At 44.5% G+C, this 72,089-nt stretch overlaps 1 protein-coding gene across 1 annotated transcript; it reads left to right on the top strand.

Annotated features, from left to right (window-relative positions):
• The first annotated feature begins 30,994 nt into the window (after positions 1–30,994).
• On the top strand, positions 30,995–31,744 carry LOC147986296 (uncharacterized). The gene is given in 1 exon segment (XM_087541953.1): positions 30,995–31,744. A coding segment is annotated over 1 exon segment (750 nt).
• Positions 31,745–72,089: the final 40,345 nt, after the last annotated feature.

The following is a 72,089-nucleotide window of genomic DNA, read 5'->3' as shown; positions in this document are numbered from 1 at the left end:
AAGGCATATTGGGCTATTAAAGAGCTTAACTATGATTTTAAACTTGCCGGTGAGAACAAGTTATTTGATATTAGCTCACTTGATGAATGGAGAACCCAAGCTTATGAAAATGCCAAGTTGTTTAAAGAAAAAGTCAAAAGATGGCATGAGAAAAGGATACAAAAGCGTGAGTTTAATGTAGGTGATTATGTATTGCTATACAACTCTCGTTTAAGATTTTTTGCAGCAAAACTTCTCTCTAAATGGGAAGGCCCCTATGTTATCAAGGAGGTCTATCGTTCAGGTGCCATAAAAATCAACAACTACGAGGGCACAAATCCGAGGGTGGTAAATGGTCAAAGAATTAAACATTATATCTCAGGTAATCCCATAAATGTTGAAACCAATATTATCGAAACCATAACCCCAGAGGAATACATAAGGGACACTTTCCGGAGCATTTCGGACCCCGAAAAGGAATAGGTATGTGGTATGGTAAGTAAACCGACTCCAAAACAATTTTGAAGGTAATATTTCTCCGTTTTGGAATATTTAGAAAAATAGAAAAATAAGTAGTAGTCCGGGAAGGACACGAGGGCCCCACGAGGGTGGTGGGCGCGCCCTACCCCCTGGGCGCGCCCCCCAACTTCGTGAGCACCTCGTGTGCCTTCCGGACTCCGTTTTCTTGCACGATACATATTTTGGTCTGTAAAAATTCATTATATATTCTCCCGAAGGTTTTGACTCCCGTATCACGCAAACCTCCTCTGTTCTTGTTTCGAGCTGTTTTCTGTCAGGGTTTTCCAGGCTAGGCATCATGTCGTCTCCCTCCTCAAACAATGGTGACAACGATGCTTGGCTAATGAAGATAGATCTGAAGAGGGAAGAACCCACGAGGGTCAACAAGGATGAAAGGATCAAGAAGGCCACGGAGGATCAAGCTCCAGCAGCAATAGACACCCTTCAAATTGATCATAACCTTCTTACCCCAACTGACATCGAAGCTTTCAAGATGATTGAGTTAGCTCATGTTCAAAACAAGTATCTCACACAAGAAAATATTTTTTTGAAGGAGCATATTGTCGCACTCAAGGGCATTATTCGCAAGCTGGAGGACCTCTTACGCTCGATGTGCGATTATCCGTCACCACCACCTTCTTCACCAACAAAGGAGATATAATCACACGGGTATGGGCACTCCCCTTGGCAACTGCCAAGCTTGGGGGAGGTGCCCCGGTATCGTATCACAATTACAACTCCTATATTTACCGTTTTTCTTAGTTCGATCCTATTAGTAGTATCTTGATCTAGTAGAATAAAGTTTATGGCATGATCTAGTTTTGAGTTTGCTTTATGATCTCTCTATGTAATCGAGTCTGTGAGCTATATATAATAAAGATTAGTGTTGAGTCAAGGGCTTGATTATTTTGCCATGATCTTGGGTGAATAAAAGAAAAGAGAAAAGAATAAAAAGAAACAAAAAGTTCATATTGATCTTATTGAGAGTAATGACTTCACATAGAAAGAGTATGATGATTAAAAGTTGTTGGGAGTTGGCAGACATAGCTTTGGTCATTGTTGCAATTAATAGGAAGTAATAAGGAAAGAGAGGTTTTCACATATAGATATATTATCATTGACATCTTTTATGATTGGGAGCACTCATTAAAATATGACATGCTAAAGAGTTGATGTTGGACAAGGAAGACAACGTAATGAGTTATGTATTTCTTATATCTGAGATAAAGTATGTTGTCATGGATCCTCTAACTTGTTGAGCTTGCCTTTCCCCCTCATGCTAGCCAAATTCTCAGCACCAAGTAGAAATACTACTTGTGCTTCCAAATACCCTTAAACCAGTTTTGCCATGAGAGTCCACCATATCTACCTATGGATTGAGTAAGATCCTTCAAGTAAGTTGTCATCGGTGCAAAGCAATAAAAATTGCTCTAAATATATATGATTGATTGGTGTGGGAGAAATAAGCTTTATACGATCTTGTGATGTGGAAGTAATAAAAGCGATGGACTGCATAATAAAGGTTCATATCACAAGGGGCAATATAAAGTGACGTTCTTTCGCATTGAGATTTTATATATCCAACCATAAAAGCGCATGGCAACCTCTGCTTCCCTCTGTGAAGGGCCTATCTTTTATTATTATCTTCTACCTTATGCAAGAGTCATGGTGATCTTCACCTTTTCTTTTTCATTTTATCCTTTGGCAAGCTCAGCATGTTGGAAAGAACATGATATATATATATATATATAATTGGATGTAGGGGAGCATGAACCATTATTGTTGACATTACCCTTGTGGTAAAAGGTTGTGGGGCAAAACTATAAGCTCCTATCTTTCTCTGTGTCCGATTAAAACTCTGTAACCACAAGTATCGCGTGAGTGTTAGCAATTATAGAGGACTAAATGATAGTTGAGTATGTGGACTTGCTTTTTAGCTCTGACATAGACTCTTTCCGATGTTATGATAAATTGCAATTGCTTCAATGACTGAGATTAAAGTTTGTCGGAGCCCAATAAGGTTTATGATTTATACTTTTGCATTGTGAATAGATCATCACTTGAATATAAGTAATCATATGACAAAAGCTATATATATTGTTGTTATGAGAATAATCATGATGCCTTCATGTCCGTATTTTATTTTTATCGACGCCTCTACCTCTAAACATGAGGACATATTTATTGTTCTCGGCTTTTCGCTTGAGGACAAGCGAGGTCTAAGCTTGGGGGAGTTGATACGTCCATTTTGCATCATGCTTTTATATCAATATTTATTGCATTATGGGCTGTTATTTCACATTATGTCACAATACTTATGGCTATTCTCTCTTATTTTACAAGGTTTACATAAGGAGGGAGAATGCCGGCAGCTGGAATTCTAGGCTGGAAAAGGAGCAAATATTAGAGACCTATTCTGCGCAACTCCAAAAGTCCTGAAAATCCATGGAACATATTAAAATAAATAAAGAAAAATCCTTGCCAAAGATGAAGGTCAGGGGGCCCACACCCTGCTCATGAGGGTGGGGGGCGCCCCCCCCCCTAGGGCGTGCCCCCCTACCTCATGGGCCCCCTGGTGGCTCTCCGACGTCCATCTTCTCATATATGAGGTATTTCGATGAGAAAAAAATATGAAGGAACTTTTCGGGACGAGACTCCGCTGCCACGAGGCGGAACCTTGGCGGATCCAATCTAGAGCTCCGGCAGAGCTGTTCTGCCGGGGAAACTTCCCTCCGGGAGGGGGAAATCATCACCATCATCATCACCAACGCTCCTCTCATCGGGAGAGGGCAATCTCCATCAACATCTTCACCAGCACCATCTCATCTTCAAACCCTAGTTCATCTCTTGTATCCAGTTCTTGTCTCAAAGTCCGGGATTGGTTCTAGTAGGTTGCTAGTAGTGTTGATTACTCCTTGTAGTTGATGCTAGTTGGTTTATTTGGTGGAAGATCATATGTTCAGATCCTATATGCATATTATTACCCCTCTGATTATGAACATGAATATGCTTTGTGAGTAATTACGTTCGTTCCTGAGGACAAGGGAGAAGTCTTGCTATGAGTAGTCATGTGAATTTGGTATTCGTTTGATATTTTGATAAGATGTATGTTGTCTAGCCTCTAGTGGTGTTATGTGAATGTCGACTACATAACACTTCACCATTATTTGGGCCTAGAGGAAGGCATTGGGAAGTAATAAGTAGATGATGGGTTGCTAGAGTGACAGAAGCTTAAACCCTAGTTTATGCGTTGCTTCGTAAGGGGCTGATTTGGATCCATATGTTTCATGCTATGGTTAGGTTTACCTTAATACATTTGTTGTAGTTGCGGATGCTTGCAATAGAGGTTAATCATAAGTGGGATGCTTGTTCAAGTAAGAACAGCACCCAAGCACCGGTCCACCCACATATCAAATTATCAAAGTATTGAACGCGAATCATATGAACGTGATGAAAACTAGCTTGATGATATTCCCATGTGTCCTCGGGAGCGCTTTTCCTATTATAAGAGTTTGTTCCGGCTTGTCCTTTGTACAAAAGGATTGGGCCACCTTGCTGCACTTTATTTACTTTTGTTACTTGTTGCCCATTACAACCTATCTTATCACAAAACTATCTATTACCACTTATTTCAGTACTTGCAGAGAATACCTTGCTGAAAACCGCTTATCATTTCCTTCTGCTCCTCGTTGGGTTCGACACTCTTACTTATCGAAAGGACTATGATAGATCCCCTATACTTGTGGGTCATCAGTTATCAATCATCGAGTTCAGCGCTGCAGATGTTTTCCAACACTCGCCTTTCGGCGATGTGCTGAATTCGTTGAAAAACATGTCCCCGATGGGGGACTCGAGGCCGAACTATGTCCGGTTCGAGCTAGAGGCTGACAAAGGAGAATTTCGCTTCCCACCCGCCACCCACTTCATAGCCACTGTCGAGGACTTAACCGACATGCCCGCTTCTGGCTCCGAAGACATCGATGGTATAGACGACGATGCCAATAAGGAGCAAGGCCAAGATCCGCCAGCCATCAGGCGTGAGACGGCCACCCCCTCATATGACGTGTACATGATCGATACACCTAAAAAGCCTCGCGGCGAAGACAAGGGAGATCCAGTTAAAACTCCTGAGTCACAGTCTAAGTTCCGGCGCCCCAAACGCCGCCCCAAGTCACGTCGCAGCAACAATGGCATTGGAGAAAACAGTACTCCGGACGGTGCCGAAAGCAATGAAGACCTTGTGGGAGCAACATCCAAGCAGGAGGAACAGGAAAACGGGCAAGCCAGCCCTGACGAACAGGCCCTGCCCAGCGACGGTTCGGAGGACGACAACTACCTTCCACTCTCCGAAGATGAGGTAAGCCTCGGCGACGAAGACATCCTACCCGAAGATCCCCTTGAACAGGAGCACTTCAAGCGCAGGCTGATAGCTACGGCAAGGAGCCTGAAAAAGAAGCAGCATCAGCTTCAACCTGACCAAGACCTACTCAACGACAGATGAACCGAAGTCCTGGTCGCCGAAGAATACTGCCTTAGTAGCCTAACCAAAGGCTACCCAAAGCACAGATTGCTATACCGGTCCGATGAAGGGGCGTTGGAGCCCATACCATTGTCACACAATGCGGCAGGTCACCGGCAACTCTGTCCGGATAAAGAGGCAACTCAAGTCGAACACCAGACCGCCCCACCTCACCGTAAAGGCAGGAACAACGTAGGTCACAATTACCCAGACGACCTACAGAGAGACTTGGACAATAGAGCAGGACATGCAAGACCGATCTACGGATGGAGAAAGCATGCTTCGACACGCGACGATGGCTACCTATTCGGACGTGTCAAAACTCGCCATGCCCGAGCCGAAAACCGCAAAGGGACTCCTTCGGAGTTACGTCGCAGTGTGGCCCAGCATAGAGGTGCCGCACACCCGCTTTGCTTCATTGATGAAGTAATGGATCATGAATTCCCTGAAGGATTCAAACCCGTCGATATTGAATCATACTACAGGGCAACCGATCCCGCGGTATGGATAGAAGATTTCATCCTCCACATCCATATGGCCCGTGGGGACGACCTCCACGCCATTAAATACCTCCCACTAAAACTAAAAGGGCTAGCTCGGTACTGGTTAAACAGCCTACCTGAAAATTCCATAGGCAGCTGGGAGGACTTGGAAGAGGCCTTCCTCGATAACTTCCGAGGAACATATGTCCGGCCACCGGATGCCGATGACCTAAGTCAAATTGTCCAACAGCCCAGAGAATCGGCCAGGGAGATCTGGACTCAGTTCTTAGTCAAAAAGAACCAAATCGTCGACTGTCCGGACGCGGAAGCCCTTGCGGCTTTCAGACACGGCGTTCGAGACGAATGGCTTGCACGCCACCTCGGCCAAGAAGGACCTAAATCCATGACAGCCCTCACTGCTCTGATGACCCGCTTTTGCGCGGGAGAAGACAGCTGGCTCGCTCGTAGAAGCAATAGCGCCAGCAACCAGGGCACCTCCAAAATCCGAGACGGCAACGGCAAGCCACGAGGAAGCAAAAACAACAGTCACAATGACAATGAAAGATCAGGTGACACGGCAGTCAACGCCGGATTCATAAACCCCAAGCACGGTTAGCGGAAGAAGCCATTCAAGGCGAATCGAGATGAACCATCCAACCTGTACAGGATATTGGGCCAACCATGCCAGATTCATGGCCACCCCGATAAACCAGCTAATCATACCAACAGAAACTGCTGGGTCTTTAAATAGGCGGGCAAGCTCAATGCCGAACATAGGGGGAGGAGGCCACCAAGCGACAGGGATGATGGAAAGGTTCACCAACGAAACACTGGGGGTCAGAAGCAGTCTCCACCCGAGGATCAACTACTCCTAGAACAGAAATAGCAACCCGGCTTCCACCACCCACTCCGTACACCTACAAACTCTGTATCGCACATACATCATTGCACACTCAAGATACCATGGGCATTGGCGGAAGCACAATAGGGACAAGCCTGCAAGCACTCCAGTAACTTTTCTTATTATTATTTATTTTATTTTTATGTCTTCCATCGCTATCCTTTAAAAACAAGTGACGAACAGGATGAACATCGGGGATTGGCTCTATCGGAGTCCGGATCCGTACTCTCACCTAAGGGGCTATCTCCATTAAGGATTCCCCCCACCGAGGACTAGCAGCGCAGACGTGCGACAGGAGGTCCAAAATAACTTTTGTAGACCACACTCTCTATTTCTCGAGCATGTACTATGCCCATTCCTCCGCCTCCAACCCCGTGCATGTCAAATAGCCGGGGGGATGTTTTATATATATATATATATCATAAGTAATCATTGGCATATCACTCAGTTCCCATTAAACAATATCCTAACTAATCATCCGCATTGTTTCCCCAACAATTATGGCTCCTACGGTTATTTCAGAGAAATACCTTGGCATAACCTGCCAGGGGCTTGGTGTGGGAACAAATGAGTTGCCAGTAAAAGTCTGAACAGCTCTATAGCATACTTCGGCGTCGCGAGTTTGGCCTTATATGCATCAGCTCCGAATCATTGTCTTGGGTCAATAGTTGGGTTGCCCGACTCCTGTGCTTGCTACCCTATGTTCCGCTCTATCGGCTAGGGTAGTAAAGGGAGAACTACTGCGATTGTTCCCTGGTCTAAACCGGACGAGCACCGCAGTAGAGAAAGCCGAAAACTGACTGTCATGATGCGGCATGAGCTGGTCAACCACTTGACGACCTCTTGGAATCTTTAGCGATTCTCCGTGTCACACGAGGGATCTTCTTCAGATCAAATATGTAAGGCACCATACGCCGCATACATACCAAGGGCTATGTCGTAGCCCCACAATAAAACTCCTATGGCTAAGTGAAAGCGTTAACGCCCTATAGTCCGATTGCCTGGTTCGCCGCATTATCACCTCCTTCATGAAACAAGACGTTGGATAAAGAGTGATTGAATGCTTTTCCGAACATCCCCGTACTTCCTACGAGGGGGCTGAAGCCGATGACTGGAAAACTTTCAGATTATATCAAAATGGCTGCACAGGAGGAATTCAAGCTTTCAAGCAAAACATAAATAGATTAACTATAAAATTGTCTTTTACAATTTTCATACACCTCACTTGAACATTATGTCTTTTGAGCACTGACCCTCTATAAAGCGGGCGGCCTCTAGGACGTCTTCAAAATAATGCTCCGGTTCCGGACGGTCCTTGCCTTTGGGTGGACCCTTCGTCGCAACATCGATGGCCTTCATCTTCCCACAGAACGTCTTGACTCGGGCAAAAGCCATCCGTGCACCCTCAATGCACGTTGACCGCTTCACAGCCTCGATACGCGGCACCGCGTCAACAAGCCTTTGCACCAAACCGAAATAGCTATTCGGAACAGGCTTGGTTGGCCACAACCGGATTACGACATCCTTCATGGCAGCGCCGGATATCCTATGAAGTTTGGCCCATTGGGACATCTGTTCATTGAGCAACAGAGGGCGCTTTGATGCGCCAAACTACGACCAAAGAAGCTTCTCCGTTGCATATCCATCTCGCGCTTGGTAATACTACGCCGCATCGGCAGAACTCTTCGGCAAGTCTAAGAACTCGTCCGGAGAACTCCATACTTGGTTAAGCTGGGCATAGTTCGGGTCACCAAACTTAGTTTGCAGTAGAAAGGGCTTTCCGGCCGCAATCTCCCTCGCCTGTCGAACCTCCTCACGGGCTGCTCTGCATTCTGACCACGCTTCTCTCGCCTCTTGTAAGGCCTTGTCCAGATCAGCCGTTAAGGCTCCACTCTCCTTCTCCAGAAATTCACAGCAGCCGGTAACATTCTCCAGTTCGAGCATCATCGTGCATATCTTCTCCTCATCTTGGCGTCGTGCAGCTTGTTCGGCTTTTAATTCAGCCAATGCCTTTTCGGCAGCAGCATTGCTACGCGGGGCCAGCTCCTTGGCCCGAGCCTGCTCCGCTCGAAGAACTTCAATGGTGGCAGCACCATCTACAGCCAAATCTCAGCATCATGCTTATACCACAAAAATGTATGAGGATTGCCCCGAATACATACCTTGCGACTCGTCCAGACGCATATTGATTAAAGCAAGATCATTCCCTGCCACATCAAGCTTCCGCTGCAAATCCGCAATCTCCATAGTCCGGGAAGTGGCCAAGGGGGAAGCAGCCTGTATTCAAAGTTCATCAGGTTAGTCCTTAAACGATCCTTTTTGATCCTCTGTTTGCTTCCCAGTGGAAGCCAACCCGAGTATCATGGGCTACTACCCATACATAGGCGCATCTTCGCAAATGAAACATAGCTGAAAACATTATGTCACAAACCTCGAAGCCCTTCAGTAGGCTCATGAAAGCTTCATTTAATCCGCTCTTCACGGACGAAATCTTCTCAATCACTGTACCCATCAAGGTACGCTATTCCCCCGAGACAGACGCTTTACGCAACATGTCCCACAATATATTCGGAGTCTCCGGGTTTCTGGAAGCTGCTCCAGCAGCACAATCATCCTTTGAAGGAATCTGTTCACCCATCTCCAGAATCGCTGTCGGCTGCGAACCAGTCAGTCCGGGGCCTTTGTTATCATGAGCCCCGGAATCCCGGATGGTCGAAGCCCCACCTTCGGGTACTGCCTCTTTTGTCCCCTGCGTAACCTATTGGTCAAAAGGGACCCTCCACGATGACACTTTAGAGTCAACCGCCTTGTTGGGCGAGGAGGTTTGGAGGAGGCGTCTCGCTCTCCATCATCTCTGGGAGGAGACTCCCCGAAGAAGAGGATCGCCCAGAAAAACTATGTGCCGACCTGTAAAAATACATGAATGCGTTACGTATATCTTCGGTAACAACAACGGAGCGGGACGCTATCAAAGTACTCCGGATTCTCTTACGGTTTGGCCGAGGGCTGGTCCCCCTGTTGGAGCTGCTCGACGGCGTCGCTTTCCAAACCTAAGCCGATTGGCGGTGGCATCTTGCCCTTCTTCGAAGACCGCCCCTCCCAATCTTCGGAGGCGGCCCTTTTCCTCCTGTTTGGAGAAGGGATACTGGGTCCTTTTCCGCCTCCGTCTTCGGGCGAGGAAAGGTCGATTTCTCCGGACTCAGTGTCCGACTTACCTCCGGCACCAAGGTCATCTTGGGTCTTCTCACCCTCCCCTGCTGGTGCCTGGTATGGCGCCGAGGCCAGCATCCTTGTTAACATGGGAGTAGTTGAGTCTTCGGGAAGGGGAGCTACTACCTCTTGAGCACTTGTGTTGGTTTTCCCTTGAAGAGGAAAGGGTGGTGCAGCAAAGTAGCGTAAGTATTTCCCTTAGTTTTTGACAACCAAGGTATCAATCCAGTAGGAGGCCACGCACGAGTCCCTCGTACCTACACAAACAAATAAATCCTCACAACCAACGCGATAAGGGGTTGTCAATCCCTACACAGTCACTTACAAGAGTGAGATCTGATAGATATGATAAGATAATATTTTTGGTATTTTTATGATAAAGATGCAAAGTAAAATAAAAGGCAATAAAAATAACTAAGTATTGGAAGATTAATATGATAGAAGATAGACCCGGGGGACATAGGTTTCACTAGTGGCTTCTCTCGAGAGCATAAGTATTCACGGCGGGTAAACAAATTACTGTTGAGCAATTGACAGAATTGAGCATAGTTATGAGAATATCTAGGTATGGTCATTGCTACCTCTTGAGCACTGCGTTGGTTTTCCCCGAAGAGGAAGGGATGATGCAGCAAAGTAGCGTAAGTATTTCCCTCAGTTTTTGAGAACCAAGGTATCAATCCAGTAGGAGGCTATGCACGAGTCCCTCGTACCTGCACAAAACAAATAAACCCTCGCAACCAACGCAAATAGGGGTTGTCAATCCCTATAAGGCCACTTACGAGAGTGAGATCTGATAGATATGATAAAGATAATATTTTTGGTATTTTTATGATAAAGATGCAAAGTAAAATAAAGGCAAAGTAAATAGCAAAGGAAATAACTAAGCAGTAGGAGATTAATATGATAAAGATAGACCCGGGGGCCATAGGTTTCACTAGTGGCTTCTCTCGAGAGCATAAGTATTCTACGGTGGGTGAACAAATTAGTGTTGAGCAATTGACAGAATTGAGCATAGTTATGAGAATATCTAGGCATGATCATGTATATAGGCATCACGTCCGAGACAAGTAGACCGACTCCTGCCTGCATCTACTACTATTACTCCACTCATCGACCGCTATCCAGCATGCATCTAGAGTATTAAGTTAAAAAGAGAGTAATGCCTTAAGCAAGATGACATGATGTAGAGGGATAGACTCATGCAATATGAAGAAAACCCCATCTTGTTATCCTCGATGGAAACAATACAATACGTGCCTTGCTGCCCCTACTGTCACTGGGAAAGGACACTGCAAGATTGAACCCAAAGCTAAGCACTTCTCCCATTGCAAGAAAGATCATTCTAGTAGGCCAAACCAAACTGATAATTCGAAGAGACTTGCAAAGATAACCAATCATACATAAAAGAATTCATAGAAGATTCAAATATTGTTCATAGATAGACTTGCTCATAAACCCACAATTCATCGATCTCAACAAACACACCGCAAAAATAAGATTACATCGAATAGTTCTCCACAAGAGAGGGGGAGAACATTGTATTGAGATCCAAAATTAGACAAGAAGCCATCTAGCTACTAACTATGGACCTGTAGGTCTGAAGTAAACTACTCACACTTCATCAGAGAGGCTATGGTGTTGATGTAGAAGCCCTCCGTGATCGATGCCCCCTCCGGTGGAGCTCCGGAACAGGCCCAAGATGGGATCTCGTGGATACAGAAGTTACGGTGGTGGAATTAGGGTTTTGGCTCCGTATCTGGTCGTTTGGGGGTACGTGGATATATATAGGAGGAAGGAGTACGTCAGTGGAGCAACAGGGGGCCCACGAGGGTGGAGGGCGCGCCCCTACCTCGTGGCCACCTCTTTTCTTTCTTGACATAGGGTCCAAGTCTCCCGGGTCTTGTTCGTTGAGAAAATCACGTTCCCGAAGGTTTCATTCCGTTTGGACTCCGTTTGATATTCCTTTTCTTCGAAACCCTGAAATAGGCAAAAAAACAGCAATTCTGGGCTGGGCCTCCAGTTAATAGGTTAGTCCCAAAAATAATATAAAATTGGATAATAAAGCCCAATAATGTCCAAAACAGTAGATAATATAGCATGGAGCAATCAAAAATTATAGATACGTTGGAGACGTATCAATTATCCCCAAGCTTAATTCCTGCTCGTCCTCGAGTAGGTAAATGATAAAAACTGAATTTTTGATGTGGAGTGCTACTTGGCATAATTTTAATGTAATTCTTCTTAATTGTGGTATGAATATTCAGATCCGAAAGATTCAAGACAAAAGTTCATATTGACATAAAAATAATAATACTTCAAGCGTACTAACTAAGCAATTATGTCCTCTCAAAATAACATGGCCAAAGAATGTTCATCCCTACAAAATCATATGGTTTAGTCATGTTTCATTTTCGTCACACAAGAATGCTCCCATCATGCACAACCCCGATGACAAGCCAAGAAATTGTTTCATACTTTAGTAATCTCAAACCTATAAACTTTCACGCAATATATGAGCGCGAGCCATGGACATAGCACTATGGGTGGAATAGAATATAATGAGGGGGGTTATGTGGAGAAGACAAAAAAGGAGAAAGTCTCACATCAACGAGGCTAATCAATGGCCTATGGAGATGCCCACCGATTGATGTTAATGCAAGGAGTAGGGATTGCCATGCAGCGGATGCACTAGAGCTATAATTGTATGAAAGCTCAACAAAAGAAACTAGTGGGTGTGCATCCAACTTGCTTGCTCACGAAGACCTAGGGCACTTGAGGAGGCCCATTGTTGGAATATACAAGCCAAGTTCTATAATGAAAAATTCCCACTAGTATATGAAAGTGACAAGACAAGAGAGACTCTCTACTATGAAGATTAAGGTGCTACTTTGAAGCACAAGTGTGGCAAAGGATAGTAACATTGTCCCTTCTCTCTTTTTCTCCCATTTTTTTGGGCCTTCTCTCTTTTTTATGGCCTTTCTATTTTTTTATTCCTCACTTGGGACAATGCTCTAGAAAATGATGATCATCACACTTCTATCTATTTACAACTCAATGATTACAACTCGATACTAGAACAAAAGATGACTCTATATGAATGCCTCCGGCGGTGTACCAGGATATGCAATGGACCAAGAGTGACATGTATGAAAGAATTATGAATGGTGGCTTTGCCAAAAATACTATGTCAACTACATGATCATGCTAAGCAATAAGACAATAATGAATGTGTCATGATGAACGGAATGATGGAAAGTTGCATGGCAATATATCTCGGAATGGCTATGGAAATGCCATAATAGGTAGGTATGGTGGCTGTTTTGAGGAAGATATAAGGAGGTTTATGTGTGAAAGAGCGTATCATATCATGGGGTTTGGATGCACCGGCGAAGTTTGCGCCAACTCTCAATGTGAGAAAGGGCAATGCATGGTACCGAAGACGCTAGCAATGATGGAAGGGTGAGAGTGCGTATAATCCATGGACTCAACATTAGTCATAAAGAACTCACATACTTATTGCAAAAATCTACAAGTCATCAAAAACCTCGGTACTACGCGCATGCTCCTAGGGGGATAGATTGGTAGGAAAAGACCATCACTCGTCCCCGATCGCCACTCATAAGGAAGACAATCAAATAACACCTCATGTTTCAAATTTGTTGCATAACGTTTACCATACGTGCATGCTACGGGACTTGCAAACTTCAACACAAGTATTTCTCAATCTCACAACTACTCAACTAGCATGACTTTGATATTACTACCTCCATATCTCAAAACAATCATCAAGCATCAAACTTCTCTTAGTACTCAAAACACTCTTAAGAAAATTTTACTAACTTTGAATACATAGCATATTAGGATTTTAAGCAAATTACCATGCTATTAAGACTCTCAAAATAATCGAACTGGAGCATGAGAGATTAATAGTTTCTATAAAACTAATCCACCACCGTGCTCTAAAAGATATAAGTGAAGTACTAGAGCAAAACTATATAACTCAAAAGATATAAGCGAAGCACATAGAGTATTCTAACAAATTCCAAATCATGTATGGCTCTCTCAAAAGGTGTGTGCAGCAAGGATGATTGTGGTAAACTAACAAGCAAAGACTCAAATCATACAAGACGCTCCAAGCAAAACACATATCATGTGGCGAATAAAAATATAGCTCCAAGTAAAGTTACCGATAGAAGTAGACGAAAGAGGGGATGCCTTCCGGAGCATCCCCAAGCTTTGGCTTTTAGGTGTCCTTAGATTATCTTGGGGGTTCCATGGGCATCCTCAAGCTTAGGCTCTTTCCACTCCTTGTTCCATAATCCATCAAATCTTTACCCAAAACTTGAAAACTTCACAACACAAAACTTAAAGTAGAAAATCTCGTGAGCTCCGTTAGCGAAAGAAAATAAAAGACCACTTCAAGGTACTGTAATGAACTCATTATTTATTTATATTGGTGTTATACCTACTGTATTCCAACTTCTCTATGGTTTATAAACTATTTTACTAGCCATAGATTCATCAAAATAAGCAAACAACACACGAAAAACAGAATCTGTCAAAAACAGAACAGTATGTAGTAATCTGTAGCTAGCGCAAGATCTGGAACCCCAAAAATTCTAAAATAAATTGCTGGACGTGAGGAATTTATCTATTAATCATCTTCAAAAATAATTAACTAAATATCACTTTCCAAATAAAAATGGCAGTAGTTCTCATGAGCGCTAAAGTTTCTGTTTTTTACAGCAAGTTCAACAAGACTTTTCCCAAGTCTTCCCAACGGTTCTACTTGGCACAAACATTAATTAAACACAAAAAACACAACCAAAACAGAGTCTAGATAAATTACTTATTACTAAACAGGAGCAAAAATCAAGGAATAAAAATAAAATTGGGTTGCCTCCCAACAAGCGCTATCGTTTAACGCCCCTAGCTAGGCATAGCAAGCAAGAATAGATCTAGGTATTGCCATCTTTGGTAGGCAATCGATAAGTGGCTCTCATAATAGATTCATAAGGTAATTTAATTTAATTTGTAGGAAAGTGTTCCATGCCTTTCCTTAATGGAAATTGGAATCTAATATTTCCTTTCTTCATATCAATAATTGCACCAATCGTTCTAAGGAAAGGTCTACCTAGAATAATAGGACATGAAGGATTGCAATCTATGTCAAGAACAATAAAATCTACGGGCAAATAATTCCTACTTGCAACAATAATAACATCATTAATTCTTCCCATAGGTTTCTTAATAGTGGAATCCGCGAGGTGCAAGTTTAAAGAGCAATCATCAAAATCACGGAAACCTAACAAATCACACAAAGTTTTTGGAATCATGGAAACACTAGCACCCAAATCACATAAAGCATAGCATTCATGATCTTTAATTTTAATTTTAATAGTTGGTTCCCACTCATCATAAAGTTTTATAGGGATAGAAACTTCCAATTCAAGTTTTTCTTCATAAGATTGCATCAAGGCATCAACGATATGTTTAGTAAACGCTTTATTTTGACTATAAGCGTGAGGAGAATTTAGCACGGATTGCAACAGGGAAATGCAATCAATCAAAGAGCAATTTTCATAGTTAAATTCCTTGAAATCCATAATAGTGGGTTTAGCAACATCTAGGGTTTTAATTTCTTCAATCCCACTTTTATCAAATTTAGCATCAAGATCAAAAAATTCCGAATTCTTAGAACGCCTTCTAGGTAAAGGTGGATCATATTCAGTCCCATCATTATCAAGATTCATATTGCAAAACAAAGATTTAATAGGGGACACATCAATAACTTTTAGATCTTCATCTTTATTTTCATAGGAACTAGAAGAACATGCTCTTATAAAGGCATCTTTCTTAGCACGCACCCTAGCGGTTCTTTATTTGCACTCATCAATGGAAATTCTCATGGCTTTGAGAGACTCATTGATATCATGCTTAGGTGGAATAGATCTAAGTTTCAAAGAATCAAGATCAAGAGAAATTCTATCAATGTTCCTAGCCAACTCATCAATCTTAAGCAATTTTTCTTCAATCATAGCATTAAAATTCTTTTGCGAAGTAATAAATTCTTTAATATTAGATTCAAAATCAGAGGGCATTTTATTATAATTTCCATAAGAATTGTTGTAGGAATTACCATAATTATTAGAGGGATTACTAGGATAAGGCCTAGGATTAAAATTTCCTCTATAAGTGTTGTTACCAAAATTGTTCCTACCAACAAAATTCACATCCATAAATTCAGTATTATTCTCAATCAAAGTAGACAAGGGCATATCATTAGGATCAGAAGAAACACTCTTATTAGCAAATAATTTCATAAGTTCATCCATCTTTCCACTCAAAACATTAATTTCTTCTATCGCATGCACCTTTTTATTAGTAGATCTTTCAGTATGCCATTGAGAATAATTAACCATAATATTATCTAGGAGTTTAGTAGCTTCTCCTAAAGTGATTTCCATAAAAGTGCCTCCCGCGGCCGAATGTAAAAGATTTCTAGAAGCAAAATTCAATCCGGCATAAAAATTCTGAACAATCATCCACAAATTTAAACCATGAGTAGGGAAATTACGTATCATTAATTTCATTCTCTCCCAAGCTTGTGCAACATGTTCATGATCAAGTTGCTTAAAGTTCATAATATCGTTTCTAAGAGAGATGATCTTAGCGGGAGGAAAATACTTAGAGATAAAAGCATCTTTGCACTCGTTCCATGAATCAATACTATTTTCAGGCAAAGACGAAAACCAAGCTTTAGCACGATCTCTAAGCGAAAAAGGAAATAGCTCCAATTTAACAATATCATTATCCACATCTTTCTTCTTTTGCATGTCACACAAATCAACGAAGCTATTTAGATGGGTAGCGGCATCTTCACTAGGAAGGTCGGAAAACGGATCTTTCATGACAATATTCAACAAAGCAGTATTAATTTCACAAGATTCAGCATCGGTAAGAGGAGCAATCAGAGTGCTAATAAAATCATTGTTGTTGGTATTGGTGAAGTCACACAATTTAGTATTATCTTGAGCCATCGTGACAAGCAAGCAAACTAACACACAAGCAAACAAAAAGCAAGCGGGCAAAAAGAGGCAAATAGAGACAGAGAGGGAGGATAGAGAGAGAGGGCGAATAAAACGGCAAGGGTGAAGTGGGGAAGAGGAAAACGAGAGGCAAATGACAAATAATGTAATGCGGGAGATAAGGGTATGTGATGGGTACTTGGTATGTTGACTTTTGCGTAGACCTCCCTGGCAACGGCGCCAGAAATCCTTCTTGCTACCTCTTGAGCATTGCGTTGGTTTTCCGTGAAGAGGAAGGGATGATGCAGCAAAGTAGCGTAAGTATTTCCCTCAGTTTTTGAGAACCAAGGTATCAATCCAGTAGGAGGCTACACGCGAGTCCCTCGTACCTGCACAAAACAAATAAATCCTCGCAACCAATGCAAATAGGGGAGTCAATCCCTATAAGGCTACTTACGAGAGTGAGATCAGATAGATAAAATAAAGATAATATTTTTGGTATTTTTATGATAAACATGCAAATTAAAATAAAGGCAAAGTAAATAGCAAAGTAAATAACTAAGTAGTAGGAGATTAATATGATAAAGATAGGCCCGTGGGCCATAGTTTCACTAGTGGCTTCTCTCAAGAGCATAAGTATTCTATGGTGGGTGAACAAATTACTGTTGAGCAATTGACAGAATTGAGCATAGTTATGAGAATATCTAGGCATGATCATGTATATAGGCATCACGTCCGAGACAAGTAGACCGACTCCTGCCTGCATCTACTACTATTACTCCACTCATCGACCGCTATCCAGCAGGCATCTAGAGTATTAAGTTAAAAACAGAGTAACACCTTAAGCAAGATGACATGATGTAGAGGGATAGACTCATGAAATATGAAGAAAACCCCATCTTGTTATCCTCGATGGCAACAATACAATACGTGCCTTGCTGCCCCTACTGTCACTGGGAAAGGACATCGCAAGATTCAACCCAAAGCTAAGCACTTCTCCTATTGCAAGAAAGATCAATCTAGTAGGCCAAACCAAACTGATAATTCGAAGAGACTTGCAAAGATAACCAATCATACATAAAAGAATTCAAAGATAACCAATCCCACAATATATCCGGAGTCTCCGGGTTTCCGGAAGCTGCTCCAGCAGCACAATCATCCTTTGAAGGAATCTGTTCACCCGTCTCCAGAATCACTGTCGGCTGTGAACCAGTCAATCCGGGGCCATTGTTATCATCATCCCTAGAATCCCGGATGGTCGAAGCCCCATCTTCGGGTACTACCTCTTCTGTCCCCTGCGTAACCTGTTGGTCAAAAGGGACCCTCCGCAATGACACTTCAGAGTCAACCGCCTTGTTGGGCGAGGAGGTTTGGAGGAGGCGTCTCGCTCTCCATCATCTCTGGGAGGAGACTCACCGAAGAAGAGGATCGCCCAGAAAAACTCTATGCCGACCTGTAAAAATACATGAATGCGTTACGTATATCTTTGGTAACAACAACGGAGCGGGACGCTATCAAAGTACTCCGGATTCTCTTACGGTTTGGCCGAGGGCTGGTCCCCCTGTTGGAGCTGCTCGACGGCGTCGCTTTCCAAACCTAAGCCGACCGGCGGTGGCATCTTGCCCTTCTTGGAAGACCGCCCCTCCCAATCTTTAGAGGCGGCCCTTTTCCTCCTGTTTGGAGAAGGGATACTGGGTCCTTTTCCGCCTCCGTCTTCGGGCGAGGAAAGGTCGATTTCTCCAGACTCAGTGTCCGACTTACCTCTGGCACCAAGGTCATCTTGGGTCTTCTCTCCCTCCCCTGCTGGTGCCTGGTATGGCGCCAAGGCCAGCATCCTTGTTAACACGGGAGTAGCTGAGTCTTCGGGAAGGGGAGCTGCTACCTCTTGAGCACTTGTGTTGGTTTTCCCTTGAAGAGGAAAGGGTGGTGCAGCAAAGTAGCGTAAGTATTTCCCTCAGTTTTTGACAACCAAGGTATCAATCCAGTAGGAGGCCACACACGAGTCCCTCGTACCTACACAAACAAATAAATCCTCGCAACCAACGCGATAAGGGGTTGTCAATCCCTACATAGTCACTTACGAGAGTGAGCTCTGATAGATATGATAAGATAATATTTTTGGTATTTTTAAGATAAAGATGCAAAGTAAAATAAAAGGCAATAAAAATAACTAAGTATTGGAAGATTAATATGATAGAAGATACACCCGGGGGCCATAGGTTTCACTAGTGGCTTCTCTCGAGAGCATAAGTATTCACGGCGGGTAAACAAATTACTGTTGAGCAATTGACAGAATTGAGCATAGTTATGAGAATATCTAGGTATGATCATTGCTACCTCTTGAGCACTGCGTTGGTTTTCCCCGAAGAGGAAGGGATGATGCGGCAAAGTAGCGTAAGTATTTCCCTCAGTTTTTGAGAACCAAGGTATCAATCCAGTAGAAGGCTATGCACGAGTCCATCGTACCTGCACAAAACAAATAAACCCTCGCAACCAACGCAAATAGGGGTTGTCAATCCCTATAAGGCCACTTACGAGAGTGAGATCTGATAGGTATGATAAAGATAATATTTTTGGTATTTTTATGATAAAGATGCAAAGTAAAATAAAGGCAAAGGAAATAGCAAAGGAAATAACTAAGCAGTAGGAGATTAATATGATAAAGATAGACCCGGGGGCCATAGGTTTCACTAGTGGCTTCTCTCGAGAGCATAAGTATTCTACGGTGGGTGAACAAATTAGTGTTGAGCAATTGACAGAATTGAGCATAGTTATGAGAATATCTAGGCATGATCATGTATATAGGCATCACGTCCGAGACAAGTAGACCGACTCCTGCCTGCATCTACTACTATTCCTCCACTCATCAACCGCTATCCAACATGCATCTAGAGTATTAAGTTAAAAACAGAGTAACGCCTTAAGCAAGATGACATGATGTAGAGGGATAGACTCATGCAATATGAAGAAAACCCCATCTTGTTATCCTCGATGGCAACAATACAATACGTGCCTTGCTGCCCCTACTGTCACTGGGAAAGGACACTGCAAGATTGAACCCAAAGCTAAGCACTTCTCCCATTGCAAGAAAGATCGATCTAGTAGGCCAAACCAAATTGATAATTTGAAGAGACTTGCAAAGATAACCAATCATACATAAAATAATTCAGAGAAGATTCAAATATTGTTCATAGATAGACTTGATCATAAACCCACAATTCATCGGTCTCAACAAACACACCGCAAAAAGAAGATTACATCGAATAGTTCTCCATGAGAGAGGGGGAGAACATTGTATTGAGATCCAAAAAGAGAGAAGAAGCCATCTAGCTACTAACTATGGACCCATAGGTCTGAAGTAAACTACTCACACTTCATCGGAGAGGCTATGGTGTTGATGTAGAAGCCCTCCGTGATCGATGCCCCCTCCGGCGGAGCTCCGAAACAGGCCCCAAGATGGGATCTCGTGGATACAGAAAGTTACGGCAGTGGAATTAGGGTTTTGCATCCGTATCTGATCATTTGGGGGTACGTGGATATATATATAGGAGGAAGGAGTACGTCGGTGGAGCAACAGGGGGCCCACGAGGGTGGAGGGCGCGCCTGGGGGGTAGGCGCGCCCCCTGACTTGTGGCCTCCTCTTTTCTTTCTTGATGTAGGGTCCAAGTCTCCTGGGTCTTGTTCGTTGAGAAAATCACGTTCCCAAAGGTTTCATTCCGTTTGGACTCCGTTTGAGATTCCTTTTCTTCGAAACCCTGAAACAAAGGAAAAAATAGCAATTCTGGGCTGGGCCTCCGGTTAATATGTTAGTCCCAAAAATAATATAAAAGTGGATAATAAAGCCCAATAATGTCCAAAACAGTAGATAATATAGCATGGAGCAATCAAAAATTATAGATACGTTGGAGACGTATCAATCATGTATATAGGCATCACGTCCGAGACAAGTAGACCAACTCCTGCCTGCATCTACTACTATTACTCCACACATCGACCGCTATCGAGCATGCATCTAGAGTATTAAGTTCAAGAGAACAGAGTAATGCTTTAAGCAAGATGACATGATGTAGAGGGATAAACTCAAGCAATATGAAATAAACCCCATCTTGTTATCCTCGATGGCAACAATACAATACGTGCCTTGCTGCCCCTACTGTCACTGGGAAAGGACACCGCAAGATTGAACCCAAAGCTAAGCACTTCTCCCATTGCAAGAAAGATCAATCTAGTAGGCCAAACCAAACTGATAATTCGAAGAGACTTGCAAAGATAACCAATCATATATAAAAGAATTCAGAGAAGATTCAAATATTGTTCATAGATAAACTTGATCATAAACCCACAATTCATCGGTCTCAACAAACACACCGCAAAAGAAGATTACATCGATTAGATCTCCACAAGAGAGGGGGAGAACTTTGTATTGAGATCCAAAAAGAGAGAAGAGGCCATCTAGCTAATAACTATGGACCCGTAGGTCTGAGGTAAACTACTCACACTTCATCGGAAGGGCTATGTTGTTGATGCAGAAGCCCTCCGTGATCGATGCCCCCTCCGGCGGAGCTCCGGAATAGGCCCCAAGATGGGATCTCGTGGATACAGAAAGTTACGGCGGTGGAATTAGGTTTTTGGCTCCGTATCTGGTAGTTTGGGGGTACGTAGGTATATATAGGAGGAAGGAGTACGTCGGTGGAGCAACAGGGGGCCCACGAGGGTGGAGGGCACGCCCAGGGGGTAGGCGCGCCCCCCTACCTCGTGGCCTCATGCTTGATGTCTTGACGTAGGGTCCAAGTCCTCTGAATCATGTTCATTCCAAAAATCATGTTCCCGAGGGTTTCATTCCGTTTGGACTCTGTTTGATATTCTTTTTCTGCGAAACCCTAAAATAGGCAAAAAATAGCAATTCTGGGCTGGGCCTCCTGTTAATAGGTTAGTCCCAATAATAATATAAAAGTGTATAATAAAGCCCAATAATGTCCAAAACAGAATATAATATAGCATGGAACAATAAAAAATTATAGATACGTTGGAGACGTATCAGGAGTCGGACACCTAATCAGTTCCACCTTCTTTATCTAGCCCTGAAAAAGGATGATACTGTTGGTATCTTGCCATTGGGTATCCAACTATAAGGTATTCGGTAAACGAGTACTTACCGGGATATCCGGACGGTTACAGTCTAGGCCGACATATTCGGTGGTGTCCGGCCACTGCCTTCGTTTTTCGGAGAATAATTTCCACATTCCTTCGTGCGTTGTGCTGAAGAAGTGCTGAAGAGTGTGCGGCCCTTATGGATTAAACTCCCATAGGCGGAGTGGCCGTCACTGACACGGCAGGGTCCGATGAACTAGCATTACTTGAACGATGTTGGCTATGTCGATGTCCCTCTCAATGAGGCTTCGGATGCGACTTTGCAGAGTCCGCACATCATTCGTTGATCCCCAATCCATCCCCTTGTTAATCCACGATGCAAGCTGAATTGGGGGGCTAGATCGGAAGGCGGGCGCAATTGCTCACTTGGAGCTGCTGGGCTCGGTGATATAGAACCACCCCTGCTGCCACAGATCGGAAGATTTGGCGAAGGATCCTTTTAGCCAAACGGCGCTACCAAGCTTGCTCACTGCAGCGCCGCTGCACTCGGCTTGCTCCCCCTCTACCACTTGCGGCTTCACATCGAAGGTCTTGAGACACAAGCCGAAGTGCGGAGTAGTTCGGAGGAAGGCTTCGCACATGACGATAAACGCCGAGATAAGAAGAATAGAGTCCGGGGCCAGATCGTGAAAATCTAGCCCGTAATAGAACATGAGCCCTCGGACGAAGGGGTTAAGTGCAAACCCTAACCCGCGGAGGAAGTGGAACATGAACACGACCCTCTCGCCGAATCTGGGGGTGGGAATAAACTACCCCTCGGCAGGAAGCCGGTGACAGATTTCTGCGGTCAGGTATCTCGCCGCCTGAAGCTTTCGATATCTTCCTCGGTGACAGAAGAAGCTACCCACCGGCCTTGACGGCTGGATCCGGACATGATTGGGGCTTGTAGCGACCGAAACCCGGGTGTTGGAACTCGGGGTTGCAGGGGTCGAGGAAGAGGCAAGCGTAGAAGAAAAGACATGTCTGAACCCCTATATAAAGGCTGCAAATATCAAACGTCTCCTCTTGGGCCTAAAAAATGTGCTTGTTTCCAAGGAGTTGTACCCCAGCGACGGTTGGGTTACCTGATACATCTCCGTCGTATCTATAATTTTTGATTGTTCCATGCCAATATTCTACAACTTTCATATACTTTTGGCACCTTTTTATACTATTTTTGGGACTAACATATTGATCCAGTGCCCAGTGCCAGTTCCTGTTTGCTGCATGTTTTTTGTTTCGCAGAATATCCATATCAAACGGAGTCCAAACGGGATAAAAACTGACGGAGATTTTTTTGGAATATATATGATTTTTGGGAAGAAAAATCCACGCGAGACGGTGCCCGAGGGGGCCACGAGGCACAGGGCGCGCCCCTGACCCTCGTGGCCACCCCGTAAGGCAGTTGGTCTCCTTCTTTCGCCGCAAGAAAGTTAATATCCGGATAGAGATCGTGTTAAAATTTCAGCCCAATCGGAGTTACGGATCTCCAGGAATATAAGAAACGGTGAAAGGGTAGAATCTGAGAATGCAGAAACAGAGAGAGACAGAGAGACAGATCCAATCTCGGAGGGGCTCTCGCCCCTCCCATGCCATGGAGGCCAAGGACCAGAGGGGAAACCCTTCTCCCATCTAGGGAGGAGGTCAAGGAAGAAGAAGACGAAGGGGCCCCCTCTCCCCTTCTCTTCCAGTGGCGCCGGAACGCTGCCGTGGCCATCATCATCATCACCGCGACCTACACCAACACCTCCGCCATCTTCACCAACACCTCCATCACCTTCCCCCCTCTATCTACAGCGGTCCACTCCCCCACAACCCACTGTACCCTCTACTTGAACATGGTGCTTTATGCTTCATATTATTATCCAATGATGTGTTGCCATCTTATGATGTCTGAGTAGATTTTCGTTGTCCTATCGGTGGTTGATGAATTGCTATGATTGATTTAATTTGCTTGTGGTTATGTTGCTGTCCTTTGGTGCCCATCATATGAGAGTGCACGTGGATCACACCATAGGGTTAGTTGTATGTTGATAGGACTATGTATTGGAGGGCAAGAGTGACAGAAGCTTCAACCTAGCATAGAAATTGATGCATACGGAATTGAAGGGGGACCAATATATCTTAATGCTATGGTTGGGTTTTACCTTAATGAACGTTAGTAGTTGCGTACGCTTGCTAATAGTTCCAATCATAAGTGCATAGAATTCCAAGTTAGGGATGACATGCTAGCAGTGGCCTCTCCCACATAATACTTGCTATCGGTCTAGTAAAGTAGTCAATTGCTTAGGGGCAATTTCACAACTCCTACCACCACTTTTCGACACTCGCTATATTTACTTTATTGCTTCTTTACTTACAACAGCCCCTACCTTTTATTTACTTGCTCTTTATTATCTTGCAAACCTATCCAACAACACCTACAAAGTACTTCTAGTTTCATACTTGTTCTAGGTAAAGCGAACATCAAGCATGCATAAAGTTTTATCGGTGGTCGATAGAACTTGAGGGAATATTTGTTTTGCCTTTAGCTCCTCGTTGGGTTCGACACTCTTACTTATCAAAAACTGTTGTGATCCCCTATACTTGTGGGTTATCAAGACCTTTTTCTGGTGCCGTTGCCGGGGAGCAATAGCGTGGGGTGAATATTCTCGTGTGTGCTTGTTTGCTTTATCACTAAGTAATTTTTATTTTTTGTTCTTAGTTGTTCTTTATCTTTAGTTATGGATATGGAACACGAAATACCAAAAAAATAGGTGTACTTTCTGCTCATGGAGATGGGGAACCTCCTAAAACCCTCGATGCTGGTTATGTGAAAGATATTATGTACTACTTTAATAATCCTGAGAAAACCCCATTCAATTATGTAATGGGAGTAACGTTGGATCAACGCGAATACTTTAGGGATTATCGCTTCACACAAAAAGGGAAACTATTATGGGATCAAATTCATATATTGAATTGGTATGCTAGGCAACTATGCTTGAGATATGATTATACTTGTTGCTCTAGGATGAAGGCTCCACACCTTCCCTTTTTATGCGAATTTAATGATAATAAAACCTTAGCTTCTTTTGCTAGTGGTATATATGATTACTATGATGTGGAACAAATAGAAGAATTTGTTGCTTTTATGGGTGCTTATGAAACTGAATCTATGTTTAAAGAGTTTGAAGACTTTGATGATTCGGTTTATAGACCTGAAAATTTAGCTATCCTTAAATATTGCTGTGAGAATTATGAATACAATTCCGATATTAATGCACTTATTGAGAAAGTCTCTGCTGTCCAAGAAGAGACTAATATTTTGCAGGAATCTATGGAAGAAGAAGTTGATGAAACTGTGAGCTCATTGGATGAAAAAGATGAGGAGGAGAGCGAAGAACAAAAGGAGGAAGAGCGGATTGATCACCTGTGCCCACCTTCTAATGAGAGTAACTCTTCAACTCACACATTGTTTAATTTCCCTTCGTGTTTACCGAAGGATGAATGCTATGATAATTGCTATGGTTCCGTTGATTCTTTTGAAATACCCCTTTTTGATGATGCTTGCTATGCTTGTGGCCAAGATTCCAATATGAATTATGCTTATGGATATGAAATTGCTATAGTTCCTTATGTTAAACATGAAATTGTTGCCATTGCACCCACGCATGATAGTCCTATTATCTTTTTGAATTCTCCCAACTACACTATATCGGAGAAGTTTGCACTTATTAAGGATTATATTGATGGATTGCCTTTTACCGTTACACATGATGATTTTGATGAATATAATATGCATGTGCTTGCTGCTCCTACTTGCAATTATTATGAGAGAGGAACTATATATCCACCTCTTTATGTTTTAACACGATAAAATTGCAAGAAACTGTGAGAGCTACTTGAACTTTGTTCATGCTCATGGCAACTTTGTGAATCTTGATTACAGAAACTTTTTAACAAAAATAATTATCCCCTTGTACAATTCCATTTTATTATAAAAATAATGTGCAAAGGTTTGCCTTTAGGATGTTTACTTTGCTTGTTGGTTTGTATGGTGCAGGACAGAAACTTTGGCTGTAGTGCGCGATTTTACATTTTTTACTAGAATGTCAAATGGTTCTGATTCTTTTTGCACTGTCTTTCTATACAAATTTTTTATGTTTCCTAATTTTGGCAGAATTTGTAAAGTATCAGAAGTATGGTGAATGTTCAGATTATTACAAACTGTTCTGTTTTAGACAGATTCTGTTTTTGATGCATAGTTTGCTTATTTTGATGAAACTATCAATTTATATCAGTGGATTAAGCCATGAAAAATTTATATTACAGTAGACACAATGCAAAAATAAAATATGAATTGGTTTGCAACAGTACTTAGAGTAGTGATTTGCTTTATTATACTAATGGATCTTACCGAGTTTTCTGTTGAATTTTTGTGTGGATGAAGTGTTCGATGATCGAGAAGGTCTCGATGTGAGAAGAAGGAAGAGAGGCAAGAGCTCAAGCTTGGGGATGCCCGAGGCACCCCAAGTAAATATTCAAGGGGACTCAAGCGTCTAAGCTTGGGGATGCCCCGGAAGGCATCCCCTCTTTCTTCAACAAGTATCGGTATGTTTTCGGATTCGTTTTGTTCATGCGATATGTGCAAATCTTGGAGCGTCTTTTGCATTTAGTTTTTATTTTTCTTTTATGCACCATGCTGGTATGAGATAGTCCTTGGTTGATCTATAGAATGCTCATTGCACTTCACTTATATCTTTTGAGTATGGCTTTATGGAATGCTTCATGTGCTTCACTTATATCATTTGAAGTTTGGATTGCCTATTTCTCTTTACATAGAAAACCGCCAATTGTAGAATGCTCTTTTGCTTCACTTATATTTGTTAGAGCGTGGGCATATCTTTTGTAGAAATAATTAAACTCTCTTGCTCCACTTATATCTATTTAAAGAGATGACAGGAATTGGTCATTTACATGGTTAGTCATAAAATCCTACATAAAACCTGTAGATCACTGAATATGATATGTTTGATTCCTTGCAATTGTTTTGCAATATAAAGATGGTGATATTAGAGTCATGCTAGCGAGTAGTTGTGGATTAGTAGAAATACTTGTGTTGAGGTTTGTGATTCCCGTAGCATGCACGTATGGTGAACCATTATGTAACGAAGTCGGAGCATGATTTATTTATTGATTGTCTTCCTTATGAGTGGCGGTCGGGGACGAGCGATGGTCTTTTCCTACCAATCTATCCCCCTAGGAGCATGCACGTAGTACTTTGTTTCGATAGCTAATAGACTTTTGCAATAAGTATGTGAGTTCTTTATGACTAATGTTGAGTCCATGGATTATACGCACTCTCACCCTTCCACCATTGCTAACCTCTCTAGTATCGTGCAACTTTCGCCGGTACCATAAACCCATCATATACCTTCCTCAAAACAGCCACCATACCTACCTATCATGGCATTTCCATAGCCATTCCAAGATATATTTCCATGCAACTTCCATCATCATCATATACATGACTTGAGCATTCATTGTCATATTGCTTTGCATGATCGTAAGATAGCTAGCATGATGTTTTCATGGCTTGTCCATTTTTTTGATGTCATTGCTACGCTAGATCATTGCACATCCCGGTACACCACCAGAGGCATTCATATAGAGCCATATCTTTGTTCTAGATATCGAGTTGTAATATTGTGTTGTAAGTAAATAAAAGTGTGATGATCATCATTATTAGAGCATTGTCCCAGTGAGGAAAGGATGATGGAGACTATGATTCCCCCAAAAGTCGGGATGAGACTCTGAACGAAAAAAAATAGAAAGGCTAAAAAAAAGAAGGCCCAAAAAATGAGAGAAAAAGAGAGAAGGGACAATGTTAGTATCCTTTTACCACACTTGTGCTTCAAAGTAGCACCATATTCTTCATATAGAGAGTCTCTTGAATTATCACTTTCATATACTAGTGGGAATTTTAATTATAGAACTTGGCTTGTATATTCCAACAATGGGCTTCCTCAAATGCCCTAGGTCTTCATGAGCAAGCAAGTTGGATGCACACCCACTAGTTTCAGTTTGAGCTTTCATATACTTATAGCTCTAGTGCATCCGTTGCATGGCAATCCCTACTCACTCACATTGATATCTATTGATGGGCATCTTCATAGCCCGTTGATACGCCTAGTTGATGTGAGACTATCTTCTCCTTTTTGTCTTCTCCACAACCACCATTCTATTCCACCTATAGTGCTATGTCCATGGCTCACGCTCATGTATTGCGTGAAAGTTGAAAAGGTTTGAGAACGTCAAAAGTATGAAACAATTGCTTGGCTTGTCATCGGGGTTGTGCATGATGTGAATATTTTGTGTGGTGAAGATGGAGCATAGCCAGACTATATGATTTTGTAGGGATAACTTTCTTTGGCCTTGTTAATTTTGAAAAGGCATGATTGCTTTATTAGTTGGCTTGAAGTATTAGTGTTTTTATGTCAAATGGTAGACTATTGCTTTGAATCACTCGTATCTTAATATTCATGCCATGATTAGATATGTGATCAAGATTATGCTAGGTAGCATTCCACATCAAAAATTATCTTCTTTATCATTGCCTACTCGAGGATGAGCAGGAATTAAGCTTGGGGATGTTGATACGTCTCCGTCGTATCTATAATTTTTGATTGTTACATGCCAATATTCTACAACTTTAACATACTTTTGGCAACTTTTTATACTAGTTTTGGGACTAACATATTGATCTAGTACCCAGTGCGAGTTCCTGTTTGTTGCATGTTTCTTGTTTCGCAGAATATCCATATTAAACGTAGTCCAAACGGGATAAAAACTGACGGAGATTTTTTTGGAATATATATGATTTTTGGGAAGAAAATCCACGCAAGACGGTGCCCGAGGGGGCCACGAGGCAGGGGGGCGCGCCCCTGACCCTCGTGGTCACCCGTAAGGCAGTTGGTGCCCTTCTTTTGCCGCAAGAAAGCTAATATCCGGATAGAGATCGTGTTAAAATTTCAGCCCAATCGGAGTTACGGATCTCCGGGAATATAAGAAACGGTGAAAGGGAAGAATCTAAGAACGTAGAAACAGAGAGAGACAGAGAGACAGATCCAATCTCGGAGGGGCTCTCGCCCCTCCCATGCCATGGAGGCCAAGGACCAGAGGGGAAACCCTTCTCCCATCTAGGGAGGAGGTCAAGGAAGAGGAAGACAAAGGGGCCCCCTCTCCCCTTCTCTTCCAGTGGCGCCGGAACGATGCCGTGGCTATCATCATCATCACCGCGATCTACACCAACACCTCCGCCATCTTCACCAACACCCATCACCTTCCCCCCCTCTATCTACAGCGGTCCACTCTCCCGCAACCCGATGTACCCTCTACTTGAACATGGTGCTTTATGCTTCATATTATTATCCAATGATGTGTTGCCATCCTATGATGTCTGAGTAGATTTTCGTTGTCCTATCGGTGGTTGATGAATTGCTATGATTGATTTAATTTGCTTGTGGTTATGTTGTTGTCCTTTGGTGCCCATCATATGAGAGCGCGCATGGATCACACCATAGGGTTAGTTGTATGTTGATAGGACTATGTATTGGAGGGCAAGAGTGACAGAAGCTTCAACCTAGCATAGAAATTGATGCATACGGATTGAAGAGGGACCAATATATCTTAATGCTATGGTTGGGTTTTACCTTAATGAAAGTTAGTAGTTGCGAACGCTTGCTAATAGTTCCAATCATAAGTGCATAGAATTCCAACTCAGGGATGACATGCTAGCAGTGGCCTCTCCCACATAATACTTGCTATCGGTCTAGTAAAGTAGTCAATTGCTTAGGGGCAATTTCACAACTCCTACCACCACTTTTCCACACTCGATATATTTACTTTATTGCTTCTTTACTTACAACAGCCCCTACCTTTTATTTACTTGCTCTTTATTATCTTGCAAACCTATCCAACAACACCTACAAAGTACTTCTAGTTTCATACTTGTTCTAGGTAAAGTGAACATCAAGCGTGCGTAAAGTTGTATCGGTGGTCGATAGAACTTGAGGGAATATTTGTTCTGCCTTTAGCTCCTCGTTGGGTTCGACACTCTTACTTATCGAAAACTGTTGCGACCCCATATACTTGTTGGTTATCATTACCCACGTCCGGGTTGACAGGAATCCCTTAAAAAAGGGAGGCACAATCTCCGCTTGGATAAGACGCGCCAATAAAGCCACGTCTTGGGACGTGGGGCAACGGGCGAGCTAAAACGGCTCGCAAGTAGTAGTCAGGCAGGCATGGTGTCATATTACCAAAAAATGGTCGGTGGGTTGAACTCGTGAAATATTATGTCCTCTGCGGTTGTGTACCAGACCGGATACAATCATCACATCTGAAGATCAACTAGGAGTTTGAAAAGGGGAACCTGCCTTGCAATGCCGAAGACAATCTGCGCGCCAGACTCCTCATCATTTGAAGCCAGGTTCAAGGGCTACTGACGGAGTCCTGGACTAAGGGGTCCTTGGGTGTCCGGCCTGTTATCCATGGGCTGGACTGATGGGCTATGAAGACATGAAGGTCGAAGACTATACTTGTGTCCGGATTGGACTCTCCTTGGCATGGAAGGCAAGCTTGGCAACCGACTGTGAAGATTCCTTCTTATGTAACTGACTCTATGTAAACCCTAGATCCCCCCGGTGTCTATATAAACCGGAGGGATTAGTCCGAAAAGGACATACTCATTACCATAGTCATACAGGTTAGACTTCTAGGGTTTAGCCATTACAATCTCGTGGTAGATCAACTCTTGTAACACTCATATTCATCAAGATCAATCAAGCAAGACGTAGGGTATTACCTCCATAGAGAGGGCCCGAACCTGGGTAAACATCATGTCCCCCGTCTCCTGTTACCATCGATCCTAGACGCACAATTCGGGACCCCCTACCCGAGATCCGCCGGTTTTGACACCGATAGCGGGGCTTGTTGTAATGGAGTGGAGTCAAGTTCATGCTCGGGAAAAAGATTGTTGTTGCCGCGGTGTTCATGCGCCAGAGAAGCTCGCCGTGTCCACCATGTACTCCTTGTTCCTTGTTCTTCTTCTTCTTCTTCATGTTCTTCTCGGTTCAAGCCACACGAGGGAGAGGTGATCAGAGAGAGGGAGTGAGAGCTAGGGCGAGGCTCTAGCGCCAACAATTGGCATCAGAGCGAGGTTCGAAGGTGATCACCCGCGGCCATGGCACTTGTCCTGCACGGCACTGGCGGTGGTGCGCTGTCGTTGTCGGTACCGCAGCTAACGCCGGCGAACTACACCTCCTGGGCGATCAAGGTGGAAGCCATCCTTGATGCCCGTGGGTCATGGGGGGTGATCACTCCGGTGGAGGGCGCGGCGATCAACGCGGGCAAGAGCAAGATGGCGCGGGCGATGTTGCTCGGAGCGCTGTCGGAGGATGTGCTGATGCAGGTGGCAACGAAGCCCATGGCAAGGGAGGTATGGGACTCACTAAAAGTGCATTTCGTCGGTGCTGATCGGGTGAAGGTCGCGCGGCGGGCGACGCTGCGAGGCGAGTTTGATCGTCTTTGGATGGATGACGCTGACGAGCTAGACGTGTACGCCGGCAAGGTCAGCAGCATGGCGGCGAGGTATGCGGTGCACGGGTCCACTCTCGACGAGGCGGTGATGGTGAAGAAGCTGCTCGACACCGTGCCGGGCCGGTTGTACACCGCGGTGGCCGGCATCGAGCAGTTCTGCAACATGGAGGGGATGCTCTTCGAGGAGGCGTTGGGCCATTTGAAGGCCTTCGAGGAGCGGACGCGGCAGCGCGTGTAGGCCGGCGGCGAGCGGGCGGATGGGTAGCTGATGCTCACCACGGCTCAATGGCAGCGGAGTCAGCAGGGTGTAGGCGGCTTCAACGACCACGATGACAGAGCGGCGAGCATAGCATCAGGCGGCGGAGGGAAGCCACGCGGCCACTGCTACCACTAAGGCCAATGCGGGCATTTCCACCATGAGTGCACGAAGCCGAGGAAGCAGGAGGCGGTGGAGCGGGCTCTCCTGGCTGATGTCGACGTCGAAGGGCCAGCACTCCTCTAGGCCGTGGCTTAGGGGGAGTGTGTTGGAATAAGCCACGGCGAGGGGGCTTCAGAACGTGTTCGGGCGTGAGCTGGACACGTCGGGTGCGGTCGGAGCCGCACCAGGACCGTGGCGAGCGTGCGTAGGTGCGTGCGTGTGTGGTATATGGATGCGCATGTGTGTGTGCATTGATGCGCCGTAGTTGTAGGAGGCCGTTGGCGAGCTGGGCAGCGTGATCGGTCCAGACTGGCGCAGGCTCGGCACAACCCAAGCGTGTGCGTGCACGTCGTGGGCGCGGCCAAAGCGAGCCAGGTCAAGGCTCAACTGGGTGGGGGCGTGCAGGTTGTGCCCAGCGCCGGCCCATGGTATAAGAGCGCATGTGGGGCTTGTTGTAATGGCGTGGAGTAAAGTTCGTGCTCAGAAAAAAGGTCGTTGTTGCAGCTGCCTTGGTGCGCCAGAGAAACTCGCCGTGTCCATCGTGTGCTCCCTGTTCCTTCTTCTTCTTATTCTTCTCGGTTCAAGCCACGCAAGGGAGAGGTGATCAGAGAGAGGGAGTGAGATCTAGGGTGAGGCCCCAGCGCTAGCAGGGTATTGGCGACGGTGGATCTTCGGGGCGGCGCTTGTCTGTAGATCCGACGCCAAAAAAATTGGATCGGGACTCAAGCGGCGCCTCGAGGCCGACGCCACTAGCGCCCTATCTTCCTCTCACAATGGCGATGCTTAGTGTTATTACCTTTGAAGGCATTGCTTGGATATGCTCAGGTTGGTTCTTTAGGGTGAAAACTTAGATTCTGGCTTTGGGTGGCCGGATCCGGTTACGACGGCGCTTCAGCAGTGCACCCTTCTTGAAGGCATTGCTACTGAAGAACCTACACGTTTGTATGGTATCATAACATGGCTGGTGCGGATATGGTCGTTGTTGTAGTTTGCCCAATGGATCTGATCGCTTTGGGTTTTCGTCCTCATCTGGGCATTGCTTTGGTCTTATGTGACTTTGCTATTTGTTAGCGTGTTTTTATATGTGTGTTTTGATGTTGGTTGTGTGCATCCTAACTACACACGGTATTGATGTGTACTCATTGTGCTTGTATCCTCTTAACGCTTTATTCTGAACCAATAAAATACACCCTTTATCGAAAAGCTTTCATCTTGAACTTCAACCTCCTTGATCACCATTGCATCAGTTCCCTTGCTTCCTTTTTCGATTTCTTGCAATAAGTAGCACTGCCTAATGCTATTATGAAAGTGCAACTAATCCATGGGTGGTTTTGGTAATTCTTAACAACATATAGCTCATTGAACTAATATTCTTTCAGGATAATCATTTCAGAAAGTTCAATGATTGGCATGGCATGGACTAAGAGATGTGGACCCCTCAAAATGCTAAGGACAAATATTGGCAAAAGCTCAAGACTCTACATTTTCATTTTAGTGATCCAAGATCACATTGAGTCCATAGGAAAAGCCAATACTATTAAAAGGGGATGAGGTGTTGCTTAATGGCTTGCTTGCTAAAAATGCTTAGTGATATGCGCCAAAAACCCTCAACCACTTTCTCATTTCCACATATGTCCTAAACCTAAAGTCAAACTCGGCCCCACCGATTTGATCTATCCGGCGCCACCGAGTTCACTTAACATAGCCATAGACAGAAACCCTAATCAGTTCGGTCTTACCGATAGGGATCTCGGTCCCACCGAGTGGGCAATGCAAACTCTTTGTTTCCTTTTCGTAACATTGCGGCCTCACCGAAATGCGCGATCGGTCCCACCGAGTTTGCATGACCAACTCTCTGTTTGCTTATTATTGAAATTGGTCTCACCGAGTTGAAGTAGTCGGTCAAACTGAGATCAAGTTTTTCCCTAACCCTAGCACATAAGTCTCATTGATTTGATCATGTCGGTCCCACTGAAAAGCCTAACGTTCACATTTTGAACCAGTTCGGTCTCACCGAGTTTCACTATTTGGTCCCACCGAGTTTGGTAAATTGTGTGTAACGGTTAGATTTTGTGTGGAGGCTATAAATACCCCTCCACCCTCTTCTCCATTCAGGAGAGAGCCATCAAAACGTGCCTACACTTCCAACATTCATTTTCTGAGAGAGAACCACCTACTCATGTGTTGAGACCAAGACATTCCAATCCAACCACAAGAATCTTGATCTCTAGCCTTCCCCAAGTTGCTTTCCACTCCAATCATCTTTCCACCATATCCAAATCTGTGAGAGAGAGTTGTGTGTTGGGGAGACTATAATTTGAAGCACAAGAGCAAGGAGTTCATCATCAACACACCATCTATTACCTTTTGGAGAGTGGTGTCTCCTAGATTGGTTAGGTGTCACTTGGGAGCCTCTGTTAAGATTGTGGAGTTGAACCAAGGAGTTTGTAAGGGCAAGGAGATCGCATACTTCGTGAAGATCTACCCAAATGAGGCAAGTCATTCATGGGCGATGGCCGTGGTGGGATAGGCAAGGTTGCTTCTTCGTGGACCCTTCGTGGGTGGAGCCCTTCATGGACTCGCGCAACCGTTACCCTTCGTGGGTTGAAGTCTCCATCAACGTGGATGTACGATAGCACCACCTATCAGAACCACGCCAAAAATTTCCGTGTCTACATTGCGTTTGCTCCCTCCAAACTCCTCCCTTTACCTTCATATGTGCTACCTCTTGAGCACTGCGTTGGTTTTCCCTTGAAGAGGAAAGGGTGATGCAGCAAAGTAGCGTAAGTATTTCCCTTAGTTTTTGAGAACCAAGGTATCAATCTAGTAGGAGGCCACATGAAAGTCCCTCGGACCTACACAAACAAATAAGAACCTCGCAACCAATGCGATAAAGGGGTTGTCAATCCCTTCACGGTCACTTACGAGAGTAAGATCTGATAGATATGATAATGATAAGATAAATATTTTTGGTATTTTTATTATATAGATTGAAAGTAAAAATTGCAAAGTAAAATAGATTGGAAACTTTATATGACGGGGAATAGAACCGGGGGCCATAGGTTTCACTAGTGGCTTCTCTCAAGATAGCATAAGTATTACGGTGGGTGAACGAATTACTATCGAGCAATTGATAAAATTGAGCATAGTTATGAGAATATCTAGGCATGATCATGAATATAGGCATCACGTCTGTGACAAGTAGACCGACTCCTGCCTGCATCTACTACTATTACTCCACACATCGACCGCTATCCAACATGCATCTAGAGTATTAAGTTCATAAGAACAGAGTAACACCTTAGGTAAGATGACATGATGTAGAGGGATAAACTCAAGCAATATGATATAAACCCCATCTTTTTATCCTCGATGGCAACAATACAATACGTGTCGTTTCCCTTTCTGTCACTGGGATCGAGCACCGCAAGATTGAACCCAAAGCTAAGCACTTCTCCCATTGCAAGAAAGATCAATCTAATAGGCCAAACCAACTGATAATTCGAAGAGACTTGCAAAGATAACCAATCATGCATAAAAGAATTCAGAGAAGATTCAAATATTTTTCATAGATAGACTTGATCATAAACCCACAATTCATCGGATCTCGACAAACACACCGCAAAAAGAGTTACATCGAATAGATCTCCAAGAAGATCGAGGAGAACATTGTATTGAGATCCAAAGAGAGAGAAGAAGCCATCTAGCTACTAGCTATGGACCCGAAGGTCTGAAGTAAACTACTCACACATCACCGGAGAGGCCATGGAGTTGATGTAGAGGCCCTCCGTGATCGATGCCCCCTTCGGCGGAGCTCCGGAAAAGGCCCCAAGATGGGATCTCTTGGGTACAGAAGGTTGCGTCGGTGGAAATAGGGTTTCATGGTGCTCCTGGATGTTTTCGGGGTATATGAATATATATAGGAGGAAGAAGTAGGTCGGTGGAGCAACAAGGGGCCCACGAGGGTGGAGGGCGCGCCCAGGGGGGTAGGCGCGCCCCCTGTCTCGTGGCCTCCTCAATTGTTTCTTGATGTCCACTCCAAGTCCCCTGGATCACGTTTGTTCCAAAAATACTCTCCCGAAGGTTTCATTCCGTTTGGATTCTGTTTGATATTCCTTTTTTGCGAAACACTGAAATAGGCAAAAAAACAGCAATTTGCACTGGGCCTTGGGTTAATAGGTTAGTCCCAAAAATAATATAGAAGTGTAAAATAAAGCCCATTAACATCCAAAACAGAATATATAATAGCATGGAACAATCAAAAATTATAGATACGTTGGAGACGTATCAGCATCCTTAAGCTTAATTCCTGCTCGTCCTCGAGTAGGTAAATGGTAAAAATAGAATTTTTGATGTGGAATGCTTTCTAGCATATTCTCAATCTAAATCTCTTTATTGTGGCATGAATATTCAGTTCCAAAAGATTCAAGATAAAATTTTAATATTGACATAAAGATAGTAATACTTCAAGCATACTAACTAAGAAATCGTGTCTTCTCAAAATGACATGGCCAAAGAAAGTTATCCCTACAAAATCATATAGTCTGGCTATGCTCTATCTTCACCACACAAAATATTTAAATCATGCACAACCCGATGACAAGCCTAGCAATTGTTTCATACTTTTGATGTTCTCAAACTTTTTCAATCTTCACGCAATATATGAGTGTGAGCCATGGATATAGCACTATAGGTGGAATAGAATGGTGGCTGTGGAGAAGACAAAAAAAGGAGAAGATATTCTCACATCAACTAGGCGTATCAACGGGCTATGGAGATGCCCATTAATAGATATCAATGTGAGTGAGTAGGGATTGCCATGCAACGGATGCACTAGAGCTATAAGTGTATGAAAGCTCAACAAAAGAAACTACGTGGGTGTGCGTCCAACTTGCTTGCTCATGAAGACCTAGGGCATTTTGAGGAAGCCCATCATTGGAATATACAAGCCAAGTTCTATAATGTGAAATTCCCACTAGTATATGAAGGTGACAACATAGGAGACTCTCTATCATGAAGATCTTGGTGCTACTTTGAAGCACAAGTGTGGTAAAAGGATAGTAACATTGTCCCTTCTCTCTTTTTCTCTCATTTTTTCATTTGGGCCTTTTCTCTTTTTTATGGCCTCTTTTTTTCGTCCGGAATCTCATCCCGACTTGTGGGGGAATCATAGTCTCCATCATCCTTTCCTCACTTGGGACAATGCTCTAATAATGATGATCATCACATTTTCTTTACTTACAACTCAAGAATTACAACTCAATACTTAGAATAAAATATGACTCTATGTGAATGCCTCTGGCGGAGTACCGGGATACGCAATGAATCAAGAGTGACATGTATGAAAGAATTATGAACGGTGGCTTTGCCACAAATACGATGTCAACTACATGATCATGCAAAGCAATATGACAACGATGAAGCGTGTCATAATAATGGAACGGTGGAAAGTTGTATGGCAATATATCTCAGAATGGCTATGTAAATGCCATAATAGGTAGGTATGGTGGCTGTTTTAAGGAAGGTATATGGTGGGTGTGATACCGGCGAAAGGTGCGCGGTATTAAAGAGGCTAGCAATGGTGGAAGAGTGAGAGTGCGTATAATCCATGGACTCAACATTAGTCATAAATAACTCACATACTTATTGCAAAAACCTATTAGTTATCGAAACAAAGTACTACGTGCATGCTCCTAGGGGGATAGATTGGTAGGAAAATACCATCGCTCGTCCCCAACCGCCACTCATAAGGAATACAATCAATAAATAAATCATGCTCCGACTTCATCACATAACGGTTCACCATACATGCATGCTACGGGAATCACAAACTTTAACACAAGTATTAATCAAATCCACGACTACTAAACTAGCATGACTCTAATATCACCATCTTCATCTCTCAAAACAATTATCAAGTATCAAACTTCTCATAATATCCAATGCGCTTTTTGTATGATAGTATTTATTATACCGATCTTGGATGCCTATTATATTAGGACTAAATTCCTACCCAAAGCAAATTACCATGATGTTCTAAAGGACTCTCAAAATAATATAAGTGAAGAATGAGAGATCAATTACTTCTATAAAATAGAACCACCACCGGGCTCTAAAAAGATATAAGTGAAGCACTAGAGCAAAATTATCTAGCTCAAAAAATATAAGTGAAGCACATAGAGTATTCTAACAAATTCCAATTTATGTGTGTCTCTCCCAAAAGGTGTGTACAGCAAGGATGATTGCAGTAAACTAAAAAGAAAAGACTCAAATCATACAAGACGCTCCAAGCAAAACACATATCATGTGGTGAATAAAAATATAGCTCCAAGTAAAGTTACCAATGGACGAAGACAAAAGAGGGGATGCCTTCCGGGGCATCCCCAAGTTTAGGCTTCTGGTTGTCCTTTGATTTTACCTTGGGGTGCCTTGGGAATCCCCAAGATTAGGCTCTTGCCACTCCTTGTTCCATAATCCATCAAATCCTTACCCAAAACTTGAAAAGTTCACAACACAAAACTCAAATAGAAAATCTCATGAGCTCCGTTAGTAAAAGAAAACAAACTACCACTTCAAGGTACTGTAATGAACTCATTATTTATTTATATTGGTGTTAAACCCATTGTATTCCAACTTCTCTGTGGTTCATAAACTCTATTACTAGACATAGATTCATCAAAATAAGCAAACAACACATGAAAAGTTGAATTTGTCAAAAACAGAACTGTCTGTAGTAATCTGTAGGTTTCGACTGCTTATGGAACCCCAAAAATTCTAAAATCAATTTATGGACGTGAGGAATTTATCTATTAATCATCTTAAAAAATAATTAACTAAATATCACTCTTTAATAAAAAAATGGCAGCAATTCTCGTGAGCGCTAAAGTTTCCGTTTTTTACAGCAAGATTGCAAAGACTTTCCCCAAGTCTTCCCAAAGGTTCTACTTGGCACAAACACTAAATAAAAACATAAAAACTCAATCATAACAGAGGCTAGATGAATTGTTTATCACTAAACAGAATCAAAAAGCAAGGAACAAAAATAAAATTGGGCTACCTCCCAACAAGTGCTATCGTTTAACGCCCCTAGCTAGGCATAAAAGCAAGGATAGATCTAGGTATTGCCATCTTTTGTAGGCAATTCTTCAATAAAACACTTATACCCTTTTGGAATTTCCTTTTTATTAATGATCAAACTCCTAGGCAAGAAATCAAGAAAATCATTTTTAGCAAAAGGTACCTTAATGATAGCGAGAAAGTTGGGGTGAATGCTTATGGATTTAAGATCCGCATTTTCCTTACTAGAAGTTTCACCCTTATTCTTAGGAACGTACATTAGTTTGGCAACTTTGGTAGGGGGGGGGTTGAAGTTCTCCTAACGGCAGAAAAAGCGGACCCTAAATTGCTGATAATACCCTCAAGTTTGTTAATTCTTTCGGAATCTTGGTCTATTCTTTCATTCACTACGGGTTCATTTTCTTTAAAACTTTTCAAAATGACTCCTACCTTAGATCCATATTGGGTAATTTGATTGTGGATCTTTTTATCCAAATTCTCAATCAATTCAAAAGTGGTCACTTTATTTTCAATAATATCGAGCCTTTGCATAACGTGTTCCAAAGTTAACATAGTTCCATTAACCAAGAGAGGTGGTGTGCTAAACAAATCTATCATAGCATTATAAGAATCAAAAGTGTGGCTACCCAAGTAATTTCCTCCGATAATGGTATCAAGAATATATCTATTCTAAGGAATGATGCATACATAAAAATTGTGAAGAAGAACGGAAGTAGATTGCTTCCTAGTAGATCTATTTTGTGCATTGCAAATTAGGTACCAAGCATCTTTTAGATTTTCTCCCTACCTTTGTTTAAAATTAAGGACCTCATTCTCGGGATACAAAGGAGTAGATAAAGGACTATCCATAACGACGAAGCAAGCAAAAGAAAAGGCGAACTAGAAAAGAGAGGGGGGACGGAGAAAGAGGGCGAATAAAACGGCAAGGGTGAAGTGGGGGAGAGGAAAATGAGAGGTAAATGGCAAATAATGTAATGCGAGGGATAAGAGCTTGTGATGGGTACTTGGTATGTCTTGACTTGTGCGTAGACTCCCCGGCAACGACGCCAGAAATCCTTCTTGCTACCTCCTGAGCACTGCGTTGGTTTTCCCTTGAAGAGGAAAGGGTGATGCAGCAAAGTAGCGTAAGTATTTCCCTCAGTTTTTGAGAACCAAGGTATCAATCCAGTAGGAGGCCACACGCAAGTCCCTCGTACCTACACAAACAAATAAGAACCTCGCAACCAACGCGATAAAGGGGTTGTCAATCCCTTCATCGTCACTTACGAGAGTGAGATCTGATAGATATGATAATGATAAGATAAATATTTTTGGTATTTTTATGATATAGATTGAAGGTAAAAATTGCAAAGTAAAATAGATTGGAAACTTTATATGATGGAGAATAGACCCGGGGGCCATAGGTTTCACTAGTGGCTTCTCTCAAGATAGCATAAGTACTACGGTGGGTGAATGAATTACTGTTGAGCAATTGATAGAATTGAGCATAGTTATGAGAATATCTAGGCATGATCATGAATATAGGCATCACGTCTGTGACAAGTAGACCGACTCCTGCCTGCATCTACTACTATTACTCCACACATCGACCGCTATCCAGCATGCATCTAGAGTATTAAGTTCATTAGAACAGAGTAACACATTAGGTAAGATGACATGATGTAGAGGGATAAACTCAAGCAATATGATATAAACCCCATCTTTTTATCCTCGATGGAAACAATACAATACGTGTCATTTCCCTTTCTGTCACTGGTATCGAGCACCGCAAGATTGAACCCAAAGCTAAGCACTTCTCCCATTGCAAGAAAGATCAATCTAGTAGGCCAAACCAAAATGATAATTCGAAGAGACTTGCAAAGATAACCAATCATGCATATAAGAATTCAGAGAAGATTCAAATATTGTTCATAGATAGACTTGATCATAAACCCACAATTCATCGGATCTCGACAAACACACCGCAAAAAGAGTTACATCGAATAGATCTCCAAGAAGATCGAGGAGAACATTGTATTGAGATCCAAAGAGAGAGAAGAAGTCATCTAGCTACTAGCTATGGACCCGAAGGTCTGAAATAAACTACTCACACATCACCAGAGAGGCCATGGAGTTGATGTAGAGGCCCTCCGTGATCGATGCCCCCTCCGGCGGAGCTCCAGAAAAGGCCCCAAGATGGGATCTCTTGGGTACAGAAGGTTGTGGCTGTGGAAATAGGGGTTTGTGGTGCTCCTGGATGTTTTAGGGGTATATGAATATATATATATAGGAGGAAGAAGTAGGTCAGTGGAGCAACGAGGGGCCCACGAGGGTGGAGGGCACGCCTAGGGGGGTAGGCGCGCCCCCTGCCTCGTGGCCTCCTCGATTGTTTCTTGACGTCCACTCCAAGTCCCCTGGATCACGTTTGTTCCAAAAATAACTCTCCCGAAGGTTTCATTCTGTTTTATATTCCTTTTCGGCGAAACACTGAAATAGCCAAAAAAACAGCAATTTGCACTGGGCCTTGGGTTAATAGGTTAGTCCCAAAAATAATATAAAATTGTAAAATAAAGCCCATTAACATCCAAAACAGAATATATAATAGCATGGAACAATAAAAAATTATAGATATGTTGGAGATGTATCAATATGCAATCACTACAAAAAAAGACACATCCGTGACATTTTGGGCCGAACAAAAAAAATTCTTGTCATACATGTGACACTTCTATGACGATAATTGTGACAAAACCCGGTATCATCATAGATGTGGTGGGCTCCTACTTCTATGACAAAAAATCATGACAGAAAATGGGCTTTTCGTCCTGGGCGGGCCGGAGACGCAGTTGCATGACATTCTTTGGGCCGTCCATGATGGAAAAAACCATGGTAGAAGCGAGGGGGAGGAAAATTTCGGGTAGTTCCCGGTTACGGTGGGAGGTCGGGGGCCGAGCGATGCACGTTTCTCTCATACACGTACGCGCGTGTGTGCGAGGCGTTGGCTCTAACTGAACCCGAGCGAGGCGTTGGGCTCTAATTGAACTCGAGCGATTGCACTGCAGGCTATGCGTTACTGAACCCGAGCGATCGATCGATGGTTGTTAACTGAACCCGATCGAGCGATTCCTTCGCTACTGCTGCTAACTGAAGCCGATCGATGGGATGAACAGTGAGCATTGCGGGGGGGTTTGGATGAACAGTGAGCGGTGGCGTTGCCTCTGGATGAATAGGACCCCGTGATGTGGTGGAGGGCTGGATGAATAGTAGACGGTGGAGGGGTGCCCGTGGAGGGGTGGATGAACAAGACCCCGTGGTGTGGAGGGGTGGATGAACAGTAGACGGTGGAGGGGTGGTTGAACAGGACCCCATGGTGTGGAGGGCTGGATGAACAGTAGATGGTGGAGGGGTGCCCATGGAGGGGTGGTTGAACAGGACCCCGTGGTGTGGAGGGCTGGATGAACAGTAGACGGTGGAGGGGTGGTTGAACAGTAGCCGGTGGAGTAGCGCACGGTGGAGGCTGGATGAACAGGAGCCCGTGGATGAACAGTCGCAGGTGGAGGCTGGAGGAGGTCGATGGTGGATGAACAGTAGCTCGTGGAGGCTGGAGGGGGTCGACGGTGGAGATGAACAGTATCCCGTGGAGTCCCGTTTTGCGGTACGCCACACCCCTCCCGATGAACAGGACCCCCGTTTCGACCGTAGCGCTCCAACACAAGTCTGTTTCCTCCGTTTTGCGGTACGCCACACCCCTCCCGATCAACAGGACCCCCGTTTCGACCATAGGAGGTCCGTTTCCTCCGTTTTGCGGTACGCCAGACCCCTCCCGATGAACATGATCCCGTTTCGAACGTGGCCGGTCGAACACAAGGCCGTTTCCTCCGTTCTGCGGTACGCCAGGCCTCGTTTCCATCGCCTATTCCGTCCAAGCCCTCCCGATGAACACGACGCATTCCGTTGCCTCCCCATGAACACGACGCATTTTGTTGCCTCCCCATGAACACGACGGCGACGATGTTTCTCCGTTCCGACCCAGCCATGTACACGAGCCCTGGCCATACGTATGCGCGAGTAGGCGTTCGAGACCCCGCCCGTATGTACACATACGTGGCCGTATTTTCTTTCCTGCACCCTGGCTGCTATACGTACGTGTAAATGCTACGTGCGCGCCTCTACTACGACACGTGCGCGCCTCTACATCGACCAGTATGTACATACATGTTCGCGACCAGAATGACAACGCTACGTATGCTTCGACCAGGTGGGTCCCGACTGTCAGGCACTTCCTTGCCTGCGAAGATGTAGCTGGTGGGTCCCAGCAGTCAAGGGGCGAATCATTTTTTTTGCCCGGACGCACTTCCTTGCGTGCGAAGATGTAGCTGGTGGGTCCCAGCAGTCAGGGGGAAATGTTTTTTCGCGAAATACAGTGGCCCGTCCGGTGGGTCCCAGCTATCAGGTGGAGGAATCATTATTTTCCGCGTAATAAGGAGGCACTTCCTTGCTGCGGCCGTGGACCCAACTGTCAGCCTCTCCACGTACAGTCCACGTCCGATGGAAGTCGTTCCTTGACCACGTTGACCACGCCGCGCCGAGGGCGCCAGGGCGGTGGACGACGGCGAGGCCTAGGAAGGGGACGACACAGAGGCAGGGAAGACTCGGCAGTTGTTTCCCACGCGGAGGGGAGTACGACTGTACGAGGGTTTACTGGTTCATCTGCCGTCGCCAGAGAATAACAACAGGTGTGGGTGAGTAGAGGGATGGCTAGGCCAGCGATGGGAGTACGGTCGGGCGGTGAGGCCTGCGCGGCAGCACAGCCGGCCGCGAGGAGGAGGGAGCAGGCAGTCCCGCCGGCGCTTGTTTGAGCGGCTGGAGTAAGAAGAGAAGAGATTGAAGAAGCATGACGGCCGTTGGATGGACATCCAACAGTCAGTGCTTGTGCGTCAACCTTTTTTTAGGAAAGCCTCAAATCTATGGAAAACAGCATACAGCCCATCTGCCATTATTTCTAATAATTTACAACTCATTTGCTAATTCTTAAGGTTTTTTTTGGAGCCCATATTCATTTTGTTAGCATTACAGCCCATATTGTGGCAACGGTTAAAAAATTATACGAAATTTTGCATATTTCGGTGCGGTCCGAACTGTTTTTAATCCTGAAATTTCGACTCACATTCAAACTGATTTTTAAAATAAATGTATATCGATATAAAATCCAACAAATTCTCCATGCATAAAAATTAATGTAATTTAAAATCTTGAAATGAAAAAAAAGATATTTGAAACTAATTGCCGGTTTGATGTGTTTTAAAAATGTACAACCCATTGCTCATTACTGATGGGCCATTTTCTCGGCCAGCCGAATGAAAGCTCTCCTCATCTTGAAAGATTTGCAGCCCAACAGGCCTGACAAAGCGACTTACTTGGCAAATCACAAAAAAAACTGGGCTGTGGCCATGGACCCAGCTGTCAGCCTCTCCACGTACAGTACTCTTCCGATGGAAGTCGTTCCTTGACCACGTTGACCACGCCGCGCGGAGAGCACCACGGCGGTGGACGATGGCGAGGCCTAGGAAGGGGACGACGCGGCAGTGGAAGCCCGCGCGGAGAGGACTACGAGGGTTCACTGGTTCGGCTGTGGTGTGAGGCTGCCGTCGCTGCAGGGCCTGGCCAGCGGTGGGAATAGTAGGGGGCGGTGAGGCCTCTGCGGCAGCACAGCTGGCCACGGGAGGCAGGAGCATGCGGCACGACCGGCGCTGCTTTGGGCGGCTGGAGCAAGAACACCAGAGGTTGAAGAAGCACTACGGCCGTTGGATGGACATCGTACGGTCACTGGAGCTAGAATCGTTCATATTGACTAAGTTGACAAAGCCCTTCGTCCCCGTCAACTTAGTAGGCCCACAAGTCAGTCTCCCAGCAAGGTGGGTCCCAGCTAGCCGGGGTAGTATTCATTTTTTTGTGCGTAATAAGGAGGCACTTCTAGTGGGTCCGAGCTGACAGTGGGGGGAACGTTTTTTTTTGCGAAATACGGTGGCCCGTCCGATGGGTCCCAGCAGTCAGGGGGAAACGATTTTTTTCGCAAAATACTGGTGGCCCGTCCGATGGGTCCCCGCTATCAGGTGGAGGAATAATTATTTTCCGCATAATAAGGAGGCACTTCCTTGCGGCTGCCGTGGACCCAGCTGTCAGCCTCTCCACGTACAGTACTCTTCCGATGGAAGTCGGTCGTTGACCACGTTGACCACGCCGCGCCGAGAGAAACAGGGCGGTGGACGACGGCGAGGACTAGGAAGGGGACGACTCGGAGCCGGGGAAGACGCAGCAGTGGATGCCCACGCGAAGAGGAGTACGAGGGTTCACTGGTTCGGCTGCGGTGTGAGGCTGCTGTCGCCGCAGAATAATAGGGGGTGTGGGTGAGTAGAGGGATGGCCTGGCCAGCAGTGGGAGTAGTAGGGGGCGGTGAGGCCTCCGCGGCATCACAGCCAGCCACGGGAGGCAGGAGCACGCGACACGACCGGCGCTGGTTTAGGCGGCTGGAGCAAGAGGACCAGAGGTTGAAGAAGCACTACGGCCATTTGATGAATATCGTACGGTAACAGGAGCTAGAATCGTTCATATTGAATAAGTTGACAAAGCCCTCCGTCCCCGTCAACTTGGTAGGCCCACAAGTCAGCCTCCCACTATGCTGGGTTCCAGCTGGCAGGGGGAATATTCATTTTTTGTGCATAATAACGAGGCACTTCCTTGCGTGCGAAGATAGCTGGTGGGTCCGACATGTCAGCGGGGGGCACTTTATTTCGCGAAATACAGAGGCCCTTCCGGTGGGTCCCAGATGTCAGGTGGAGGAATCATTATTTTGCGCGTAATAAGGAGGCATTTCCTTCTGTGCGGCCGTGAACCCAGCTGTCAGCCTCTCCACGCACAGTCTACTTCCGATGGTGTCATTCATTGACCACATTGACCACGCCGTGCTGAGCGCATCCAAGGTGGTGGACGACGGCGAGGCCCCGGACAGCAACGAACCGGATATGGGAAGACGCGGGAGTAGAGTCATAGACAGAGAGGTGTACGAGGGTTAACTGGTTCTAGTGCGGTGTGGTTCGGCAGTCGGTGGAGAAGAACAGGAGGTGTGGAGGGGTGGAAGGATGGCCTGGCCAACGGTGGAGTAGCGCTTCATAGCGAAGCGTGCTAAGCAGAGCTGCTAGCAGCAGGAGGCGGGAGGTGGTCCCGGCGGCGCTGGAGGAAGAAGACGAGAGATTGAAGATGGATGTCGGTCGTTGGATGTAAATCCAACGGCTAACATGTTAGAATCATTTGTTGACTAAATTGACAACGACTTGCATTGGCTTCGACCTATTGGCCCACATTTCAGCCTTAAAAAATGTGGCACGTATTCAACCCATTTTTCAGAATTTACAGTCTTTTTTGTGCGGTAGAATTTACAGTCAATTTGATCTTTTTTTGAATTACAGCCATTAGCTGGGCTGGGTGAACAAATAATGTGGCGTCCATGCGGCCCGCTTATTTTATTTCCTAAAAAACTACAGCCCATTTGCACTTTCTCGAAATACACGATTTTGCTGGGCTGATTCTAATTATAATGTTGGGTTGGGCCAGCAATGTTACCAAAAAATAAAAAGGGGCTGAGCATTTTGTTATAAATATATTTAAATAATTAAGTGATATTATTACATTCGTCCTTAAATTTACAGTCTTACCAAGCTTTATATAATAACATATAAAATAATTTTTTTTAGAAAAACAGGGAGCATCTCCCTGGTTCCATTGCTGAGAATGAAACCACAACATATTCTGATACAGCAGCTCAAAGAGCAGTTCGAAAGCAAAGGTAGAAAAGCTACAAACTAGGGGGTGGATAAACAAGTTCTCTGAATAACACAAATCACCCGAGCAGTGCCAAAGGCAGAGCGGATAGAGCACTCAAATGACACAAGGAGGGTCCAGCGAAGCCTTCATGGTCTTCAGCCGAGGGGCCGTGTCAGCCTGCGGCGACCAGTAAGCAAGCGGAGACACCAGGCTGGAAGGCGTAGCATGGTGGATGTCCCTCTTTTTCGGCGCCAGGTGCCCATCATCTTCATCAGAGATCTTGAGACGAGCCCACGGGTCCAGCCCCAGAGCAGGTCGAGCCTTTTTCAGCCACAAGTGATCGCCAACGGTTTCTGGAGGGATCTTGTTAGGGTTTCCACGAAGCTCATCAACTTGTCCTTGTCCGATCCGGAGGAGAGAATCGCCCAGTTCCTCACCATGTTCCTGATCAACCTCAAGACCTGCGGAATGGAAATCTAGGAGGTGTTACTGAAAATCATAGCATTTCTATATTTCCAGAGGCACCAAAGGACAACTGAGCTAACAGTGTTTAAAACTGAGCAATTTTTGGTAGCAATCCAGAATCTGGCGACAGATTTGAAGGATGAGCCAATCTGACTAGAGAAATATTCCTCAATGTGGGCCCAGAGATGTTTAGCAACTATACATTCAAAAAATAGGTGAGAACAAGACTCTTGTTCCAAGCAGTAAACACAATCAAGGGGTTTGATGATGTGTCTCTTCCTAAGGTTATCCCTAGTCATCAATTTGTTTTTGGAGAGAAGCCAGAGAAATACATGAATTTTAGGGGGAACTCTCAATTTCCAGACAGCAGGGATAAACACGGGTTGAACCCCTCTAAAGTTGATAACATGATAGAGGGAGCTGGAGGAATACTTCCTCTTATTGTCCAGCTGCCAAATCAGGGCATTCGGCTCGGCAGTAAAGGTAATGCTTTTGGCAATTTCCTCCAACTGGAACCATTGTTCCATGAGACTATCACTAAAGTTCCTTCTAAAAGAGAGTTTTAGGCATTGACAGTCCCAAACTTCATTGACACTTTCGTTAAGCTCATTGCGGACAGAGTAAATAGGCCAAAATTGGACTGCTAGGGGGGATGTGCCAAACCAAGTATCTTCCTAGAACCTGGTTCTGCTCCCATCCCCTATGTTCCATCTGTAGCCAAATTTCACAGCATGCATAATAGATTTTAATCCTTTCCAGAATCTAGAGGTCTTAGGGTTGGAGGAAGGGACAAAAATATTAGGTTTATTTTCTAGGTATTTATGGGTAATAAGAAGCTTCCAGGGTTTCAGGTCTTCCTCATAGAATCTTTTAATCCAAGACCCTAGAAGACAGATGTTAATTTCTTGGAGGTTAGGTATGCCTAGGCCTCCAAAATCTTTTTTCATAGAGACTAGGGCCCAATTAGCAAGGTGTAGCTTCCTATTTCCCTCAAAATCATTCCACAAGCAATGAGACATCTGAGAATTGATGAGGTTCACTGCCCATTTAGGGAACTTGAAGAAGGAGAGGAGATACACTGGAATGCTAGCCAAACAAGCTTGTATGAGGATCAATCTACCTCTGTAAGAGAGAAGTTTGCCCCTCCACCCAGCAATCCTTTTAATGATTTTATCCAGAAGGGGTTGGATATCCTCTCTCCTCAGTTTATCATAGTGGAGAGGGATACCTAGGTACTTAATGGGGAAGTTACCTTTATTACAGACTAGAATAGAGAGGAAGTCAGCTAACTCCTGATCATCCATGTTGATAGGGATGAGTTCACTTTTAGAGTAGTTGATTCTCATGCCTGAGACTTGTTCAAACCAGGTTAGAACAGTTTTCAGATTGCTAGCATGTGTGGAGTCATTGTCTAAGAAAAGGATGGTATCATCTGCATATTAAAGGCGGATGATGCCACCAGGGCAGACCTCAGGACAGAGCCCTGCAATCAGACTATGATCAGCAGCTTCGCTCAGCATTTTAGTAAGAACGTCCACTACTAAATTAAACAAAAGTGGGGAGATGGGGTCACCTTGCCTAAGGCCTTTACCAGCAGGGAAAAAAATCACTTTCACAGTTATTTAACTTGACCCCAACAGACCCCCATGAGTAAGTTACTGGATCCAACTCTCCTCTATGAAAGGCTTGGAAAAGATCTAAGAGATCATTTTTCACCAAGTCCCAAAAATGCTGGTAAAACAATAAGGGAATCCCATCAGGACCAGGAGCCCCATCAGGATAAGAGCTAAAAATGGCTTCCTTCACCTCTGTCTCTGAAAAAGGGGCTTCTAGCAACTCATTTTCAGCAGGAGAGACTTTTTCAGAAGCAGAGAAAAAATTGTTTTGTAGAGAGAACCCAGAAGGGTTTTCTTTCTTAAACAGGTCTTTGCAGAAGTCACTAGCCACTTTCAGCATCTCATCTACCTCAGTAACAGGACCATTAGGGCCATCAAGGGAGTGAATGAGGGTTTTCCTCCTCCTCTGGTTAGCTACTGCATGGAAGTAAGCAGTATTTATATCACCCTCCTTAATGTTCCTATCTCTAGACCTTTGTTTGGCTTTGATTTCTTCTTGAAGCCAAATTTTCTCGAGCTCTCCATGGACAAAGTTTAATCTATTAGTCTCAGCCTCAAAGAGGTCAGTGGTTTCTGCCTTAATATCAAGAATCAAACTCAAGGAGGAGAAGCCTTTTGTATCTTCTAAGATTAGCTTCCTCATTGGAGTTCCACCCTTTGATAGTTCTTCTAAATTTCCTGATTTTGATCTGCCAATTTTCTAGGGGGTAGCTGCTTCCAGTAGGCTCATTCCAGATTTTCCTGACTAGCTCAGTAAAATCTTCTCTAAGCAACCACCACTTTTCAAATTTAAAACTATTGCTCTTTGGAGTTTGGTTAAGACCAGAGTCCCAGAGCAAAGGAGTGTGGTCACTACCACATCTGGGCAAAGCTGTACAACTAGAAAGGGGAAAAACTATCTAATTATGTGTCACAAAAAATTCTGTCAATGGTGGACATAATCCTGGAGCAGCACTTCCAACATATCTAGCAAAACTGTGGGTTTTCCTTCTGACAGGGAAATTCTCAACTTTATGGGTAACCATTTTGCAGATAAAACAACTCTTGGGCTTGACATATTTATCCAAATGATGCCCTGGTTCCCCACAGTTGTAGCAGATCACCTAAGAGTATGCCATAAGGCCCGAAGCAGGGGCAGGGGCAGTTTTCTGGATGTCCTGTCTCTTCTTTTGCTGATTCTTGCCTTGAGATTTCCCATTGATCTGAGAGTCAGAACCACCAGCAGATTGATCTTGGGTAATTATAGGAGCCTGCCCAGATTGTGCCCCCATTTGGGGCGGAGGTGGGCCGTACCACTGCCCAACCGGCGCTCCCCCTCCCATTGTGATAGGGGAAATTCATCGGAGTTCCTGGTTCCTTCTCATCCTCCAGCCAGATGTTGTCTCTCAGGAAACAGAAATAACCACCAGACAGCTCAATTGAAGCAGATTGCAAGCCTAATTTCAATCTTCTGCAGGTTTGGGGGAGAGGTGAGGTAGGGGATCCACCTGCTCCGGCTCCGGTGGCGTGCTGGTGGGCAGGAGTCCAGTCAAGCATTCCCATCTCGCAGCACGGCGTGGATCTCCTGAATTCACTTCTCCTTTCGCCCATCGAACGAACGCAATTGACGGCTCACTGGGGTGGGGCATCCTGTGCTTCTTTGAGAAATCTCCTTCGAAGTAGATCCGCAGGGCTAGATTCAGCAGCTCCCAATCCACATGATCCTTGCACATCCGAGCATACATGCGCGAGTGAGAGAACGGATTCGGTCCCTCCTTGGCTTCCTCCCTCGCAGCTTCCTCCTCTGCTTCCCTCCATTCGCGCGTGCACTGGGTTCAGGAGAGAGCGTCGTCGCGGATCCGCATCGCCCGCTCCCTCCATCTCCTCCCTCGAGTCTCCCGCAGCACCGCGGGCGCGACGGAGTCGAGCGGCTGGAGCATCCACGGGAAGGCTTTGTAGACATGTGGGAGATGCATCTTGTACATCTGCCTGTCTTCCAGCCATTCCCCCGTGGATATGGCCAGCGACTCCATGGGGCGCACGAGCAGACTTGCTGAGGGGGGCAGGCGTGCCCGGAGTCAGGAGGCGGGGGGTGGCGGTGAGATCTATGGCGGCGGCGAGGGTGGAGGTAGTGGCGGGGGCGGCGGCGAGGGTGGAGGTGGTGGTGGGGCCAAAGGGGATCGCGAGAGCGGTCATCTATTTGCCAATTATGTGAACTAAATAGTCAATATATAAAATAATTTAAATATATACAATATAGTTAGAAGGTAAACATAAGTTGGACCTGGCGTTCCTGTTCTTATATAAAAATAGAACAGACCTCTGCGTTTTCTTCAAAAAAAATACATAAATTGGGCTGCCAAAAATAAAACCTCGGATGAGAGGTCCATAGGCCGGTCGATACATGACGGCCCTAAGAAAATAAAAACAGGCCTATGGACCTCCCATCCGAGGACGTGGGCTGCGCATGTTAAAAATGAAAGCCTAGACGGGGCAGCCCAAAACCACGTCCAACACTTGCCAAAACTTCATCCCTCATTTTCTCTGTGTTTCGCACACTCGACATTGTGTGGGCATTTTGACTGTGCATCATATGAAGATGTGCTATGCATGAATGTTGATCAGCATGATGTTAACTGGCTGGTAGTTCCATTTTCGACCATGAATAAAACTTCCAGCATGATGTTAACCCTGTTTGAAAAGGCCGTGTTAATATAAATGCTCTGCCTGTGAAAGTTGCAGTTTCTTATCTGAAACTGAACTTGCAGTTTCTTATCTAAAACTGAAACTTGCAGTTTCTTCTCTGAGAATCACATTGTCTGCACTTTTATACTCCTATGAAACTACATTTTTTAAGTGCTAAAAATAGATATCTAGAATTCATAAAATACTTCATATGCTCAGTACTGCAAATCTGAAATTCAAAAGACATTCATATCTGAAAGTACTCTCAAAATACACAACACAAAACACAATTCACAACCTGCAAATACTGACAACCCTAAGCTCCTCCTAACAATTCACAACCTGCCCAACTATTGGGCTGGGGGGCAGCCCCCTCCTATTCCTCGGCGGTAGACAGCCGCCCCGTGAGACGATGTGAACGGCGAGGGAGACGATGGCGGGGAAGCGTCATCAGGCCAACTGCTTTTCTCCTCTTGCAGTTGGGTTCGGTCGACGAAGACTCCACCGGCTCGCTCTGGCAGGACACCCTCACAAAAGGCACCCTATAGATGCTCGATCCTTCAATCTCTGGTGGATGCTCCATCTGGGATCGATACTCCCACCACCGCTCCCTCATGATCGGATTCGGTGAATCTGTTTGCTCCATGGCCTAGAGGAGCAGCTCTATGTACTCCGGCGCGACTCCCTCCGGGAGTATCGCCGCATTTTCGCTCTCTTGCAGATATTTGGCCATGGATGTCGCCATCGCTGCTAGTTGGTCCTTGTTGTCAAACCAAGACTGTATCTCCAATATCCTATCTAGCTTCATAGGGTCGCCGTCTGCGATCCTCACGTATCGGTTGTACTCCTCCATCGATCTACTTCTCCACAGCACCTTCACTCGCCGGCGGTGGTTTTTGAATGGAAGAGGAGAGGAGCAGCGCTGGTTTTGGATTAGAACGGGAGAGGAGCGACGCTGGTTTTGGACTGGAACAGGAGAGGAGGGGCGGTGGTTTTGAAATGGAAGAGAAGAGGAGCGGCGCTGCATTTAGATTGGAACAGGAGAGGAGCGGCGGTGGTTTAAGAGGAGAAGAGCGGAAGAGCGGCGCTGGTCTTGGAAGTATTTTTTTTGTTGTTTCGCATATTTTGGGTCAAAGTTTGACCACGTACTGTATTTGACAAGCAAAATGTGAATGCATGTCACCAAATTGATTTTGATTTTGATCCAGTCAGAGCGCGCCGGCCCTCTCGTCCAATCCTAAATCGCTGCCGCACGCTCCTCTCCCTCTTCTCCATTGCAAAACCACCTCCTATCCTCTCCATAATCTCCATTCCAAAACCACCGTCTCACCTCTCCCTCTTCTCTATTGCAAGACCACCATCTCTCCTCCGTTTTCTAGATGCTTTGCTCCATGGCGCGGGCGCAATCCATGGATACAAAATTAGTATACTGTATACTATTTAAAAGTCGAGGGTGGGGCTTTTCCTGCGCGGTAGGCGGCGGGGTAGTTCCGCCTAGTCGGTTCGACAGAGACGCGAGAAGATGAGGGAGTAGGCTGCTGCAAACGTAGGGCTGTGTGATTTGACAGCGAGTTACTGCTGGACAGGTGGGGCCCCGTGATTTGACTTGCCATTATCATTTTAACTGCGGCGCTACGACCGGCGTGAGTCTCCCAGATTCCTGACCACCTCCATACAGGTGCCTCTCCCAATGCTCCACCATGTAGTAGAGGCTGGCTCTTGCATGAGAGCCCACTTCTCCACTTTTTCCTTGCCTCTCTTTCCTCCACATATGCAAAAATGCCATGTAAAGCGCACTATTGTACTTACTTTTACTTGCTCCTACAGGTGCTTAAGCTTGCCACATAAGCATAAAGTCTGATGTGGCAAGTTAACCAAGAAGAGAGAGACTAGTTTGGTGACCCAAGGAAGAAACGGTGCTAAGCGCGTGTACCTAGGTGAAAAGACAATTTTGAGTCTATAGCTAATTAAATGAAGCAAACTTAGCAACACCATTTCATTGGAAGAGGTCACTCCTTGGCAAATGCAATAAATACACGCGCTTAGCACCGTTTCTTCCTTGAGTACGAAGAAAGAGATAGAGAGGAGTAAAAAAATACACTTATAGCCAACCTTGTTGTAGTATGAGTGACTAAGTGATGACTATGTATGACATGCCAACATCAGATAGCCTAACGCACCATGTTAAATCTCCAAGGGCGCGAGCGACGCGACGGTCGTGGTAGGCGCGACCATGATACGGGCTGCTGGCGGCCCTTGGATCTGAGATCAAACGGTCGCATGCTAAGTTGCTGAAAATTTGCAGAATAACCCTCCAGGATAGGATATTCACCCATAGGTCTAGAATCACGCCATGCAACCGTTCGATCTCATATCCAAGGGCTCTCGGAAGCCCGTATCATGGGAGAATGGAAAGCCACTACCCTGTCGTTCGCACGTTGGCAGCTCCTAGTTGTCCCGTCCATTCACATTATGGCAGTTCCACTAATCCTAACCCTCCTCCCAAATCCATGGCGTCCCAAATCTCCACGATCGGCGGTGAGTACAAGGTTAGAACCATCACCGGCGATGAGTTCAACGTCATCTACACCTGTTCTTCCGCGACAGTGAAAGGATGCCTTTCTCGCTTCAGATGCATGTTCGAAGACTCGGATGATGAGTGGGTCACTGGGCTAGATGTTGAGTACACCACAGTCCTGGGATGAGAGAAGGATCTAAAGGACGAAGAGAGGAAGAAGCCCGCCGTGATCCAGGTTTGCGTGCATGACTTATGCTTGGTCTACCACATATGCCATGCCGACGTTGAGTGCCAGGATTTTAAGGACTTCCTCGAGAGCAACCTAGTCAAATTCGTTATTGTAGACTTTGGTAACGACAAAGAAGTCCTGCATCGGATAGGCCTCGTTGTAGGCAACACCTTCGACCTCCAGAAGAATCGGCTGGTGTCCGCTCGTCAGCCTTCAATGCTGACCCTGGCAGGAGCCATGGTTCATCCTTCGTACGGTAAACTGGAGAAACCTCCATACACGTTTCATCGTCATGCATGGCAGCGGAATGTAGTAGATATAGACCACATCCACTATGCTGCAATGGATGGCTACCTTTGCTTCAATATCTACAAGGGTTGGATGAAGAGCAACAGCCAAGTGTGCGGTTCAAGAAAAGAAGTATCGGCCAAGAGGAAGAGGGACAAGGACGAAGTCGAGGACGTGGACGAGGACTCCGAGTAAGGTGGCAGTGTCGTTACTCATGGTGGTTCTAATGCAGTGTCTACCAGAATAGTTGCAAAGTTTAATTTCAGGTGTGCTTAATTTAATTTGAGGGGTGTGTTGTGCTGAGCCCCCAGCAGAACTATGTTATGTTTCTTCTCGTTACTTTAACTCTTCAGTACGTACATACTAGTATTTCTTACATTTCATCTTTTAGTTGGTATAGTACTACCACTCGTTTCTTCACATTATATACGTACAATATATATGGCCAACATCATATAGCCAGCAGTTTAGTTGTCAAAGAATTTCAGGGTGCTTAGTTTTGTCAAAGAATTCCAGGATGCTTAGAGGGTGCTTGGATCCAAGGGACTTATTTTAGTCTGACTAAAAATAGTCTCTTTAAGAAGCTAAAGTTCCAAGCACCCCTGACTAAAGAGGGGCTAAAACTAGTCTTGAGACTAAAAATTTTTAGTCAGGGGTACCCCTACTAAAATGTGGATTAGTCCTCTCTCTACTCATTTAACTCCTCTCCTTTAACACAGGCGAGTTATCGATTGGAGGGTTTGGAGGATAATAAATGCTCATTAACTTGATTTTAGCCTTTTTAGTATTTGGATCCAAGCATGGGTGAGGCTAGCATGTTTTAGTCCCACTACTTTTAGTCATGGGACTAAAACGTATCCAAGCACCCTCTTAGTTTTATTTGAGGGGTGGGTTGTGCTGGACACCATTATTGTGACTAGCCGTTTTAATAGTACTACATGCATAATTTGGCGACGAGTGCTCTCTATATGTACCACCTTTTTTAATTTCAAGTTTTGCTCCATGGCGCAATCCATCGATACTACTGTTGTACAAAAGTATACATTTTTAAAAGGCTAGAGGGCGGGGCAGTCTAGCTTGGTCGGTTTCATGAGAGGTGAGGGCCTTTGTGATTTGACAGCTCATTACTGCTGGAAGGCGGGGCCTTGTGATTTGACTGCTCGAATAAATGCGCAGACGACCTGATCGAGGAGGAGCAAAGAACCGTGCGGTATACTCAAGTTTTCCACTGGAGTAGTACTGTGACGGAGGAGCACGAAACACGGCAGCCCAGTGCCATATGGCGATAAAAAATGATCTAATTTGCTAGTCATCTCATTGTTAGCATTGTTCTATTCATTCCCTCAAAAAAACATTGTTCTATTCATGCCTCGCAGAGAACGTGACACGTGCGGCGAAACACCCGAAGCAAAAGATGAAACACAGGAGCAAAAGAAGAAGGAAGATTATCACCCCAAATGATCTAATTCGCCGCAGAGTCGTAACTGCTTCTTCATCGCCTCCACGACCTCCATCTCCTTGCGCTTCTCCTCCGCCATCTTCATCATTGTCTCCATGACGCGGCATTTCTCGATGCGAGCCTTCATCATCTGTTCCACGGCCATATTACGTACCTTGACAGCAGTCGGGTGCTCGATGCGGAGCTTCGCCAACTCTTCCTTCTGTTCCATGGTGAGGGCCTGCAGCATCTTCATTGAGGAACTACTATTCTCATGCAGCTTCTTCCAAACGGCGTTCTTCTCCTTCAACAGGTCGATCTCGTGGCAGAGCTTCGCATTGTCCTCCTGAAGTCGCAGGATTTCGCCGGTCGCCTTCTTCTCCAAGGCAATGCTCTTCTTCAGCAGCATCACCAAGCCGGCGGTCAACTCCCCCTGCTGATTGAGCTCAGCGGGCATGTCATCGAGGCTCTCCTTCAGCAACTCCATCAAGCCTTGGATGAACTCCTTCTGCTTATTGAGCTGATCGGGCATGCCGTCGAGGGATAGCGACTCCAGCTCTGCCGGCTCGGCATGTTTGCCTCCGCGGCTAGGGCGCTCCTGGGAGCCATCGCCTGCCCATGAGAGATCTTTCGAGGTCTCTACGTGGCGGCGAGCCCTCTCTTTTTTTCCGAAGCCTTGGTTGCCGCTCCCTTGTTACGAGTAGTTCTCGACCTAGAGCTCTGCTCACCGGCCATGGCAACGACGGACGAAGAAGAAGCACTTATGAGGAGGAAAGGTAGAGTGATTTTAGGTTAGGTAGTTCCCCTTTTTATAACCTAAGTACTAGCACTAGTACTAATACCTTCATAGTGGGAACACGTTCAGGTTTGGTACGTACTACTAGTAGGTGTGAGCAGGCTTTCGAATGTGATGGGAACAAGGTAAAGATTAATTGATGGCTTTGGTTTCGAGGCCCGAAACAGCTCCCGATGAGTTTAGCGTAACATAAATTTCAAGTACTACTACACTGCTCAAATGCGTAAATATTATGTTACTGTCAAAAATTGGCACAAAATACGAAGGAGACCAATGGAAGTACTACTAGCAACCCACGATTTAACTACTCGCATGCGCGTAGTGGAGTAATAATGTCTTTCTTCCGCCCTCACGTCCACTCAATTTGCATGCGCTGTATTAATTGACCATCAATGAAGTGAACGACTTTACACGCGTCAAATTATCACATGGGGTGGATCTTGGTACAAAATTGCGTCCGCCCGTGTACCCGCGTGTGCGTGTGAAGAATGAGTGCGTGCATGGCGTGCGTGCATGTACCGCCAGTATGGCTCAGGGAGGATGAGTACATTCTTCTGGAACCAGCAACACGTCACTGTGATCAATCCACGCAAGGAGATCGCGACAACGCCTACACATGTGCCACATGGCTTCATGAACTGTAAGAGAGACACTGTGTAGCGTGCCATTGATATTCTAATTTACGTGTTTTGCACATACTCAAAGTACTAGTAAGGTACACGTGCATTGCATGCATCAGATTTTGCAACCAGATTATGAATAAATACCACACTATAGCATGTAAGCTCTGAGTCATATATGCCTGATGTAGCCCTTCGTTTAATTCTTATAGTTCATCTCATTCAAAATCAATTAGTTTTTATAAAAAAGCTAAGAACGCGGGAATAGGAAAAACATGGGATTATAGTGGAATGTCGTCTTGAATCCTACAGGATTGTACGAGTGTTTGAATGTGCATAGAAAAAACGCAGAATTCTTTCAAAGAGGTTTGAGTGGATGGGATGTTTCCTATGAAATATAGTGCAAATGAATCATATGGAAAAATTCCTATGGTTTACAATCCTATAAATCAAACAACCAAGATAGGAAAAATTCCTAATGATTAGAATCCACCAAAATTCCTTTGAGAATTCTTTGAATCAAAGAAGCCCTTAATCTATTTTATGATTCATGGAATTGTGCGTTGTAAAGCATAAAGTAAAAACAAATAATGGCAATTCAACTAGAAAAAAGTTTGGGCAGTTATGATATGGAAGATTCTAGAACAAAAGAGAACCACTGTTGTTTTTTGAGGTTTGTGCATTATGCTTAAGTTCAACCATGGAGTCTGCTAGATTGTACATGTGGCAAAATCCGGTGGGGGCTAGAAGATGGTGCGAGGGGCCGAGTGGAGGGAGACTATGAAGGAATGCACAAGTGCGAGATCGATATTTAGAGAGAGAGAGAGAGGGCGAACACGTGCGCTGATGCGCGCAGTGGCGGAGCCATGAAAAATAAATGAGCTAGGGGGCCAAGCATTGCTAATCCTTTATGAGGAGGGTCAATTCATGAACTTAAACCATTTTTAGCAGCAATTGTCTAATGATCACATTCATATTAGCCTTGATATATAGTGATGTTAGGGGGGGAGGGGGCAGGGCCCTTACTGCCCCCTGTCTTCGCCATTGTGCACGCGTCTGAGAGATGAAGCGGAAGGCATGGATGATCAGAGGGGGACGTTGGATACATAATTAATGTGGGTGTATTAGCTATATATGTTAATCCTATATAGAGAGGTATAGATTGATCGATGTGGACGTGGGAAAGAGGGTGAGACCTCACTGGATATATCGATTGATCGGTTTGTGTGGAAAACTATGAAAGACCTAGCTATATACACACATACATAGAGGAACATCGATCGTTGCGCATGCACGCGTGAGAGATAAAGAATGCCCAATGATGGAGAGGGGGATGTGTGTTGGTGTGTGCCTTCATGGGAGACCGACCTGAAGAAAAAGATTGCATGTGTGCGATGGATAATGCCGACTGGTAGTGTGTGTGCATGCATGCACGAGAGAAGGTTAGTGGTACAATTATAAAGAGAAGACTACTGTGTGGGTGTAAAAGAATAGCTGAATAGGTGAGGTCACAATCAATGTAAAGTTGAATTCAAATATTTGAATAAGAGATCCTGATGTTTGAAACCCATGCATGCATGAATATAACAGAGATCTGCGCGGTGTGGTTTGGAAACGAGCATGTTGTAATGTATACACATTGAACAAGGTCAGACTGATTTGAATTTAAGATACCGATGGCAGACATCATTTGGCCACGTCGCATCCGTGCATGGACACACTATTCTAATTGGAGATGATGGGTGGCTTTTGCATCACATATCTATATCTATACCCCTATATATATTATATTTTATATATTTTTTATATTGTGTGTGGGTAACTTTAACTTTGAAAGATGGTCGTTGGATGAGGCGAATCCGATGGTCCAAAGATGGCAAATTTGAGCACTACTGGCCGTTGGATATCATCTAGATTCCACCAGATTTCGCCACATGTATAATCTAGAAGACTCCATGGTTGAACTTAAGCATAATGCACAAACATCAAAACACAAGCACTTCTTATTTGTTCTAGAATCTTCCGTATCAGAATTGCCCAAATGTTTTTCTACATGATTTGCCATTATTTGTTCTTACTTTATGTCTTACGACGCACAATTCCATGAATCTTAAAATAGATTAGCTTTCTTATAAAAACTAGATGATTTTGAATGAAATGAACTACTCCCTCCATTCACTTTTGTAAGTCATTTCAGACAACTCAAAATGGGATGTTTTGTACATTGTCTGAAATGTCTTCAAGGTCTTATAGAAGTGAACAGAGGGAGTATAAGAATTAAACGAACATCTACATCATGCATATATGACTCAAATCTTGCATGCTATAATGTGGTATTTATTCATAATTTGGTTGCCAAATCTCATGCGTGCAATGCACGTGTACCTTACTCTAGTCTAAAGGTGTTTGTGTGTGTGTTGTGCGTGTTGAGGTGCAAATTGTCTTTTTTTTGGTACACGTTAAGCTTGTTCTTCCGAAATTTCAAGCCGCGCCTTGTTATGCCAAAAATTCAAGCTAGCATCTTTGTCTATCGTGCTGGGAAACTCCCGCCTCTTCAACCCGCGCCTTGTTAGCCCGAAATATTTAAGATATATCTTTGTCTCGTTGTGCTCTGACAACTCCCTCCATCTCAACTCGTGCCTTGCTATTCCGGAACTACAATGCGCGTGAAAACTCCCACCTCCTATGAAATCCCGACACGCGAAATGCCCGTGGTACCCCTGAACCAAAAGAACCACCTCAAATCGGTGGGGGTACTTTCGTAACTTACCCCACATTTCGGACAAGCGCGTCTCTAAGCCATGGTTCCCCACTGCCATCCCATTTGCCCACCCATTCGTACACCGAGGCCGCGAAAACCCGCGACGAAACCCCACACCCTGCTCCGTCCGCCACCCAGCCAGAGCCTCTTCCCCGACGACGTCGTCCACAGCAACACCTCGACGTCCCTCATCCACCGTACCGGATGAGGATCCGTCGTCGATCTCATCGTCCTGCCGGTTCAGCCACACCGTCCTCCACCTCCAAGGAGCTACCCCTACGTTCCCCTCGTCTCTCACGCCACCTCCATTCCCACACCGCCGTCTTCACCTGCACCATCGGAAGAGCATCATCATCACCGTTTCCTTGGATGAAGCTGCGGCCTAATCAGCGCCACCAAAGAGGTTGTACACTAATCGTCACATTTTCTTCTTGATTCGATCTCATGGTGCTGCCGGCGCTCGGTCCCGAGCCGACACGGCGCGGCTCCATCCACGGCGGCGTCGCCGGCCACTTCCTCCACGGCGTCGCTCCCTCAACGGCGACGTCCACATCAGTAGGACCTGCTGCTGCTTTAGCTCTCGCTCGCGCTGCTGCTCTGCTCTTGCTCTCGGTCCCCTGCCTGGTCTGCTCTTGCTATTGCTCTTCCTCACGCTGCTGCTCTCGCTCTTGCTCTTGCTTGCGATGCTGCTCCGATTTAGCTACACTTCACTCTGATGCCGCCGGGGTGAAGGAAGAACCAGCCGCAGCGGGGAGGGGGGCTCGCCGGAGAGGTACCCCACTATCTATCTTAGGGTTCAGGATGGGGGCGGTGGTCGCCGGCGGTGGCGGGGCGTTGGCGGGGCGGTGGCGTGGGGATCGCCTAGAGGGATGGTCGGGGCGGCGGCGGACCGGCGGTGGGGAGTGTTTTCGGGGCGGCCGGGGCGGCGCACTGCCGGTCGCGGGCGGCGGGGCGCTGCTGTTTAGCTGGCTCAGGGGGTGGAGGTTGAAGATGAACCACAGGCCCTTGATTTCGTATCCAACGACTGCAAAATCGACTGACCAGAGATGAAAAAGTCAGTCGACCGACGTGTAGCCTCACCTTGCTAGTGCATTCAGTTTCGACAACAAAGTTCAGTTTCGACAGCAAAATTCAGTTTCGACAGTTAATTTCAGTTTCGACAGTTAAGTTCAGTTTCGATAGTTAAATTCAGTTTCGACAGTTAAGTTCAGAGATGAGCGGCTGATGTATTTTACATCTAGCACTTTGTGTTTACGTATTTTACGTCATGTATTGGAGATGCTATTAGAATTCCACTCAGGTTAACGTTGTTTGTTGTCTCTCTTGTCCTGCTTCAGCCTCCGCGTCGTACAACTCACCGGAGCTGCTCCAATGACGAAACCCTCCATCACAGCGGAGCAGTACCTCAGGCTCCATCTTCAGACGCCTAAGATCTTCTTCCCCTCCTCCGACAGCCAAGTCAGCCGGAGCATCCTCACCGGCCAACCCAATCACGCTGAGATCGACATGGCTTCGCCAAAGAGGTTGTACACTTGTTGCATCTCTTTTTTACTCTACATGTTATATATATTATCCACTGAGCACTCATAGTAACGGGAAATACGATTATTTTATCCTACTATATGACAAGCAGTGAGGTACCACGCAACTTAGCTATCCGTGATGGACTCTCTTGAACGCCATCATTATTTATCTCTGCGCGTTTGAGCTGTGCATTTGTCGATGGGCCTGGGAGTTGAGCTAGTATGGCAGTGGCCTGGGTCCAAAGTAATAGAAGTATCACAAAAACATTTTTTAGTGTAGGATTTTCCTTGCTCAAGCCTGCCTACTAGAATCGCCAGTGCTTGAAAGTAAAAGTCAATGAAAAACATCGGAATTGGAAAGTTTCCTATGGTACTACTTTTCATGAATTTGGTGCAAAGGAATGGAGTAAAGGAAAACTATAGGATTTGCTCCTTTAGTGTCTCCTTGAAAGAAAAACCGTAGGAATTCTAATTTCCACTTCTCCTCCTTTTCATATTCATATTCATCAAGCACAAGACTAAGAGATAGTAGCATAATAGCATTATAACCGTACATTTTCTTGTGGTTTGACTTAATCTCACCATGCTTTTTTGCATCCTGTGATCTTCCAATTGTTGTGAATCAAACACCCAGATTGGCAGAAATCCTGTGTTTTTAAATTCTCTGTTTTGCACGTGCATTCCTATTCTATTCCTGTCTATTTCCTATCCCTGCATTGTTAGAATCCTCAAATTCAAACAAGCCCTTACTCAATTACTTCTGTTACAGATATGTGTCAAAGAAAACCTTGTGTGGTTTGTCCTGCTCCTGCGGCGTTGTGTTCCACCCCAGCTCAGCTGCTCCAACGACGGAAGGGTTCACCACAGCAGGGATCCGCTATCCAGACTGTCTTTCGCCGCCTCAGATCTTCTTCCCCGCCACCGGCAGCCACGGCAACTGCATTACCATCATCAACTGAGTAGATGACCTTGAGGACTACACGGGTCCGCAAGAGAGGTCGCACTCTTCCGTGTCTGCTTACGTTATGCGCCTCTTAATATGATGACATGCTACATTATCATCGTGTTCACCTATTAGACTCCGAGTCAGGTCCAAACTAATGCTGAAGCTTGAGTTTTTAAATGGTTGTGGGGTACATATTGGGGCAGCAATCAGTACTATTTGTCTACTATCTGGTTAATCTCCGGTGTCTACTATGAGTTTCATGTTGGGTGCAAACAAACATTAAAGGAGCCATTATCTGTATTTTTTAACTAAAGCTATTATCTGCCTACTATCATTGGTTTTGGGTCTATCCACAGTTTTCTACCATCACTCTGGATTTGTGCATGCACTCCTTACATAATCTCACTATGTTTTATTCCTATGCATGCCAGTTATTGTACACAATGGAACTGATCATGTAGAGCAAAAGAGACGAGCCTTGCGTGGCAATAAAATTTCATGCAGACATCGTTCCATGGTGGGCGCAAAGGCAGCCCCCTCTCCACCCATTTCGGATCGTAATCAAGAGGAAGATAACTGTTATCAGGGGGATTCAGAAGGAGAAGACCACTCCTATTTACCCCATGAGGTCTTCGCTCTAACTTGGCATGCTGATGTTGGTAATATCATGCATATGGTGCCTTGCATTGCTTACTGTATACATTAAAGATGTCATCTGCTTAGTTTAGACATGCTTTGTGTCAATGCCATCTGTTTAGTTTCTTTATCGTATATGTGAATCATGCAATGCCATCTTGTCTAGCCAGGCATCATATATGTGAATTTTGCAATGCCACCCTGGTTAGCCAGTCATCTTATATGTGAATTATATCATGCCATCATTTTTTTATTACGTGTTAAATTTGTCAACAATTTTAGTACATTCAATTACTCTTCCTGTGCATCGGCCATTTGGCACGGTCATGGAAAAATCTGGAGTGGAAACAAGGTCTTCAGAGCAGACAATGCTATCTCACGAAGCGCATGTCTTACTGGTTACCGATAGCTCCTCAGAGGAGGATTCAGAGACAGATGACCAGTCATATCCCCCCCCCCCCGAGGTGCATGCCCTAACTTGGCAGGGTTATGTTGCTCATATCGTGCGTATGGTATCTTGCATTGCTATGTCATTTGCTTAGTTTAGACATGCTTTGTGTGAATGCCACCTGTTTAGTGTCTAATTACCATATATGTGAATTATGCAATGCCATCTTGTTGCAAGATATTATATATGTGAATTATGCAATGTTATCTTGTTGCAAGGCATTATGTATGTGAATTATGCAATGCCATGCTGCTTAGGCAAGCGTCATATATGTGAATTATATCATGTCGTCCTTTTTTGTATTTCTCATTGCTTTTATCGACAATGTTTGTATATTCAACTGCTCTTCCTGTGCATCAGCCATTTGACTTGGTGATGGAGAAATCTGGAGTGAAAACAAGGTCTTCAGAGCAGACAATGCTACCTGCTGAAGCAGATATCTTGCTGGTTACAGATAGCTCTTTAGAGGAGGATTCAGAGGCAGATGACCAGTCCTATTATCCCCCTGAGGTGTATGCTCAAACTTGGCAGGGTTATATTACTCATATAATGCATATGTTGTATTGCAATGCTTAGTTTTTACATCATATACACAATATTGAATGCCATCTCCTTAGTTGACACATCATATATGTGATTGCCCTCTGCTCACTTCCTTAGTATATAAATCATATATTTGAATTATGGCATGCCATGATGTTTACATAGACAGCATGTATCTGAATTATGGCATGCCAACCCATTTTCTAAAGACATAATATAGTTATATCATCTCATCCTGTTTACATAGTCATCATATTTAAATTATGTCATTCTATCCATGAATTATATCATGCCATCATGTTTCCATCGACGGCATGTTTGTGATTTATGGCATGCCAACCACTTTAATAGACACATCGTATAGTTATATATATCATGTCATCCTGTTTACATAGTCATCATATTTTGAAGTATGTCATTCTATCCTGTTTAGTTAGCCATCATACATGTGAAATTGTGTCATGCTATCCTGTTTAATTAGTCATCATATATGTGAAATTATGTCCTGCTATTCTGTTTGCTTAGACAACATAAATGTGAATTATTTCATGCCATGTTTTCTTCCCTACTATCCATTGCACCTGTCTATCTTACAATGTATGTACATTCAATTACTTTTCTTGTTTATCAGCCATTTCAATTGGAGGGAGTGATGGCAGTATCTGTGGGAGTAAAAACACGGTCTTCATAAAAGATCGTGCTACCTGTTGATGCAGATAGAACCACGGTTGTACTTGCCCAAGAACCAGCCCCACCACACATAACCCACACTCATGCAGATTGTACCCCTACCCAGTTGGACAGAGAACCAGCTACACCCCTTCTAACCCCAACCCCAGCAGATAGACACCCAGTTCCCGTTGACACAGCACTGTCTCCACCACAGAGCACCCAAACACGAGCAGTTAGTAAGGCAACTGCAGTGCCCAAATCACGAGGACCACCACTCCGAACCCGAAGTCAACGCTTAAAGCAGAAGAAGAATTGTTCTCAGGTCAGGTTCCGTAGCTATGGTTCATACTACTTTGCACTTGCATCACTGTATTTACTGATACCAACTAATTTCAAATTTGAAGGATGCAATTGAAACTCCAATGGCGCAACAGGTATGTTTTAAACCTGTTTCTTCAACGTGTTTGGCTGTTTGCTGTTGTAACTTGCTCTATGTTGATTTCAGTTTAAATTGAATAAACAGTTATGTTCTCATGCCATGCACATTACAAGTGTTGTTATTGCTGTGTAGTTTCCCACACTTATATTCTGTCTATGCTGCTTTGTCTTAAATAGATATGATTCGAATTGTATCTATCTTGATTTGGCAACATAAACTAGAATGATATAGACCATACAGTGACCATACTACATAGATATATGTTTGTTTCATGCTGTTATCCTGTCCACCTTACTACTGAACTGGTTTACCAAAATGAGTTTCATATACTACATTGTAAACCTGAGATATGTTTGTTTGTTTCTCTTTTAGAACGTGGATAAAATATTGGAGAAGAGTACCCTGTTATGCAATGGTAAAGGAAGTAATGCAGATAAGGTTCAAGATAGTGAGACATCCCTGTTGGTCTCCAAGAAAGCTGATAAAAACTATATTGAAGACATTGAGACAATCCCAAAGTCCTGTCTTGATTTAGTGTTCGAGTTACAGGCTACCACTGCTGGCACCAGCTCTTCGAACTCATTGCCTGAATCAGTTCGGCTTCTTGAGTTTCAACTTCAAGTTGAAAGACATCGATCAAATGTTATGCGACAGGAAGCCGAAGGACTGAGGAAGTCCCTGCAGAATTCAGATGCATAATTTCTGGTGCAACAGCAAGCGCTGGAGGACTTAAGCGCCAAACAAGAGAAACTTAATAAGCTTGCTAAGCATCTTGCCAGCATTATGGGTACCCAGGATATTGTTTCTTGAGCTCTTCTGAAGTGGTTTTAGTTCTGGACTTGTTTTACTGCGGCGTTTATATGCTGCTGTGTTCCCTATATTTGCACTGGTGGCAAACTTTGATGCCCAGTGGATGTAATATGTGTAATAGCCGTGATAGCCTAGTGTAAGTTGCTTTCTTATTTATTTCCTTGTTGTCTTGTTTATTTGTTTGCTTGTAGTCAGTGCAGTTCTTTTTCTGCGGTTTTCTAGTGGCTGCAATAACCTATTTTTAAAAACTAGGCCATAATAACCATAGGCTAATATTTACTGTAGTGACACTGGGCCTCCTACGGGCCATAGAAATAGTGGGCCTTCTACGGGTCGTAGAAACAGTGGGCCTTCTACGGGCCGTAGAAACAATGGGCCTTCTATGGGCCGTATCATCAATGGGCCTTATACGGGCCGTATGATCGATTGGCCAAACATGGGCCAAACAGACCGCATTCTGGCCGTAAACGGGCTAGAGTTGGAATCGTCCGTTCATGGGCCGACCATAATGGGCCATCGTTAATAGGACATATTTGATGACGCTATGAAAACGGCCCAACGTATTAACGAACCACAAACGGGCCGACTGTAACCACGGGCTGAATTTGGCCCACAAGCAGAAAATGACAGTAACGGGCAGTAAGTAAACGAATGCTAGAAATGAGCCCAAGAATAAATGGGCTCTGAGAAGGCCGAAAGATAACATGGGCTAGAGACGGCCCAACGGAATAACGGGCCGTTAATGGGTATAAAGTGATACATTGTTCATTACGGGCCAGTTTCACCACGAACCGTTAATGGGTGTAAAGTGATACACTGTTCATTACGGGCCAGTTTCAGCACGGGCCGCTAATGGGCCAAGAGTTACAAAGGGCCTCATATGGGCCGAAAGACGTCATGGGCTATACATGGGCCAGAAGTGAAAACGGGCTGAAATCTATTGGACGGCCCAGATGATGCTACTGGGCCTAATTCGGATAGGGCGTAATGGGCCTTGGGTTAGTGGGCTGTAAATGGGCTATATGCGAACAGGCCGTTAACAGGCTTTCCATGGGCCGGGCCGCCAGCTTTTGACCAAGTCAAATGGGCCGGCCTTTTCACAGGAATGGGCCACTGTTGGGCCGTGCCACATGTCGATGTATCATAGGCGCCTTCTGTCCAGTGAGTGGATGACATCTGTCCCAACGATGAGCCGACACGTGTTTCCTCTAGCCAATGATGATTTTACACGTGGAAAATCCCCATTGGTCGGGGCTGTTAACGGGTTATCGGATCCAAAACCCAACCCGATAGCTTAACGGCGTTCCGTTACGGTGGATGCCACGTGTCGGTCACCCTTGATGAAAGCACTTCTGTGACGCGCGATTTATTGTCATGGAAGTGGACACTTCCATGATGATAATTTTGGTAATGTCATGGAACACTTCTACGACAGCACAGGTATGACTATCTTGATTCTGTCATAAATTTGTCATGGATGTACATGCATGACAAAAAAAGCGACCTACTGTGACAAACACGTATTATCACGGAAGTGTATTTTTTGTAGCGAATGCTTTACATTCCGCTGCTATACTCTTAGAATTGCATGTGTAGGTTGATTGCTTGACTTGTGTTAAATTGCTAAAATCTGCAAAGACTTAAAATTGGGAGAATGCTAGATTTTTATTTGGTCAAGTAGTCTAATCACCCCCCCCCCCCCCCTCTAGACATACTTTCGACCCTACAAGTGGTATCAGAGCTTTGGTCTCCATTTTCCTTGATTTTCGTAGCTTTGGTGATCATAGCCTTGGTTTCACAACCTAGAAGAGTATGGCGTCTAGCAAGGGAAATTACCACCGTAGAGGTCCTTACTTTGATGGTACTAATTTTGCTAGTTGGAAGCATAAGATGAAAATGCATATTCTTGGACATAACCCCGCCGTTTGGGCTATTGTGTGTATTGGCTTACAAGGTGAATTCTTCGATGGAAGGGAACCGAATCGTGAAGCAACCGCTGAAGAATTGAAGATGTTGCAATACAATGCTTAAGCTTGCGATATCCACTTCAATGGATTGTGCCCCAAAGAATTCAACAAAATCAGCTGTCTTGAGAATGCAAAGGAAATTTGGGATACTTTGATTGATATGCACGAAGGTACTGACTCCATCAAGGAATCCAAATTGGATGTGCTTCAAAGTCAACTTGACAAGTTCAAAATGAAGGATGGTGAAGGTGTTGCTGAAATGTACTCTAGGCTTGCTCTCATCACAAATGAGATTGCCGACTTAGGAAGTGATGAGATGACCGATAGATTCATCATCAAGAAGATCCTAAGAGCCTTGGATGGAAAATATGATACCGTGTCCACATTTATCCAAATGATGCCCAATTACAAAGATCTCAAGCCAACAAAAGTCATTGGTAGAATTGTTGCTCATGAGATGTCACTCAAGGACAAAGAAGAGCTTCACAACAAGTCTAGTGGCGCTTACAAAGCCTCATGTGATGCTCCTACATCATCAAGTGATAAACAAGTCTTCAATGAGGAATTGAGCTTAATGGTGAAGAACTTCAACAAGCTCTACAAGAGTAGAAGCAAAGAAAGAAGTTCCAAGTCAAGGTCCTACCATGACAAAAGATCTTCTAGTCGTGAACGTAATTGCTACAATTGTGGAAGACCCGGATACTATTCCAATGAGTGTACGACTCCCTACAAAAGAAGAGAAGACTCGCCTAAAAGGAGAAGCAAAAGAGAAGAATCACCTCCAAGAGAGAGAAGGAGTAGAGATGATCGTTATGAACGAAGACCCTCTCACAGAAGCAAGGATTCGGAAAGGAAGGACAAGTCATCAAGGAGCTATACAAAACGAAGACATCAAGCTCATGTTGGTGAATTGGTATCCGGTTCCGACTCCGACAACCACTCCGAGAGAAGCTATCACTCCTACTTTGAATACTCAATATGAAGGTGTTGCCGGTATAGCACTTGTGTCATCCAACTCCTACGACATTTTGATTCACCAAATGAAGGGATTGGAAGATGCTTCATGGCTAAAGGCCCAAAGGTATCACACCCCGAGTATGTTGATTTCAATAGTGATGAAGATGATTTGCTAGGCGATGATGATTTACTTGTTGACAACTCTAGTGATAAAAATTATGATGAACTTGCTATTAATCATGCTAATCAAGATAAAATGAATGACGATGATAAGAAGTAGATTGAGCGTCTAACTAAAGAACTAAACACTCTTAAGTTAGCTCATGAAACTACCTTAGAAGATCATCGAGAGCTTTTAAAGACTCATGAGAAGCTACGCTTTGAAAAGCTCAATCTAGAGCAAGAGCATGGGTTCTTAAAAGCAATCAATGATGATCTTCGTAAGAAAAGTTCTTCTTACATTGCCAAGCGTTTACTCTTGTCTACTTACATGCTGCAAGTAAGATCTAGCAACAAGAGTAAGAAAGATTCTTCCTCTAGTAGTAACAATAATCATGCTAAATCCAATATTGTTTCTTCTAGTAGTTCTCTTGATTCCACTAATGATTCTCTTAGCCAAGTTACACTTGTGCAAGAAAATAGCTTATTGAAGGGAATTATAGAGAAAGGTGTTTATAAGAGCCTCGCCGGGAGTAAGTGATTTGAGGAAATTGTACGCAAGCAAGGAAGGCATCGGAAGAATCAAGGTGTTGGTTTTGAATGAAATTTCAATGCTAATGGAGTTGAGTGGGAAGAAGATCAATACCCCAAGACGAAGTTTGTTCCTCAACAAGAGAAGTATGATCCTACTTCCTTCAAGGGGACACAAGCTCAAGACGATCTTCCACCACAAGACCACAAGCTAAAAGGCAAGGACAGGCTTCAAGAGGAGATTGATGCATTTGAAGAAGCTCCTAAGGCCTTGGTCAAGTGGGTTCCGAAGACTACATCAAGTTCTACTTCATCAAGTACGTCTACAACCCCAAGGATTCCCATCAAGATGATGTGGATCCCGAAGAAGAAGAACTAGAGAGTTCTTGAGGGTGGCTCCGCCAACATACTTCACTCATATTCATTTGGCAAGGACAAGTGCAATCAACTTCCACATCTTGCACTAGTTCGAGGAGTCACAAACCCTCTTGTTGGTAAGTCAAGGGACAAGGTAACCTAATGCTTTCATGGACATCTTCTTGTGTGTACTTCACTCTATGTCCGTGGATATCCTTGTATGTTCCTTGTGGGACTAACCCATGTAGGTATTGAAAGTGCAACTCACTCCAATGGATTGCTCCAAATGATCTACATCAACATTGAGCATCTACATCTTCAACACCTACATGAAGTCATCATCGACAAAACCCAAGGTTAGTTCATCCCTCTTAGGGGGGATATCACATCTAAGGGGAGCTTTACTCTAAAGAATTGAGCTAAAGCAACACTAGTGGTGTGAACACAACAATGCTTTATGTAAAAGTGGTAACCCCACTTGTGGTTAAACGATGAGTATGATCTACGATCAAATGTTCTCATTTAACTCCTCAGTCAATATACTCATATATAGATGACCTAGTCATCGCCAATTGCTTGATAGATGCTAGAGTGTTTGTACATGCTTTGCCACATATTTCATTTGCCATCTTATTGTGTGAGCATGTTGAGTGCATAATTTTCTCATTCGAGGACATCCATTTGTTGTTTTGATTTTTTGGTCTTTTCTTTTGCCAAATGGATGGACAAGAATGCCTAAGAACTCTCTCTAGCTATCTATGCTTTTCTCGTCTCAAACTCTATTCATGCTACATCACAAAGTTTGATCAAGTCAGATTCGAACCCTCTGGGTGAGGAGCACTCGGAGCCACCGATTCATCATAGACTTAAACTTCCAAAACCTCTTAGTGTATTTCGGTCTGACCGATTCATTCCTTTCGGTCATACCGAGTTCATTGAGTTGATCTAGGTCTCAATCTTGGAGCAACCGATTTGAATAGTTCGGTCACACCGAGTTGCAGTAACCGCTTGCGATTCTGCATATTGGTGCCACCGAGTCGTTCCACTCGGTCACACCGACAGGGTCTGGATATATATACCCACATGTCAAATTTTGGAAATTCCTCCGAAACCCTTCGCCCACGCATATCCAACTCTGCCGACTCGAGGTCTCCGGATCGTCTCCTCATTGTCAGCGACCCCCTGCCGCTGGTCTCCGACGTCGTTGTTGCCGTAGCAAGCTCATCGCCAAGTTAGGGTATGAGTTCGATCCTTTGTGCTTTCTCACTCCGATTCTTAGCACAAAGACAATGCCATGATTCTTGCCACATTTGAGATTGTTCTATCCAGCAAAAACTTCCTTTAGATTAGTTTTGATTCGGAAATTGAGGGTTAGGTTTCCACCGAATTCATCTCGGACCGACCGAGTTGTAGAAATCAGTCTCACCAATTTATCCTAGGACATTGCACTTGTGATTTTCGGTCTGACCAAAACTTACAAATCAGTGTGACCGAGTTCGATTCTCAGTGAAACCCTAGCAATCTCGGAGTCACCGAACTGTGTCTCGGTCTGACCGATTCCACTAGTTTAGACTCTAATATTGCTTCAGTGTCACCAAGTTTAACAAATCGGTAGCTCCGAAATGCTTCTGTAGAAAACTAGAACTAAGTTTTTTACTCAATTGTTTTGCAAAATCTATGCACTTTGTGATGCTCATCCACTCTATCTCAACTATATCTATTCACAGGGTCAGCTTGCAGTTTCAGCCATGTCAGACCAGAGTGACAGCCTAAACAAGTCTGAGGAACAGGTTAACTTGAGTGAGGGCACTAGTCCCTCTGGCAGCTATGATGAGGGTAGCAGAAGCACCCCAAGCAACTTGCCAAAAGATGCAACCAGGACAAGGAAGAAGAGAAACTCAGAATCAGAAGATGAAGACTTTGTTGTTGATGTGGAGGTCACTTTAAAGAAAAAGGTTGTCAAGAAAGAGTTTGGCACTGTAGCTTCAACCAAGCCTAGGTTGCACAAGAAAGCTCCTGCCAAGAGAGTGCCAATGTCAAAAGCTAGAGCATCTACTCAGG

This window comes from Triticum urartu, chromosome 2A (assembly GCF_056163025.1).
Source record: "Triticum urartu cultivar PI428250 chromosome 2A, HENAU_Tu73, whole genome shotgun sequence".
NCBI lineage: Eukaryota > Viridiplantae > Streptophyta > Magnoliopsida > Poales > Poaceae > Triticum > Triticum urartu.
This window is presented reverse-complemented; position numbering and strand designations above follow the sequence as displayed.